The sequence below is a fragment of the Balaenoptera acutorostrata genome, chromosome 7 (assembly GCF_949987535.1).
Source record: "Balaenoptera acutorostrata chromosome 7, mBalAcu1.1, whole genome shotgun sequence".
In the NCBI taxonomy this organism is placed as follows: domain Eukaryota; kingdom Metazoa; phylum Chordata; class Mammalia; order Artiodactyla; family Balaenopteridae; genus Balaenoptera; species Balaenoptera acutorostrata.
Window position 1 is genome coordinate 28,327,736 of NC_080070.1, and position 65,225 is coordinate 28,392,960.

General features: G+C 39.1%; 2 protein-coding genes across 5 annotated transcripts; both read right to left on the reverse strand.

The window, feature by feature from the left end:
* Nucleotides 1-8,665: 8,665 nt before the first annotated feature.
* On the reverse strand, nt 8,666-16,660 carry LMOD2 (leiomodin 2). Its single transcript, XM_007177220.3, has 3 exons — nt 16,264-16,660; nt 9,525-10,883; nt 8,666-9,022 (listed from the first exon to the last, which is right to left on the reverse strand). The coding sequence occupies exons 1-3, from the start codon at nt 16,534-16,536 to the stop codon at nt 8,996-8,998; spliced, it is 1,659 nt and encodes a 552-aa protein (XP_007177282.3). The 5' UTR covers nt 16,537-16,660; the 3' UTR covers nt 8,666-8,995.
* A 13,562-nt stretch (nt 16,661-30,222) lies between these two features.
* Nucleotides 30,223-60,745, reverse strand: ASB15 (ankyrin repeat and SOCS box containing 15). Of its 4 annotated transcripts, XR_450556.1 has the most exons (12): nt 60,663-60,745; nt 55,131-55,203; nt 50,094-50,272; nt 48,450-48,502; nt 48,232-48,363; nt 46,939-47,097; nt 40,678-40,923; nt 38,809-38,980; nt 36,777-37,347; nt 36,120-36,273; nt 35,026-35,159; nt 30,320-30,395 (listed from the first exon to the last, which is right to left on the reverse strand). XR_450556.1 is itself a non-coding variant. In XM_007177221.3 (11 exons), exons 3-11 carry the CDS (start codon nt 50,198-50,200, stop codon nt 30,223-30,225), a joined length of 1,767 nt encoding a protein of 588 aa, XP_007177283.1. In that variant the 5' UTR covers nt 50,201-50,272; nt 55,131-55,203; nt 60,663-60,745. The 4 variants fall into 4 exon arrangements, 3 of the variants coding, with proteins under 3 accessions (XP_007177283.1, XP_007177285.1, XP_007177284.1); XM_007177221.3 differs by lacking the exon at nt 35,026-35,159 and having other exon boundaries at nt 30,223-30,395; XM_007177223.3 differs by lacking the exons at nt 35,026-35,159; nt 40,678-40,923 and having other exon boundaries at nt 30,223-30,395.
* Nucleotides 60,746-65,225: the final 4,480 nt, after the last annotated feature.

Consider the following 65,225-nt stretch of genomic DNA (forward strand, 5'->3'; position numbering starts at 1 on the left):
TCATCGCGGTGCGCAGGCCTCTCACTATCGCGGCCTCTCTTGTGGAGCACAGGTTCCAGACGCGCAGGCTCAGCAATTGTGGCTCACGGGCCTAGTTGCTCCGCAGCATGTGGGATCTTCCCAGACCAGGGCTCGAACCCGTGTCCCCTGCATTGGCAGGCAGATTCTCAACCACTGCGCCACCAGGGAAGCCCCCAATGGTGACTTTTAACTTGTGAATATCACGTGTGGAGAAGAAGCTGGATTTGTTTTGCCTTTTTTTTTTTTTTTTTTGCTTCTGTTAAAAATAATTTGAATTTCTTTAAAAACAAATTTATTAATGACAGCTTCTGGGGTAAAAGCCTAGTTACCATCCCAACAAGTGCTGACAGATCAAGATTCTTGTTAACCTTCTTATGAGTGTCACGGAGAAGAATCACCAAAACTTCCTGGCAGCATTTAGAGAAAAATAAATAAGCACATTGGTGAGTACGGTCTTGCTCCTTCTGACTGTGATATTTTCAGCTTTCTGCTGGTCTCCTGCATAGTCTGCAACTATGAGGCAACAGTTGAGGGCAAATTTCAAATCGTGACTTGAGACTGACTTTAGATCATTTGTTTTTGTGTTTATGTAATGATGATTACTCAGATGGATCAGCTGAGATTTCATTCAGGAAGACAGAGAATTTAGCTGTGGGTACTAAACAGTACCAGCTGTGACAACAGTATTTCAATCAGAGGAGATGGCTAGACTTCAGATACATACTTACTTTTTAAAACTTCTAAATCTATAACCCCACAAAAGTCGTGCTGCTAAGAACCTGCTGAACTTGTCATAAAGACTAGACGGCAAATTACACAAAGTTTCAATATGGAACAAGTGATTAGTCGTCTGAAAATTAGTGCAAAAGAGCCAATGTACAAATAGATAGTATATCAGAGTAAAGACTTCTGCTTCAGAGTGCAAATTTGTCTAATGAATTCAAGAGTTAGGGGTTTAACGATTATGCTAATTTGACCTCAGGATGTGGAGAACAGGACTTCCACATGCCAGTTGTCAGTCCTCGGCTTACCCGAACACTCTCCCGACTGTAGCTTGCACAGCCGCTCATGACTACATCCTGACCATGGGCCCAGATCACATGGGAGAAGGGGTGGAGTGAGGCTTTGAGAGAGGAGGGCCAGCAAGAGTGGATGCAGATATTCTTAGAGCTCTGGCCCTGCAATGCGCACAGAGGGAGTGCCTACCATTGGCTGCTCCCTAGTGATGCTCTCCTTGGAGCCCCTTAGCCTCCACATGTAGGTCCTGCCCTGTCACAGACCCTGGAACCAATCTCGCCTCTAAACTTGGTCTCTCAACCATGATCGTTTTTGGTCCCGCATCACCCTTTGGCCACCCTGGGAGGGGTGGAGAGAAGATACTGTCATTTGTCTCTTCATTGTTGCTAAGCAGCTAATCATCTCTATCTATTCAGGTATATGCATTGAGTGCTTGCTGATAAAGTCCCAGATCTCCAGGATATAGAATCCAATAGGATAGTAGGAAGATTAAGACATCTATACAGATAGTATATAATGCAAGGTAAAATGTATTGCGAGATAGTGGAATACAGAATATAACAGGAGCAGGTGTTGGAGGAAAAAGATGAGTTCAGCCTTAAATATGTTGTGTCTATGGTGCCTGTTCTTTTGAACATATGGATTTAGAATCACATGGGTGGTATTTGTGCTGGAAGTAAGGATTTGGGCATCACGTGGTAGGAGTGGAATTTAAAGATAGGAGTTTGGTTGAGGTCACCCAGGGAGAGTGTGGAAGAGAATAGAGTCTCCTTTGAAAGGTGCCCTGTTCCCCATCTCCTTGGTTCAATCAGCTACTCATCTTTCAAGGTCTCTTGAAGAATGAGTAGGCGCTCCCCTGAGGTAAAGTGTGGGAGGGGAATTCCAGGCAGGTAGGAGGGTATGTGAAAGGTGTGTGTCAAGAGGCAGCATCACTGGTTCAGTGAACTGCGCGATGCTAGTATGGCTTAAGCACAGGGCACGTGAGGACAGATGAGGCCGAAAGATCAGCAGGGCCATGTTTGCCAGGCCAAGGGATTTGAAGCTTATTCTGCAGAATACGGGTTACCACGGAAGAATTTCAAGCAGGTGACTGATGTCAACAGAATTGCATCTTGGAAAAATCTCACTCTAGCATGTGGAGGACCAATGTGGGGTGAGGGAGAATGGAGACAGAGAAACCAGTTAGGAAGCAACTGGTTAGGAACCAGTTAGGAAGAAACCAGTTCAGAAGCAACAGTCCGGATAACAGATTGTGAGTGACCCACCAAAGGTTTTTGTGGTGATCAAGGAGAGGACATGCCATTTTCAAGGGGAGAAATTCTATTCACAGGCATAACCTCAGGGAGGCTTCTGTTAAATAAAAGCACCTTTTGATCTGCACCACTCTGACCAGTTTGGATATGCAAAGGTAGACTGGAGCTGCCCTTCGCCAGGGGTTGGAGAGAGTTGAATTTGCTGTGCAAAACAAAATGAAGAGAATCTGGAATTCCCAGGAGTGATTTAGGAGGATAGCAATGAAGGTGAATCATGAGAGAAGAGGAAAGTGTAATAAACTAACAAGAAAATACAGACTATTATGTGGGATAAAATAGCCAGTGGGGAAAAAAAATCTCTGATGGGGAATCAGCCCCTCTGTTATTGTTATAACATCTCATGTTTGATATGAAGTCATTTGTGTTGCTGTAATGTCAACCTTACCTTTATTTCCCAAATTTTCATGTAATGTTGAACCTGTGGAAACCAAGAAAGAGGGCTGATTGCCACAGGTCCATTTCCATGTGGTTTGAAATAGGGCCGTTAAACCATAGGTTTGCTAGATGCATGCTTGGTGCGTGGAGCCAGAGACAACAATGGGCAGATACACCTCCGGCCCCCAGCCAATTCGTCCCAGAAATTCTCAGAAATCTTGCAGAAGACTTTGGACTGTCACAGAGGTGGACTGAGGTTTCCAGTTAACTTTATCTAGACTGTATATATACATGTATATGCACATATATGTCATTTTTATTTGACATGAGGAAAAGCATGTATATAATATATAAATGTATTTACAGAGAAATATATATAACATTTTTTTCTCAGATCGAGTAAAAATGATAATGTATGTGTATATTTGTGTATGTGAAAATATAATATAATATAATATAATGTAATGTAATGTAATGTAATATAATATAATGTAATATAATATAATATAATGTAATGTAATGTAATATAATATAATGTAATATAATATAATATAATATAATATAATGTAATGTAATGTAATGTAATATACTATAATGTAATATAATATAATATAATGTAATGTAATGTAATATAATATAATATAATATAATATAATATAATGTAATGTAATATAATATAATGTAATATAATATAATATAATGTAATGTAATGTAATATAATATAATGTAATATAATATAATATAATATAATATAATGTAATGTAATGTAATGTAATATAATATAATGTAATATAATATAATATAATGTAATGTAATGTAATATAATATAATGTAATATAATATAATATAATATAATATAATGTAATGTAATGTAATATAATATAATGTAATATAATATAATGTAATGTAATGTAATATAATATAATATAATATAATATAATGTAATGTAATGTAATGTAATGTAATATAATGTAATATAATATAATGACATACCAGGAAGATGTGCCTTTTTAATTTTGAGATTTGTGGACCGGTTGACTCTGCAAGAGAGCAGCATGCCCATTACTTGAAGCATCGCGCTACATTCTTCATTGCAGTGGTAGAGTCGCCCCACTCTACCCCTACAGTCTAGTTTCCATCTCCACGGCTCCCATGGACTTGCTCCCACCAAGATCACCGGCTCAAGTGAACCCTGTCAAGCTCCAGAACTCACTGAGGCATCTTATGCTGCCGACTGGCCCTTCCTTAGCGCAACTCTCTGCTTTGCCACCTGACATTCCTCTGGTTTCTCTCTGGACATACTCAGCCTCTGCCCTTCTCCATGGTTCCCTGAGTGACCTCGTCCAAACCCTCGTCTTGAAATGCTACTCATACACAACCCCCAAATCCTTACTTCCAGCCCAAATCCCACCCCATGATTCTAGACCCCTACTTTCAAATGGACAGGCACCTCAGACACGATACTGTTCAAAACTGAGCTCATCTTCTTCCTCCAACCCTGCTCCTGCCTTATGCCATTGTCCCATTTTGTGGCACCACTACCCACCCAGATGGCCCAGCCAGGATCGTATCAACCTAGACTTCTCTCTTTTGTTGCCTCCTCCTCCCTACGTCTAACCAGTAACTAAATTCTGTGGAGCGTTCGCTTTCTCAGTCTCTGCTCTATCTGTTCTGACTTCTTCATACCTACACAGCGGTCAGTTCATCTGCATTACTTTGTTTCTAGATCACTGCAATGGTCTCCTAACTGGTCTTCCTGTCGCCAGCCTGGGCCTCACTGAGCCCATCCCTCTCTCAGTTACACAAGCCATATTTTTGTAAAGCTGTATAAACACCATGTCACTCCTCCGCTTGAAATCCTCTGTGCTCACCATGACTCTCATAATGAATCCACATTCCTTAGCTGACACTGAGTTGCTCAGGACGGACTTTTGTGACTCTCAGCCCCTCCCAGCCTTTTTATTCAGACATAGAAAATTGAATGGACTTTTTGAAATGCGTCTTACCGACACATGCCTCTGTGGTTCAGATAGGCGTATAATTTGACTGAGAGAAAACTGGTAAACATGACAATTTGGTTGAAACCTAATTTCCAGTTTCGGTATACCACAATGATGATGTACTCGCAACTCTTGTCTAACTGGGAGATGGCTTCTTAGCTGTGATTTTTCAGTCAATCATTTCTTCTAAGGGCTTTTTGGGAAAGTTAAAAAGTTAGAATAACTCAAAAAGATAAGTTGGAACAAACTAAATTCCAATATCAGCGGTCTAATCAAAATAACCTGAATATCCAAGTTATTGAAATTGCTTAAATAAAATATGGTAGGCTATGTAATGGTATGTGCGTTATTTCCCCCTTTTTGTAGAAAAAAAAGTTATATGTGTGTTTAAATATGCATTAAGAAGGATCTAAATGGATATACACTAAAAGGTTATCAGTAGTTCTGTGTGGGTGAGATTTTGGGGATTCTTTATGTTTTTTGCCTTATCTGTATATTCTAGTTTTTCTTAATAATCACATACTATTTTTGCAAAAAGAAAAGACCATACTGAAACTACATACTAGTACTATTCTTAATCCACCAAAATTATCAATACTAGAAAAAAAACTAAAATATTAAACCTGCCACATTCTTGTTTTTATAGAATTACATTAACCCTATGATTTTCTACCATTTTCTATAATACCCTGTTTTCTCAAACTCAGATGTCTCTCTTCATTCATCACCCCTACCATTTGATTCCTTTTTTAGCCTGGCATCTTCTCTTTAAAAATCCAAAACAAGTGTCACCTTCCCTGAGAAGCTTCTCTTATCTGCTTTTGGTCCAGGGTCTGTGGTAAACTGTGGCTCACAAGTCAAATGCATTCAACATTTGTTTTGTCCAGTCTGCAGACTAAGGAGAGTTTTAACATGTTTTAATAGCTGAAAAAAAAATCAAAGAAGAAAATGAACAACACATGAAAATTATATCGAATTTGAATTTTAGTGTCCATAAATAAAGTTGTATTAGCACACCAGCACACTCATTCACTTACGTATTGTCTGTGGCTGTTTTCACCCTACGACGGCAGAGCTGAATAGCTGTGACAAACACCAAATGGCCCACAAAATCTAAAATATTTAAATATTTTATATGCTATTTTAAATATCTCTGGCTCTTTACAGAAGAAGTATGCTAAGCCCAGCTTGAGCTGATTAGGCTTCCTCAGTGCTCATATAGGACCCTACACCAGCCTCTAGCTCAGTTCTTACTGCGTATTCTGGAAGGAATGAGGATCCTCATTGCTGGGCACTGGAGGACACTTTCTAATTCAACTTGGTCTCCCCAGCATCGAGGAGAGTGCCTCATCCACGGGGGGCACCTGATACACAGACACACGATGCACGAAAGAATGGTGTCAGCTCCCTCTCCTAGACTGTAAGTGACAGGAGGACAGGCTTCTTATCTCCTTCGTTCACTGTGTATCCTCAGCATCCAGAAGTATCTGGAACATGGTAGGCACTCAGAAAATAGTTGTGGAAGTTGGGTGTGTCCATATTGGCACCATATTTCTGAGTTTTGTGATTCTTACCTCAGTTCTTTGTCTTTTACATCCGCTATTTGACGACTGATGGAGACAAAACCCCACCTTCCAAACCTCAGAGAAACAAAGAAAAGACAGTGTGAACTTGTCTGGAAATGAAGTAGTTAAGAGGTCTTTTCAAGAATGTATCGATTTACCCCAGTCTTCGGTGCCTCTCAATACGGCCACTGCCGTCTGTTATTACCTCTTCCCTCTCACTCACTTGGAGCAACTACATACATCAGGGCAGGTATGAAATCACTGAGTTATTGAATACCTGTGGCAGCAGGGCTCAAGAAGCAGGGTGAGACTCGGCGTCCTGGCCCTGTTTCAATCAGGATGAGGCGTACTTTAAGAGATTAGTGTGCAGGTATAAATCATGGTCTAAACACTTCATCTGGCCTTGGACAGCCTCTCTCCCAGTGAGCTGGACGCTCTTTAGAGAGGATGAACTAACCGGTCTTCATACCAGCTCCGTGAGTTTGCAGGAAGGATGAACTCAGGATCCCTGTTCTGTGCTGAGGAGTCATGACAACTTGCCTGTTTATAGTGCTGTATTCTGAAATCACATTCTAGAAATGCTTTTCCTGAATGAGAAACGTGCCAACTTAGTGCCTGACCATATCACACTTGTCTTATTAGGGGCTTTATAATATTTTGTTTTGTGGGTTGACTGTGAGGATATCTTTATTTACATTTTGTGAAGTGCCTCGTAAGTGCACGCTGCTCTCTCCCGAAGCCCAAAAATTTCCAGCAAAGCAGTCTTTTAAAACGTGAAGGAGAGAATATTTGTCTCCCAATCACTCACTTCTGGTGAGAAGGCCTGGCAGGTTTCCACAGCCCTAGCAGCTCCCAGCAGCCCAGGAACTAGCATCTCCCTCCTGGTTCTACACACCCTCTTTTTCTGGGATTCACACATGGTTTTACCAAAGGACCCTTTTATCAGCAACCATTTGCCCCTCTGCCTCATCATGATGGAGCTGAAAGCTGTTTGCATTCAGAAGAGCCCCGTCCTCATGCACACACAAAGGCCAGGGGAAAGGAAGGTCAGTCTTGGCTTTCTGTCCTAAATTCACTACACACACACACACCCCCCCCCCCACACACACCACACACACACACACTCATACACACCTTTTAAAAACCTACATTTTAGCTTTTATTTCTTTGTGCAACAATAAAGAACATGATTGTAAACACTAGTGAGAAGGAGTAAAATAGTGAAGTCACTACTAAGGGAAACTGAAATCCCCACTGTTATTCTAAGAACTGGGAGCCTTCGTGGGGTGGGGCGTTTGAGCCCGGATGCAAGCAGAGACGGGCAGCGATGCAGAAGGAGCACGGGCTTCTGAAACACACAGGCTCCCAGGCAACCCCAGCCCCTCTGAGCCTGGCTTTCCTCATTGACCCCAGGGAGAGCACCTTTTAATGTTGCTGTGAAAAGTACACAACTTAGTTCTGAAAATGTCAGTCACTCCCTACACAAAGTCAGGAAACAGTTATTAAACGGGTGGCCCAGGGAGCTCTCCAGGACCACTGTCATACTCTGTAGGACACAAAGGAAACATTGCTAATCATAGATAATACAAAGGACTTTAGAGGAGATTTATAGCTTTCATAAACTGGAGAGGAGCACTAGGGTGGAATGAAGGGAATCTCTGATAGGTCTTTCTCTTATCTGAATTCAGATCTTTCTTGAGTGAGAGGGAGGTGGGGTAGAATGATTGCAAATACATGTACCCTTGTCCCTGGATGTGTGTCGTGGACTCTGACATCACTGTTATGTATTCAGAGCACAAAAAGGCTGAGACCCATTAAACTAAAGCTCATCCAGGGAGAGCTTAAAGGAGACTTGAACGGTGAAATCTTTAGCATCAGCCTCAAGATAGCTCTGAATTCGGGGGGGGGGGGCTATCTTCCAGACGTTCCCTTAGCACTTACTTCCTCTCTACCAAGAGATTCCTAACTTTCAACTGTTTTTTTTTTCTTTTTCTTCCAGAAATAGTTGGTTTTAATTATAAATGATTGAATGACTTCTGGGTACCTATCAGCCTTATGGAAATATGGGAGTGTCAGCTGCCATCCTGGGTCCAATATCCATGCATCTAAGATGATAATGGTCAGTTTGGGGTCTTTTCCCAAGCTTTTATCTCACTACCAAAAAGACTTTTAAGAAGGTTCTTGATTCCAGACCTTTAGAGAGAGCTCTGATCAGATTTTCTTAGACATGAGAAAACAAAGGCAAATGCTAAGGACCCAAACCTTTTGGGGGGGCTGAGAATGTAATATTTTTAATATTTAGCAAGGTCACATACCTGACAGATGTGAATATCAATTTACAAAAAAAAATTAGTTTGTTTAAAAAAAACCCGAAAAACTTCAATCCAGATTTATTGGGATTACAAAAATAACAGCACATTTCATTAACTCATTACAGCTCAGAATTACCAACACAGCCAGAGCATGTTTAAATAAACTGCTTCTTGCCAATACAAATCTCATGACATAAAAAAGAAGTTTATTTTCATATTTACAGAAGAAACATGCAGATAGTTTCTTAAAATTCTCTTTGGAATTAATGGGTGAGGCTACTTTTAAAGTCAGAGAACATTTCAAATTGAAGAAGGTATTTTAGAAACATCTCACAATGCATTTTATCTAATACCACTGAATAATTCTGCATCCTCTTCTAAAGATCGGGTTTTTATCGCAGAGCTTCTGGAATCTCCACCTACAAAAATAGGGGATTTTCTTTCAGTAAAAACGGTACAAATAATAAAGTGAAAAAAATATCTGTAGAGTATGTCTTTAGCAGTATTCTCCAGGAAGAACTCAGATATAGATTATTGCTGGGTGGTACTCAAATTTTATATTATAAGGTAGGTTTTAAATCACTTGCAACTCTGTGGTAAAATTTTTGACAAGTGATGAATCTTTTCTGGAATGTAGATGATACGCCCTGACTTTCTTATTAAGGAAATCGGGATTTTTTTAGATTGAAGTATCTTAGGATGAGCCTGGCCCTTAAAAGACTGAGATGCCAAGAAGATGGCACATATCTCAAATGGAAATGTGCTATCTGGTGACCTGCTCCAAATTTGGTAGCCTGCTGGCATACTAAAACATTTAAAATAGTGATTAAGTATTTGAGAGGCGACTTTGGTACCCTTGTGCGGCGGCGGCCGGCTCCTTCCCTAGGTCTGCGCCCCAGGGCCTGCCCTTGGGTTACTTACGCGCTTTAGCTGTCTCATGCTGCTTCCCCGAATAGCTTCCATGAGATTCTCGTGAACCGATCTCTGTGGGGTAGAAGGTTGGGAACTGTCTTCCATTTTCTTCTCCTGCACTGACCTCAGGGAATTTCTACTTTCCTTTAGGATACTGTTTGGCTGTTTCTTAGCCTTTTTCCCTTTTTTCTTTTTCTGTCCATTTTGTAAGGCCCGCTGGGCGCTCTCCTGCTGTTTGATGACTTCTGCGATGTTCCGCGTGATGAGCTTCTTCTCTGGGAGCGGAGGGGGCGGAGGCGGAGGAGGAGGGGGGGGCAGCCTTTGGGGAGGAAGAGGGGGCGGCGGCGGCGGCGGAGGAGGAGGGGACGGGGCCACCGGAGATGGAGGACGGCTCCTCACAATTTGGACTTTCTTGGGGAGCTTGGGGGATGACCGGGGAGAGGGCCTGGGGGATGCGAGAGGTGAAGAGCCGGGCGTTCCTCTTCTCCAGACTTTGGTCCTAAGGTTGGCTCCTGCCTCGTACCCCTCCTGCTGTTTTTGCTCCTGCATCCGCTTTTGCCGCTGTTTATCCATGTTTCTGGTCAAGAGGCTGGTCATGCTCATTCTTGGTCCTGGGAGCTCGAAATGGTAACCCAGCCTCAGCAGCGTGGTGTTGTCCCTCAGCAGCTTGACGATCTCCATCTCCACCTGGCTGCCCATGATGTGCCTCTGGTTGTGGAAGCGCAGCTCGGCGAGCACGGGGTTGTGCTGCAGAGCCCTCGTGATGGCCAGGATGCCCCTGCCCGTGATGAAGTTGGACTCGATGTTGACGCTGGTGACGTGACGGTTGACTCGGAGCATCTCCGCGATGGCAGTGGCCACGCTGTCGTCGGCGCGTGTGTTGGCCAGACTGAAGGTCTTCACCACCGTGTTGGCCTTGAGGGCCTCCGCGAAGCGGGTGAGGGTCTGCGACGTGATGTTCTCGATATTGTTCAGATTGACTTCCGTGGTGTCAGGGTCATTGCTTTTCACCTTTTCCAGGGCATCCTCGATCACCGTCGGGTTTCCACAGGGGTGGATGGCAGCCGGGGACTCTGTGTTCCTTCCGCTGTGGCCGTTGGTCAGATGGATGTTTTCAATTTGACTTTTAAACGTCTCTGGCCTCGAGCTGTCGGAACTGACACTACCGTAATGTACAGATCCATTCATCCCTTTCTCGTTTTCAATCGTTCTTTCCTCTCCTTCGCTGTCCTCTTCCTCCTCCTCGTCCTCCTCCTCGTCCTCCTCGTTCTCGGCCTCCTCTTCCGTATACACCTCCTCAGAAACCTCACTGTTACTTTCGGTAAAGATAAGCTCTTCCTCACTCTCCTCCTTGTCTTCTTCTGCAACCTAAAGAGCATGGTATCATCATTAAGTTTGTCATTTCTAAGCACATTTTTAAAATTTACGAAAGTAACACGTGGTTTTGCAATACATACATGGATCAAATCATCATGTTGTCCATCTAAAACCCATACAATGTGATATGTCAATTACATCTCAATAAATTTTTTAAAAAGTAACACACAGTGGGCTTCCCTGGTGGCGCAGTGGTTAAGAATCTGCCTGCCAATGCAGGGGACACGGGTTCGAGCCCTGGTCTGGGAAGATCCCACATGCCGCGGAGCAACTAGGCCCGTGAGCCACAATTACTGAGCCTGCGCGTCTGGAGCCTGTGCTCCGCAACAAGAGAGGCCGTGATAGTGAGAGGCCCGCGCACCGCGATGAAGAGTGGCCCCTGCTTGCCACAACTAGAGAAAGCCCTCGCACAGAAACGAAGACCCAACACAGCCATAAATAAAATAAATAAATAAATTTAAAAAGAAAAACAAAAAAGTAACACACAGCAAGTAATACGGAAGTATATAAGAAAAAAAGTTCATCTCCACCTTCTGATCTCTCTAGTTTGGGTGACCAAGGTTAATATTTCCTTGCATAGCCCAACAGCTTTTTCTACAAACGTTTCTTTTGTTTTCTGCAAAATAAATATCCAGAATGCAGTTTATTGAATAAAAGTTTGCTAGCATTTTACCAGTTTGAACAGATACGTCGGAACTTCTGCTCTGGAAAGCCCTTGATAAAATTTTTATTCTCTTAACTACCTCTTCTGAACTACTTGACTCCTAGTCTATTACAGTTTAGCAAATTTGACTATCCCTTAGGGAATCACCCCTCTGTCCTTCCTTATTTCTCCATCCCAAACATACAAGTGACAACAAAAATATACAACAGGTTCGTGGGTTCCCTTTCTTAATGTTCAAAAATTCTTCCCCCAATTTGCCTCCTATAGCCTATGTGACAGGAGCCCAGAGCCCCCTGCCCTGTCCTGTCTCAGTGTAGACAGAGGCGGGGCATGTCCCTCTGGGGTAGAGCCTGGCACAGGGTCTCAGAGACCCCACAGCACCTGAAAGCTGAGGCGGTCTCTGTCCTTTCGCTGGGGAAAGAAGCCAAGGGGGCAGGGCTGCTGTTCAGGGCAGCAGCAGGTCAAAACCCAGCTCTCTGCAGAAACTCAATCAAGTCACCCTTTTCAGCAAATCAGCTTGAAATCTCATGTTATCACAGGGTTAAATGAGACAGGACTGCAGGAGACACGAGGCGGGAAAGATAATCGCCCTTGGCACCAACTAGATTCCAACCGTAATGTGGAACAGCAGAGAAGAGTAGAAAATCTTGAAGCAAGCCACTGCCTCAGCCTGATGGTCTTAAATTAGTTACCAGGTATCAATTATGAGAGACTTTCAGGCAAACACAATTTCATTCCATCTTTGTCTTTCCTGTTTACAAGACTTTGTACTGAGAAGCTCAGGTGACCCCCATCTTTCTTTTTCTTGCTACCTTTTCTGATAAAATAAAAATCTCGAACTTGCTGACAGAGTCCAATTTTCTCTAATGCTATCTTTTTAGTCCTTTATTTTCTCTAAAGCCCTGAGACGCTTTCCTGTCCCCAAAGCCTTGATTCTTCCCTCCGTACTGGAAATGTTTTTGACCCCAGCCCGAGGCATATGGAATGAGCTTTGGAAAACACTGTGCTGGTCTCCAGGTTTGCTTGCCCAGTTGCTACCACAAAATAGCCTCCAGTTATCCACTTGTTTGGAGTGGCAGGCACCAAGTGATGGCCTGGGGAAGGGGTCAGCCACTCCTGGGTTGGCTCCTCCAGTCTTAACTTACTCACTTGTTCAGGAGCAGGAGGGAGAGTGATACTGTGTGTGTGTGTGTGTGTGTGTGTGTGTGTTGTAAGTATATGTTTTTAGCTGTTTCAGTATTTGGAGGAGAGGGACCTGTCACAAAATTCAAGGTATACTGCCTGTCATACCACCATTAAATTGAACCCTCTAGTTTTTAAAAAGAACTTTAGGCTTTATCTGCAAGAGATGTTTTCCCCTTAAATGTATCTGGAGAAGTCATATGAGAAACTGTTATCCAGCAATGAGTTGTCCTGTAACATCTAAATGACATTTCCTCCAGAAATGTCTTTGACACCTCCTCAAATTATCCTTGTGATGTGTTCCCACAGTGTTGTACTTCCTCCAATAAAGTACCTATTTAATGATGTGTCATTTTTCTCAAAAGACTGTTAGTGGGGTGAGGACAAGGATGATGTCTGTTTTGTTCACCTTGCACAGTGCTCAGCACGTAGTAGGGACTCAATAAAATTTGTTAACGGAATGGCTCTAAATTGACATTGGTTAACAGCCCCTGAGAGTCGGGACAAGGCCTAGGAGAAAAGTACTGATGGGGCTGGGGTCGGGGGAAGGTGACCGACTGTCCTGGTTTGCCCAGGACTGAAAGGTATCCCAGGAAGCAGAGTTTTTAGTTCTAAAATCTAGATAGTCCCAGACAATCTGAGATGGTTAGTCACCCTAGGTGGGGGACATCTAAGAGAAGAACAGCGGAAGGGAGAAAGGTGTCTAGAGAGGGAGGAAGGAGGATGTAAAAACAATCATTGCCTACTTTCAAAATTATTCTGGCATTTGTACTGACTGCATTGTTCCAGATCACCTATCTGCCACTGCTCTGTAGTTAACCCAGATCCTTGCAGGAATAGGGGGGGCGGGGAAGGTGGAGGGGCAGGGCATGAGGTGCTGGGGGGGTGATGTTGGTACCCTTAGGGCATAAATTAGGCCAAAAGAAGAGGGTGTCTAACCATTTCTCCTCATTACCTCCCTGGAACCATTACATGAACAAGGAGGCTTGGTTCCGTTCTGGTTCTGGTTCTACCCATAAAGAGTGGGTTGATTTTAGACAAATCACTAAAGCTCTGTGGAGGGGAGTCTCAAAGAAACTGCAGTAGAGTTGAGTGGCTCTCAAACCAGTGTGTGTCATAATCACCCAGAGGGCTTGTGAGGCCACACCGTGCTGGGCCCCATTCCCAGAGCTGCTCATTCAGCAGGTCTGGGGGAGTCCTAGAATTAGTAGTTCTAAGAAGATCCCAGGTGATGCTGTTATTACCCACATTCTGAGAATCACAGTCTTTGTGCCAACAGAATTTGGTTTGAATTTCAGCCAGAAGCTGTTAATCTCAAATGAGCTTCTTAACCTCTCCTAGTCTCAGTTCTCATGTCCAGAAGGTAAGAATTCAGTGAAGTAACATGAATGTACTCATTGGCACCTATGCCTGAAGCCCGGCAGACACTCAAGCTAGGGGAACTAGATCTTTGGATTGACAAGGCCCCTTGGAGCTGCTTAATGCAGGATAAGTTTGTGTGAGTCCAGCTGGGCAGAGGCTGTCATTCCCTAGGGGTTGAACATGATTTTCATAAGCATTTACAGAGCCAGGAGTAGCCTGATAATCGTCTCCTTCTCATGGTCCGTACTGGGCTGCTCTTCACTTATGCTACCGCCCCCCTCCCCCAGCAGCCACCAGTCAGCTGCTTTGAGCTTTTTCCTGGAGTGGAAATGGATTGACACCCTCCGCTGGCAAGCTTCTGCTCAGGACTCCTTGTGACTCCAGAGACAACTAGCCAGCAGGGAAAGGGTAGCGGGAGAAAAGTTAACTAGCTGAGAAAGGAATCAAAGTTCATCAACATACAGCCTCTCTAATTGAGCTGATAAGCTATTGGCAGGGATCAGGGATCAGCAAAACCTTTGGCAGGAGCTAGTGGGTTCCATCAACAGCTGACAACAGGCTTTGCCCTTTGTTTCCCACTGATCTCAAGACATTATGACATTAAAATGCCTCTGCTGGGTTATTGCTCCAATGGCTATCTGTCCTGGACATTATGAGGCAATTTTAATCTTTTTATTAAGGAAAATCTTTAAGAACTGTTAGGAAGATGTCATACTTCTTATATTTGATCAGATTTTGGACACACATTTCCACATCAGAAAAAAAAAAAAAGACCTCTGAAAATCATGGTTGTGGAGGAACTGACCAACCCAAATCCTGGCCCATCATGTGTATCCTTCCTTCTCACCACCACCCCACTCCTTCAGCCCCTCAATGCAGGCGGCCACCGCGGCCTTGGCAGATCCTGGCCTGATCCCAGTGGCCCTTCCTGCGATGATTGACATGGACAAAGCTCACACATATCTTGCTAAAAATGTGGCCAACACACCCTATCATCAAGATCATCTAACAGCGCCTAGATTAGTACCATGGAAATCTCGCCATTGGCTTTGGGCCATTTTGATTTGAGATGATTCCAGTGGAGCACAGAGGTATTAAACTGTCACTCCTGACCAGTATTCTTCCACAAATTCAGGAATTTGTTCTTTTGACATTCTTATTGTCATTACTATAATATTTTCCCAGGGCCTAGTCTTTTGAACTTCCTTCTGTGGATGATTCATTTGGCAAATTCAGGGTAACTGTTTACAGGTCAGAGAACAAGAGCTTAATAGGTCTGACCTCTAATATAAGCACATTTCGTGGCCTTAGAATCACCATTATAAAATAGAACAGAATCTTAGAGATCATCTACGCAGGCATGCTTAACCTGGGTCCTCAGGTGGGTTTCAGGATGTGTGTCATCATTTTGAAATTCTATGTAAAATTTGTGTATGTTTACACAAGCACACGTTCATTTTCTTAAGAAGGTCCATAACTTAGCAAAATCTCAAAAGGGTGTTTGATTCACAAAAGAAACATTGGATCCAATGTCCTCCATCGGCAGATGGGAAAGAGAACCCTGCGGAAGTGACTATCTGTTTAAGATCTTACAAGTTAGGCACAGAGCAGGGAGTAGAAATAAGGTCCCGTGACTCTCAGCCCCATATACTTCTCACCACCCCACACTTCCTGCTGTTGGAAAAAAAGAATTATTTTTACTATTGTCACCATCACAGTCCAGGCAACCAGAGTACACACTTTTGTCTTTATAGAAGAAAATAAATGTAGTTAACCACTATATATATACACACACACACACATATCTATACACATATATAAATACATCTGCATTTCTATTATACCACATCCCCAACTTACAACTCAAATTAGACTTACGTTTGGCAAAATATTTAAACCCATGCTTTGCTTGTGCATTATTTTCTTCTTGAAGATCCCATCCTTGTCAATCATAGGACCCCCAACTAAGAATTTTACATATAATCCATTGGGTGGCCATAAAAGTTAGATGACTATTTCAGCCTGAGAAGATTTTCAATAGCAGCTACAAGTGGGTTATAAGAAAAGAAGAGTGAGGAGGGCTGAAAAGTTAGAAAAAACAGCTTCCTGGGTTCGGGGTAGGGCCGTGGGAGCAGTTAAAGACAAAAAAATCCGAGAGCCTACCTTTCCACACTCCCCCAGCCTCTCCTTCTCCAAGAGTTTCTGGGACTCCTTTTCCCAATAGGCCATCAGTGCCTCTCTGCTGAATGTCCCCGTGGGCGTTTTCTCGGTCAGGCTCTTTTGCCTCATCCCCACGGGAAGGCTGTGATCAGGTTCAATATCTTCCAGCTCCCTCTCTAGCTCCTTCAGCTCCTCGGCGGACAGGGAAGCCAGGAGTTCATCCTCATCGATGGATTCATATTTGCTAAGTCCTCTCCTGTAGCCGAAGGTAGACATGGTCCCTGCTCTGTCAGACCCACAAGGAGCTCGGTACACGAGGCATTCAAGGCAGCCGGCAGCAGGCAGGGGTAGCAAGTAGGTAGGCTGGTTAGCAACTGGTGCTGGGAGTGCCTGCGATAGCCTTTTAAGAGTGGTGGTACAGGCTGTGACAATGCAGAGAGGGGTGAAGACATAGGCTGTTTTAAGCATCAGACGTCAGCTAGACATTTGAACACAAAGAATGTCACATCGGTGGTGGACGGAGGTCTCGGAACCAGTGGGGATTATTCACTTACTGGCCAGGGACATATTTAGCTGAGCCTGATAGCTCATGAGGACAGGCAGACAGTGCCTCAGATAGGGAGTAGCCCAGTTCTTGCTTTGTATTCAAACAACAAGGGGGTAAAATTTATTTTGAAAATGACTCGCTACCACCACCATGGTCATGAAAAGATTCTTTCCTTATAATCTCCCAGGATGAGAAATGACTGCACATCCCCCTAGAGTAGTTATTCTGTTTCTCCTAAAAACATATTGCGGGTGGCATTGATGGGAACAGAAGGCTATAATAATAGAGCACTTTCCTGTTTACCTTGCATTTTGCAGTTTGCAAAGCACTTCAATGTAATTTTCCTAATCATAAGTCCTGTGAGATGACTTGCATTATCCTCCTTTACAGATTTTGGCAACTGAGGCTCTGAGAAATTAAGTGAAAAAGTCAGACACCTAGAAGGGGAGAAGTAGCTCTCTCCTCTGCACAAAATGGTTTCCTTCTCCTCACCCCTGAATATTAGTAAGCAACTGGATTTGCAACTAAAACTCCAAAAAGACAAATTATAATACTGGGTGTGATCTATTAAGAACTGACCCCATGCCAGCCTAGTGCTAAGCATTTTATACATTTTATCTCATTTAATCCCACAGTTCTGGAAGGTGTACACTATTACCCGTATTTTACTAGTACAGATTCAGAGAGGTTAAGTAACTAGCCCATGACCACAGAGCTAAGAAGTGGTGGAGCTAGAATTTGCAACTAGATTTGCATCTGGGTTGAAAACTGAAGAGATGTTAATTTGAAATTATATATGTGCCCATATTCTTATGAATGTGATGAAATATATACATAGTTTACAAAGCTTCATAAATATATCATTTTAGCATGCAGATATATAAACATCTGTTAAAACGTATATGCATAGAAATATACATTTATCAACACAAGTATAATATATGTTATTTTGTTTATTCATTCAGCAGTCAGTGAATATTTGGGTTGTTTCCAGGTTTGGTAGTTATAAATAATGTTGCTATGAGCACTTAACGTGAAAGTCTTTGTGCAGCCATGTGTTTTCATTTCTCTTGTGTAGGTATGCAGTAGTGGAGCTGCTGAGTTATACGGTAAATTTACATTTAACTTTTCATGAAACTAATTATTTTCCAAAACGGCTGCACCAATTTACTTTCCCTCCAGCAATGATGAGAGTTCCGGTTTCTCCACATTCTAATTTGTCATTGCTCTTCTTTCTGATTATAGCTATTTTAGTGCCTGTGAAATGGTATCTCATTATAGTTTTAAATTTCATTCCTCAAATAACTAATGATACTGAGCAGCATTTCATGTGTTTATTGGCCATCTTATATCTACTTTGGTAAAATATTCATTCAAATCTTATGCTCAGTTTTAAATTGGGTTATCTTCTTATTACTGAGTTATAAGCGTTCTTTGTATATTTCTGGACTTTATCAGATATATGATTTGCAGATTTTGTCTCCCATTCTGTGAATTGCCTGCTGGTGTCTTTTGAAAAGTGAATGTTTTTAATTTTGATGAAGTCTAGTTTCTCAATTTCTTCTTCTATTGCTTGAGCTTTTGGTATTATAACTAAGGAATCTTTTCCTAACATAAGGTCTGAGAGACTTACTCTTATGTTTTCCTCTAAGTTTTATAGTTTTTGATTTTTATATTTAAGTCTATTACTCATTTTGACTTAATATTTGCATATGTGTAAGGTGATGGTCTAAATTCATCTTTCTGTATACAGATGTCCAATTGTCTTAGTTTTTTTTTTTTTTTTTTTTTTGGAGGACTATGCCTTCTCCTATTGAATTGCACTGGTGCCTTTGTGGAAAATTAATTGGCCTCAAATGTAGGGGTTTATTTCTGGTCAGTCAATTATGTTCTATAGATCTGTAAGTCTATTTTCTTATGACAATACCACCTAGGCATAATTACTATAGCTTTGTAGTATGTATTGAAACCAGGAAGTGTAAGTCCTCCAACTTTTTTTTTTTGCAAGAATGTTTTGGCTAACTATTTATGACCTTAACTCATTGTGGCAGTCTGCCTCCCAAAATAACTATGACTCTTTTAAATGATACTAGTGAGAGAGATGATTATGATATTAGAAATGATGAGTTCATTGTTTTTTTTTGTGGCTTCTAGCATATACCTTTGTGTAGCCTTTGTGGTAACACATCTTTTTAATGTGAAAATGGGTTTGATTTTTGGAAATGACATCAAATTATTATATCCAAATCTGGTGAATAAGATGAGTTATTCAGCTGAATAATGACATTTTAGGTTAAAAAATGATGATTACAACTATGTAAAAACCTATGTGTTCTTTCAAAAAAAAAGATGAAAAAATACATTAAAATAATAGTACAGGTTCATTTCTTCAACAATTATGTATTAGGCACATATGCTATGTTGACCAGTATACAAATTTAGAGAAATGCAATTATGTACAAAAAAATGAAATTTTGTTTTATTCTTTCTCTCTTGTTTGTAACTTTTCTGTAATATTTTAGTATTATTTTTATTCAACAACTTATTGAACATCTGACACTCTGTGTCAGATTCTAATTTAAGAGCTGGAGTTAGAGCACTGAAGAAAACCAACAAAGTCCCTTCCTTCATGGAGTTTATAGTCTTGTTGGGGGAGACAGACAATATGTAAATAAACAAGTAAATACAGAACATATCAGAAGCTCAATGAACAGAAATAAATCAGGGTAAACAGGAAGAAAGAAGATTGTGAGGGTAATATTTCATGTAGGAAAGATCTCTGTTTTAATACGGTGACATTTGAGCACAGACCTGGAGAAGTGAGGGCTTGATGCAGATTATAATACACAATTAATGTGACTATAAAATAATGACTCAGATATTCTTGGAATCACAGATTCTCAGCTTTTTAAGGGACTTTGAAACATATCAATCCCCTATCACTTCTATAAATGGTCATCTAGTGTTTGCTTGAACACTTTCAGTGAAAATTGTACATTACCAAAAATTCATTCCATTGTAGGATGGCTCAAATCATTAGAAAATTCTTTTTTCTATTGTGTCGAAACTGATCTCTTGAAAAATCACTACACATATATTTTAGTTTTCTCATTGGATCAACCCAGAATAAATACGGTCTCGTGTGAGTTTCTTCTTCCAAATCTTGGGTGGCCCATGAATGACTCTGAAAATAACTCTGGAAGAGGAGACATTAAAGTGTTTTGCTCTGTGGCAGCATCACTGAAAAAATTATGGCCCCTCAAGACACTACCTTAAGAACAATGGTCATTCAGATATTCTAATATTTATGTTACAAATCACTCTGATTACGATAATAATCACAACTCCTGAATGATCTTAGTTCACTGGATCCCTCTTTACATTTTCTCCAGAGACTTTAAATTCATTGGATAAAATTCTGCTGAGTAATTAAACATCACTGCCTAACCCTGGCCAGACCTAGGTATGATGAATAATTTAGATTTCTTTGCAACCTTGTCTACACTGAGGGAAAAAATCCCAGTCATATGTGATCCTAGCATCAGCATTTTCTGTTTCGGGATTTTTAACCTGATCACACTGTGTTTTTGAGTAGAATTGCTTTTTAGAGTCCACAATACTATAAGCCTTCTGAAGATTTGCATTTTCTTTTTCAAAAAATCTCTATCTTGGAGAGAATTATTTTCATGCTTCTTGATTGTCAATCTGATACACACTATTTCCCAGGACATCAGCAATTCCCTTTTTAGTGAAAACAGTTTTTTTTTTCTTTCAACCTTTTTTTCCCTTTAGTTTCCTCTCAAAAATGCTATTATTTGTTTCTTTATTCAACACCCATTTACCAAATACCTGCTGTGTGGATAGGTACTGTGCTGGAAGCTAGGATTATAAACAGAAAAATAGAAATTGATCTAGTCCCTGCCCTCAGGAGCTCATACTCCTGGGAGAGAGGCAGACAGCTGACAGTAACACAGTGCAGTGACAGCTTTGCCAAGGTGCCAGCAAGACAAGAGCCGTGGAATAAATACAGATGAAGAAGCAAGGCAGCCCACGTGGGTGCAGTCAGAGAAGGCACAGGAGCCCTAAAGAGATTTCCTGGCAGAGAGAGCAGCCTCCGGAGCAAACGCACAGGAGTATGAAAACAAAAACGTAACAAAAACAGGGCATTCTTTGGTATAGAGGTGGGGAGGAGGTGGAGCTAGGCAGAAACTGGCCTCCCCTGCAACTCTTTTTTTTTTTTTGTAGCCACCACCGTCATGCCTGGCACCTGGTAGATGCATATCGATGTTGAATATTTTTTGTTTGAAGGGCCAGGTCAAGGAGTTTTGGACTTTATTATCATCTAAAGTTAAGTGGAAATCTCTAACATTATCCCATAGCCAGAATTTGCCTTCTTAAATACAGGCAACTGTTAATCAGCAAGTGTCCTCGTGTTAATGAAGACTCAGCAAGAGCAAAACTCATCAACATCTCCAAAAATCAGCACTACTAGCCCTGCCAACAGATCTGGTATTTCAATAAATAACATGTTTAGGCAGTGATCAGAGACCTCCTAACTTCACTTGTAAGTAATAACTACTTCCGCCTAATGCTCGGCAAGGCGGGAGACCCTCTCCCTAAAGGTGAGTTTCTTGGTTTGTACTTTTGGCTCTTAATGTTCAGAAATGTTGAAAGGTCCTATCAATATGTTTTCTTTAATAATCCCCACATTTCAGGAAGAATTTGGTAATTTCAGGAATTGTTCATATTTCAAAATGTTTTGTGCAAACTAGTATATATAGGATGGATAAACAACAAGGTCCTATAATTCCTGAAATTACCAAATTCTTCCTGAAATGTGGGGATTATTAAAGAAAATATATTGATAGGACCTTTCAACATTTCTGAACATTAAGAGCCAAAAGTACAAACCAAGAAACTCACCTTTAGGGAGAGGGTCTCCCGCCTTGCCGAGCATTAGGCTGAAGTAGTTATTACTTACAAGTGAAGGCCCCCAAACTGACAAATTAGCCCAACTGGTCCCTATGTGTTCATAACTCATGATGCCATTTTTGTTCATTTCATGGATCCTTTCTTATTTAAATTGTCCTCAACTGGCTGATGAGGAAACACAAAAATCTATGCCACAGGGTCATTTGCAAGATTGGGAAACTGGAAATTCTCTTATTTTCACAAATGTCAACTGTCTATCTACTGTTAACAAGTCATTCCTAACTTTTTCTTTCTTTCTTTCTTTCTTTTTGTTTTTAAGGCTTAGCTCGTCTCTCTCATTGTACAGGTGCCAGGTTGCTTCCTGAGCCAGATCTAACCTGTTTCTCACTTACGCAGAAGGATTTGGGTTTTCAACATTTCCTGCAGATGGTTGGTCCTAAAGCTGCTGTACTAATGCAATGACCCCCTAAGGAAGTTAAGCTTCCGACTTCACTCAGTCTGTCTGCTAGGAGCTTCTCAGATTAGCTGGAGTCAGGCTCCCGGGAGAATGTCAGGGAAAGGTCAGCCTCAGCACAGACGACAACCAAACAGGCCACGGGGATCAGATGAGAACTGGCAATATCCTTATCAAGTCTTCTCTCTCAGGCTTGGCCGCCAAGCCAGTCTCCCAGCGATGCCAGCTTGTGGTCACGAGCATGAGTCAAATTTAAAGTTATTAGAGCTATTTATAAAAATAATATCTTGCAATTGTATAATTTAAAGTTTACAAAATTCAATGTGCTGGGTAGTCTAACATAGCAATCTGATCTCCTTTTAAAAATTGTGTGTAGCTGACACTTACTACGTGCGAGGCAACACTTGATGAAATAGATACTATGCCTTCCATTTTACAAAGGGTGAAAATGGGTTCTGAAGTTCTGAGAGGTTAAAAAGTCCCTTTAAGCATACCCAGCTAGGAAGTGATAATTAGTCTTATGTTCCGTAAGTCCAAGCTGCTTCTCATATTGAGATTTTCTAGTTTGTCATTTCAAAATGTACCATAATAGAAGACAGATGGGATGAAAGACAGAAATTTTTTAATAGCACAGATAATGCTTTCCCTCGTGTGTAGTAGGTTCAAGTATCTTTTGCTGAACGAATTCAAACATGTGAAAATGAGCCCCATGCAAGTAAATGGAAAGGTAAACTGATAATGTTAAAATTGTAAAGACAAAAAAATGGTTGGCAGAAAAATACAATAGTGAGGAAAGAAAAGCTGAATTTCCTCAATCAGGTTTTCCAGCTTATAACACAGGTCATAAAAATGGAATTCCACTTATGAAACCGGGAGCAGATTTGATATATATTATATGAAGTCCTAATAAAGGGAATTTTACTTGGGGCGTGCTGGAAGTTCTGAGGCTTTCATTCATTTCATCAACTAGTTTAGTTGTAACCCTGAGTGTTGATATGACAGTTTTGGAAGGTTTGCTCACTGTGTATTAGGAAGAATGATGTGGAGGGTCGGCACCCAAGACCACCCAAGACTTGGATCTGTTCCGCGGGAGGGCTCCCTCCTCAGGTTTATGACAATTGTCACTTGAGAAAACTCCAGTCCTGCAGCTAAGTGGTAACTGAAAGGGCAGAACAGCTGAGATCCCACTGTGAAAGGGGCTAGGAAGGTAAATTCAGTGTCAAAGTCCAGGAATATGGGGACTCAGTGTGCCCAGTGATGACACAGTCAGTGCTTGAGAGCTGGTGTCTGGTTACTGAGCTTTTTCATTGGCAAATTTATCCAGAAAATCAAAGGCACTGTCTTTTCGCACAAACTCACAGTTCCTCACTGACCTTTCCTTCCACAGTTCCCCTGTGTTCTTGAGATCCACAGCCTTTTGAAAGTTTACCTTCTCTGATTTCCCCTGGAATGCCGTCCCTCCCCCCCATTTCTGCTTGTTTTCCTTTCCACTGAACGCCCAGGGAATCAGAGCTAGTTTTCATGAGTGTTACAAAGGACCCATCCCACGATAACATGATTCCCTGTCAAGGTATGCCCTCAATGGGACAGGAAAGCTTCATTTTTAGCTCTCCAACCTGTAGGTTTTTGTGTGTTTTGTAAACAATAATAATAGTAATGGTAATAATAAAAGGGGGGGAAGTCCTATTACAACCAGCATGAGAATGTCAGAGGTTGGCAGAGCAGGCTGCGTTTGTTTGTGTTTGAGAGCCAGTGAGATTGGTGGACGCGGCAAGCACGGTGCTGCCCTTGAGTGCTGTGTCCTCATCTGCTTTTAATGGTCTTATCAGCAGAGCAAAACTAATAAATCATGTGCTGCCAGCACAAGAACCAAGTGCTTTCCTCTGAGCCAGATGATTCCATTGTTTAGCTGGGCGACCTCAGAGAGGTTGTAAACATGGTACCACCTGTCAGTTTGAGGCATGCTCTTCTTATTTTGTTTTTGTTTTTTTAAGTGATTTATTCAGATGTAGTTTACATACCATAAAATTCACTCAACTTTAAGTGTAAAGTTCAATGATTATTTTCAGTAAATTTACCAAGTTGTGCAACCATCGCCACAATAGAATTTTAGAACATTTCCAGTACCCCCAAAGATCCCTGTGCCCACTTGCAGTCACCCTTTGTTCCTACCCCCCGAGCACCAGGCAACCACTCATCTGTTTTCTGTCTCTATGTAGTTGCCTTGGCTGGACATTTTATATAAATGGAATCTCGAAATAGTGTTCTTTTGTGTCTGGCTTCTTTCACTCAACCTAATGCTTTTGAGATTTGTCCATGTTGTAGCATGTTGCTGAATAGTAATCCATTGTGTAGGTTGGCCATACTGTGTTTAGCCATTCACCAGTTGATGGGCGTTTGCATTGTTTCCACCTTTTGGCTATTCTGAACAATGCTCTCCTAATCTGTACTAAAAATGATGGGGTAGAAAAGACTTGGGATTTGGAGTCAGGAGTCCCAGACTGCATCCTAGCTCTGGCATATACTACCTTGGTTAACTGTAAAAATGATTTCCTTACCTGTAGAGTGGAGTTCATTAACTCCTTTCCTGTCCTCTCCTACAGCAATTGTAAGAATCAAGTGGGATGACGTATGTGAAATGCTTTGTGAACTGTAAAACACAGGACATGTGAAAGCCATTTTTATTGAAGTACTCTTGCTAGAACGTATTAAAATGAACTAGATTTCTCTCAAGATTCTTTCCACATTCATAGAACAAATGATCTGTAGGAAATAACTACCCTTTTCCTTCTATAGACTTGGGGTTCACACCATCTTTCCCTTACCAAACCCTGTTATTTAGAAAGATTTTAAAATTATTCTACCTCTCTTAAATTTACTTATATTTTAAACTCTATTTTTGATTGTCAAATAAAAGTCTTTTTTTCCTGTTGAAGAGAGGATCTTCAGATATCCTAGAATCACTATAGGAAGTTGGACTCTGTACAGTTGCAGTACAAATTTAATCAGGTCAACCTCCAACTCATAGATTCAATTTCGCCTCTTGGGTACCTCAGGTGATTGTGAAGGTCAGGCCCCCAATAAGGGAGTTGGGGACAGAGTTGAGTCCAGTTGAGGGGCTTCCAATGAGTTAAAGTCTAAGCAAATGTTTCCATCCTCCAGTCAAAGGTGATTAAAATTGTCACTTCATTGAAAGAATATTAAACCAATTGGTGTAACTAGATCGTGAGGGCTATTCAAACATTCAGGAACATAGACTGTTGACTATTAAATGTCACGTCTAGTTATTTGACTTCCACAAAGCATGAAAAAGAGTTTCTCTGAGAAGCCAGTTCAGACTTTGCTTCAAACAGAAAGAACCGGATACTGGTATCTCACACCCACTCAATCCCCAAGTAAGTATCACATGTATCACCCTCCACACCTTCTACCTTATCCAACACTATGGGCTGCTTCCAAGAAGTTTTATCTTAAATCTCATTGGGACCTCCTGTCCCAATGAGAAATGGCTGTCCGTCGTTTACTAGAATCTGAAAGCACAGAATATGAGCACCCATCCAGTGCCTCTGGTGGAATTCCCTGGTCAATCCGACATTAGAACTCAGGCATTCCCAGTGCCCAGATTCAAATTACTAGACTGTCTCCTTCCAAAAACAGCAAACCCCCAGACATCTTTAGCATTCCCTGAGATTACACAACACAGGCCATTGAGGTCAAATAAGTCTGTTCCTTCTACATATCTTCTCCCCTGAGAAGCCCTTTCTTCCCTTTTAACGATTGATGATTGGGGCTTTACTAAGCAACAGCAGATGTGGGGTTTTATGCACTAGGGGCAATTCTCTGCTGTTTTCATTCTGTGCATTTTCTCAAGGTATTTACAGATGATAGTGAGATGCCATCTATATCTCTAACATTATTTTTTTTTCATATTTTCCCATCTAAGCATGACAATCTTCAGACTTGTGCCATAAGACCAAGGTTCTTGAGGCTTGTAACTCTGGCACTGGCATGGCCACTATGTGACAATAATAATGAGAGCTTGAGTTTCACATGCACTTACTCTGTGTTAGATTTGGTGTTTTTACACTCATCATGTCTCGTTCAAAATCAAGCAGCCAATAATTAGTGGAGCCTGGCTCAAACTAAGGCCAAAAATGTCTGTTTGACTACAAAGTATATGTTCTTACCTACTAAATTATATACAACTGTAGTAATACGCCACACTATAATGCATGCATGTATGTATGTATACTAGATGCGGATATGTCATATATATATGTGCATACATGTGTGTCTGAAAGTATGGATATATGCATGTGGTGTTTGATTTTGTCTCGTAAATAACTGGAAGCAGATTAGAGTTTTTTTGCATTCTAAATAATTTCTGATTGCAAGGTGCCTATATACATAAGAGTAATATGACTTGAACCTAAAATTTCGGTAGGAACGTCTAATAAAAGGTCAAGGTTTAAGTGTGTTCTCTATGTCATAAAAGACTCCACCTTTTTTGGGTAGTTTCCATGCTGTCTCACCCCTATGTACTGACTTTTCAAAAACCTGCATCAAAGGGAGTGTTACCTATGAATATTTGCTGTACCACATTTACACAATTGTTTTCACATCTTCTGCGTTGCCATCTTATGCATGGAAACATGTCCTGTGATTATCTAAAATGATTAAACCATATTCTTCAGGAGGCACTTGTTTTCAATGTGCTTATGAAATTATTGTAAGTCAGAAATGGAAATACTACTTAAAGATCGCCTACGGAAAAACTAAACAAAACACACACAAATGAGAAGCCATATCTGCTTCTTTCCAACCAGAGTCTCTGTATGACACAAACAAAATCCACAGTTACCAAAACAGCTATGATCATCTTGGCAGCCTGGGAAGATGTCATCAAAACTCTATCATGTTGATTAAACATGATAGTGGTTAAGCAGGCACCACTGTAGAATGTTTGGCTTCTCCTGAAGCTCACTGGGGAGGAGCAGCTGTTGCCCTCTCCCAGATAAAGTGACATATTCTAGGAGAAACAGAGTCCTAATTAGCTGTAAATTAATTCTCTTACCAGCCAGCCCACCCCAAAACAAAAACACTGCTAGAAAATTTCAAAATGTGATAAGAAAAAGATCAAATCCATTTTGGATATAGTGATTGCCTCAGTTGCATAGGATATATTTTTTCTCCTGCTTCACAAGTACCAAAAGAGCCACTTTCAACCCATAGCCTGTGCAGTGAATTCATATCCTTACATTCAAGTGTTTCTTGAATATATTTACATAAAACACATTAAAGACAATGTCAAACTTTTGTGTACTAGAGTTTATTTAACATCTGAAGTATCCTGAATGTATTTATACAATAATACACTAAATATCAAAGTTTTAGTTTATTTAATATCTGAAGTATCATATGGTACACTTACATCCTTATTTTTAAAATTTATTTAGAGCAATATTTATAGGTAACAATGTATTTTAGCCACAAGTAGGAGAGCAACAGAGGAATCACGAAATCCCATACACAAAACATTATAGTTCTACTTAAATACATTAGAGCTTAATCTATAGGAAAATATATTCTTTAGGGAATAAAAGCTGTTAAAACTATAGCTCTAATTATACAGGTTTTTTTTCATACCTATAACTAGAGCTAAATACAATTTGAAAAGTTCATAAACCAGTGAGGTATTACTATTGAAAGAATACAATAACCCTTAAGATAAAAATAAGAAAAATCTAAGAAGAATGAGTCTAAGTAATTACATTATAAAGCTATATAACCAATTCAGAGACTCAAAACTATCATTTTACCATGAGGTCACTGATTACTTTTGTCTGGGTCTCATATGACATTCGCTCCTTCAGTATATTCAACAAGTAATTTTTGCACTTTCTCTATGCTCTTAGGGAATGTGTTTGGCCCTAAGAAAACACTGCAAAACAAATCAGACATAAACCCTGCCCTCATAGAGCTTACAGTCTAGCGGGGCAGACAGATGGGGAACATAGGCTCCTGTAATACAGCATGAGAAGTGCAGTTCTGGGGCCTCCCATCCTAGAGGAAAGAACATTTAAACTGAGACCTGTAGGATAAAGGATGGAGGGGGGAAGAAGGAGACAGAAAGAGGATTCCAGGCAGAAGAAGAAGAACATGCAAAAACCCTGAGGTACAAGAGAGTATGGTTTCTTCTGTAACAGTGGTTCCCAAATAAAAGACCTCAGAGACTTGTTGGGCCAGAATTAAATTTTCACTCATCAATGGGGAAATGAAGACCAAACTTTAAGTCTTTTCAAAGCAAAAGTCCTTCAATTTTTTTTTTAAGATTTTTTAAACATTTTATTTATTTATGTATTTATTTATTAGCTGTGCTAATAAACCCAACCAGGGAACGAACCCGTGACCCCTGCAGTGGAAGCTTGGAGTCCTAACCACTGGACTGCCAGGGAATTCCCCTTAAGTCATTCAATTTTAATAACTGAGTTTAAGGCAGCCCCATTTTCTGGCATTAAAATGACCCCTCTTTTATGAAATGACAGTGATAAATAGATGACCCTATTTTTAAAATTACTAAAAACTACTAACATATAAAATCGAAAAATCTGGGAATCACTGTTCAAAGAATAAACTTCTAAAAGGTGTTTAACATGGTTAAAGAGGACGGGTAAGGGAGATATCAAGAGATAAGGCTAAGGAGGAAGGCAGGGAGTTAGATCATGAAGGGCCATGGAAGAATTTTGGACTTTACCTAAGAGCAATGAGAATGATTTTAAGAGGGGAGTGAAACTTGCTTACATTTGTAAAAGATTACTCTGGGATGTTATGTGTAGAATGTGTGTTAGATGAGGCAAGATAGCAGGGAGAAGGACCAGTTGGGTAGCACTACAGTGTCCCAGGAAGAAAGGAGATAATAGCTGGTATTTGGGCTGAGTTAGTGAAACTGAGTAGAAGATGACTTCATGAAATACACTTACCAGGACTTGGTGATTTGTTATATTGGGTAAAGAAAATGGGATGGTCAAGGTTGATGTCCAGCCTTTTGACTTGGGAAACTGAATTGATAATTGGGTTAACTATTGAGCTAGAGATGGTAAGAGAAGGAGCCTTTTTGTGGAGGAAGACGGTGGGTTCATTTTGGGACATGCTGAATTTGAGGTATCTTTGTATTCAAAGGTCCTTTAGGCCAATTGTCTACACAGGTCTCAAGCACGTGAGAGAAAGCTGAACTTCGGATATAAATTTTACATTCGACAGCATGTAGATAGTAAACGAAACCATGGACATGGATGAAATTTCCCAGAGAACTTAGCATAAAAAAAGGGGACTTAAGACGCATTACTAAAGAGTTGGCAGGAGATGAGCAATGCAGAAAGAAGCCAGAGACAGAGCGGCCAGAGAGGTGGGAAGAGAGCCAAGAGAGCAAGGTATCTGGAGAACTGTTTCCTGGAGGCAGCAGGCAATCAGTCAGTTGCTGCAGGAATCAGTTGAAAGCACTGAAGGATGCTCATTGAATGTAGCAACAAGCAAGTTGTTAAGGACCTTGAGAAGGGCAGTGGAAGGAGCAGAAGCCAGATTACAGTGAGTGAATCTGCAGACAGGAAAGAGCTCTTTTACGCCGTGTGGCGATAAAAGAAAGGAGAGAATGGGGCAGCAACCGGCTGGAGATGTGTGTTTGAGAAAGTGGTTCTTTGTTTTATAAACATAGGAGAGACTTGCTCATGGATATTGTGGGAGTCACTTGATAAGGAGAGTTTGAAGACTTATTGCAAGTGAAGACAATCAATACAAAATATTGACTAGCTTTAAAAAAATCACAATGTAAAAGGTCCTTAGAGATGTAAAATACGGTGCTCCCCAAAGAACCCAGGATCCAGTTATAAAATTGTCAGTGGATTTAAATGCACATAAGAGTGTAAAATGGTTCCAAGAAATTCTCTGAAGGAATCTCATTTAAACACATTTTTAAAATCACATTTAAAAATATTATTTTAAATATTTAATTTAAATTATGGCAATATTTAAATTATGGCAATTTTAGCTCTTGTCCATAGAGATCATACTCTTTAAATAATATGTATCTTTGAATAGTTGGTGGCAGAGAGAGCTTCTCCATCGAGGCTGGCTGGCAGAGTCGCTGGAGTCCCATTAGTCTTCGAATTCTTAACCTACATAAATGCTTTAAGGAGCAGGGATTCTCTAAGGTGAATGGGAAAGACAAGCAAAAAATAAAAACAATATTAATGGATTAACCCGTAAGATACAGACTGTTTTAGAATAATATTAATAGTGTCATTCTAAAAAACAGGCATGCACACGTTAGCAACTGGTGACTTTAAGTAAAATTCAAATTGCAATTAAGCCTTCCAGACCATTCCTCTAGAATGTAAGCTCCATGAAGGCAGATGTTTAGTCTGCCTCTGTGTCAGAAAGAGAGTCTGGCTCCTACAGGGTGTTCAACTACAATATGTTAAATGAATGAATGGACTTGATTAAAGAAAGCAAATGCTCACATCTCCTTCTATTTATTTTTTAGAATTGAGTATTTGAAAGATATATTTCTTTACTTCCACTCTCTCCTACCAATCTTTCTGATGAATAGTTATCTGTGAAACATCTGATACAAATGATTCCATATATCCATTATTCAATCTTAGGTTTGTTTCAGTGTCTGATACCTAAACATTTTATATTTTCCAAAAAATCTACTAATGTTATTCAAATAGCTGATGTTAACCTTTATTTTCAACTCTTACTTTATCTCTAGTACCTTTATCTATAGTATAATTACAGTACCGATATATTATCCAGGAACATGAGCTAGTGAAAAGGCAGCACTGCACACAGACTTAGTTGTGGGCTCTGGACTCAGTCGGCTTGGATTAAAATCCTGGCTCTGCCACTTCGTATTTGTGTGATCTTGGACAAGTTATTTAACCTCTGTGGTCTCAGTATTCTCACCTGGGAAATGTGGATAACCCTACCTTACAGGGTTGCTTAAAGATCGAACAAATTAATCCATGTAAAGTATTAGAAAAGTGCTTGGTACATTGTAATCATTCAATAATGTGAACGATCTCTCAATTCAATAATCAGAGATCACATTTCTGTTCTATTTGAGATTATAAACATTCAAATTATCTTGAAAAAATTAAAACAGTGTTTTTGAAAAACCATTGAGGCAAAGTTATTGTTACCAAAATAGGCAGAATAAACCCATCTTTTTAAAAAACTTACCATTTTATTTTTTTCCCTAACAAAGCCTCTGCCCTACGTATACCTGGAGGAATCCTGACATCCAGTGGTTAACCATACTTATAGCAATCAACTGACTTAAGCTCTAGTTGCAATGATGTGTGACTGAAACAATAAAATCCTTCCTGGTCTTATTCTTACTTGGATTGCTTTTCTAAAGTCATAAGAATTGGTCATTCTTTTGCAATACAAACACATGGACAATGAATTACCAATTAGAAGCAGAATCTGTGCTATGACAGGAAGCACAGTGGTATTGGAGAAAGAGCCTGTGTTTTGACGTGAGACACACCTAAGAGTCCAAATTCTTGCTTTGTTATTTTCTGTCTATAACTCTGGGAAATGAATTTATCTAAGCCTTAGGGTTTTTTCCTTTACAATCTCCAAAATATTTTAACTCCTCTATTGTAAAATAAAATATAGATAAAGCCACTGCACAAACATACAGTTTCTTAAGTTATTATAAGTCATTATCGGGTGAACATCTTTAATCATTTCCCAGGTCATGAACAGAAGAACTTCCCCAGCCATAACAGAATTCCCTCCATAATCCATCCTAAATTTCATTCCTTCCTCCCCTATAAGGAACTACTGTTCTGATTTTTATAGTAATCACTCCCTTTACAGCTTCATTATCTCAGTGTGCTATCCCTACCCTATAGTACTGACAACATTTTTTTTAATTTGATGTGTTCTTTAAGGCTTTTTTAATCTGCAGGTTCTTCTCTCTATCCCCTTCTTCCTTTCAATTAATCTTTGAATATCCAAAATGCCGTATTTCCCACAGCCTGAATTTTGAGACTGCGTTTTCATGGTGCACTTCTGTGTCCTACTGCCTTCTCTATTTCTTGCAGACTATTAGCTGGATCCAGAGGCTTGATAAGACTCAGGTTTGATCTCTTTGGCAAAACTATAGCTGGTGCTGTGTTCTTTCACCAAGAACCACATTACGGGGTATTAGCAGCTTACTGAGGGCTGCAAGACGGTGATATCTAATTATATCATTTCTTTTTAATTTATTATTTGGAATACTTTTATAAAAGGATACGTTTGCTCATGTATTCTTTGGTTACTGGTGGCACAAATCATACAGGTAAGGTGGAATAAATGCTTGCATCTTTTCCTTCATTAATTTTCAAGATGATGAATTGATTTTCTTATCCTTTGGAGCTGACCAATTTTTTAAATATTATATTTAAATATTTTAATTGGTTTCAATTCATTGAAATAATTATCCTTTTGAAGCTTAAATTGTCCCATATTTGGCAAGTGGGAGCCTCAAGCTGGCTCCTGAATTCTTTGGACATGAGTCTGTGAGAGTTTGTTATCTGGCATGACCAGATATACCTGACTCATCTTGCATATTTCCTTCCCCAAACCTGAAATCATCCATTTCTCCAAGAAACTCTGGTTTCTTTTTCTAGGAAATACTATTTCAAAGCCACAGTCTGGTTGCTAGGGATATGCACTGCTACTGGGCTTGTCGTTATTTCTAAGACTCTTCTGTAAACAGATAGACACACACACACGCTTTCACGGTAAAACAGTTTATGAGTTCATACTAGTAGTACCAATTCAAATTCAGAACTACAGAATTTTTCTTTAAGCTCTTCCATATTACATCTGTATTCCCTTTCTTCCACACTGGCAATCCTGGTTCTCAAGGATACAAAGAATAATAGAATTAGAATATCCTAGGTACTGACTACATCTCTCATTCTCAGCATAACAATATTAATATTATGCTACCAACCAATACAATTTCTGAGCTGTGTTTAAAATGTCTTTGTGTGTGCTCTTTCCATTTTTCTCCCACTAAAAATAGTTGTGTCATATCTACATTATCTGACAGTATAACCATTATATATCTTCTCCCTTTTAACTGGCACTTAGTCTTGGTTTTCTGTTCCATGCTCGTTACTGGTCCTATGTCATTATCTCTTTAGTTATTTTGGTTTGTCTGAAGCTTATTTTTTAGTAGATTCTTGAGAAGGTGATCAGAAGAGTAACATTGTTTAAGATAATCTGAATTTTTCCCTTATAAGTCACTTGTTCTTTTTACCTACATGACCAAAGGGTATAGTAATTTGTAATTTTCAGCTTCAAATCTTTTTTTATTACAGAAAGTTTTTCACAATACACGTTTTTGTATTTGTTCTGTTCCTTTGATTTGGTTTTCTTTTTCTTTAGCTATCTTCAAAACTGTCCCTGTCTTTCAAATCCTTTTATATATCCCTTTATTTCCACTTTATTTTTAAAATTTTCTTTAATTTCATCTTCTATTTCTCCTAAGTCATTATCTATTGCATTATTAGCTCTTGCTTTCATTCCAGTTCAGTCTTTATATTTGAAATTAATTTTTTGTTTTTCATTCTAATTCCTTCCTCAGTACTGTTACCTCATTTCTGAATTTTTTCTAATACTGACTTGTGTTGTTCTTTCATGTCTTGTGTCATTTTCCTTATGCTTTTTAGCTTGTTTTGAAACAGAGGGTTTCAGTTTTAATCTGTTCTGAGGGCATGTTTTTCTGGCGTGCTTTTGTTGTCTGTGGGGATGTTATTCTGTTCCTCTTTCTATTTTTTCTTATAATAAATTTATATGGAATTTGACTGGGATACTTTCCTGTTGTTCATTTTCATGTGAATTTAGTTTTCCTGACTTTCTAGAAGGATGTTTGGGTCAAGATAGCTCTTCTAACTTTACAGAGCTCCCTATTCTGCTGTCTTCTTGCATTGATCCAGAATATGGTGGTTGCTCCCTGAGGTTTCCTGGTTCTGTTTGTCGCCCCCATGTTTATGTGGACTCTCATGTCTCTGTCCTGCTTAATTTTGACTTCATTCCCAGTGTGTGCCTTGGTTCAGAAGGGGAACTAGTTTCAAGAATTTATAGGGCCCAGAATACTATGTAATTCCCCTTTAGCCTTAGTTTTTTATTTATAAAAATTAGCAATGGTAACACAACTCTACAAGTTGGGGGAATTCATGACATACTTTACATATACATTTCAGATACGTCATGTAACCTTACCATAATAAAAATAACATAAAATACTAATAATTTAGTTTTTAAAATAGCTAAATTTGTAAGTGTTTTTAATGCTGTAGGCTTTATGCTAAACACCTTACGTGCATCATCTCTTTAAATCCCGACAACAACCTTATGAGGTGAATACTATGCTAGCCCCATTTTGCAGTGGGAAAACCTTGTCATAAAAAGGATAAGTAACTTGCTCAAAGTCACACAACTAGTATGACTATCTTGGTCTTTTTACAGGAAATAAAAAATTCCCCTCCCCTCAATGAAACAAAAATGATGCAATAAATTGTTGCTTGTTTCCATGAAAATATCGGCCCTGAATGACGTATGCACTATATGACCCAGCCATCCTACACCTAGGGAAGGCCAGAGTTCCATCCCATTCGAGGTCTATCTGACCCCAGAGGTCGATTTCTAGGCTCACGATACTATATGATTCATCAGATTCTCTAAGGTTCCTGTTTCAGTTGCCACAAAGTCTCTTGTACCGTCCAACTCATTCCAGTGGAAGCGCCATGTGAGGAAAATCCAAGCTTACCTCCAAATCTGCATTCAGTTGAACTATCACTCTTTCTAGCCCATCAAAGTCTCCATTCTTCCTCCAATTTACGTCTCTTGCTACCATAGTCAAAATGATCCAAATTCAGATTATATATTTTAATGTATGAGACTCTGATGGAAACAAAGTGCTTAGATGAAAACCACTATATTGCCCATTTCTTTTTATAGAACTTTATACCTAACAAATATGGCATGTGAATCAGCTCAGCGTTTCAGTTTCATCTCCTTGACTATAAAATATAATCTACTAATTTGCATAAAATTTGGCTGATCCTGAAGACTAGGCTGTCATGGTTTTTCACATTTAAACTTGATTTAGGTGTATTAAGAGTGCCAGAATATTTAAATGTAATGCCAAGTTCCATGATGCGTCCTCGGGCTCTATAAAGTGATGTCCATGTAGGTTTTGAAAGTTCATTTTTCCAAACTCATATTTTGAAGGAGAAAACCTTTCCAGCTTATGATTTTTTTTCTAGTTTCTATTTGAACTTGGAGTAATTTTAGATGTACTTTTATTGAAACTTTTGTAATATGATTCACGTTTATGACTATAAGTAAACTTTAACCTAGAGAATACAAAATGGTCTGCTTGTAATACATACTTTTGATGGTAGGAATTTGTCAATAAAGACCCAGAAGAGAGCATATCAAAAAGGATAATTCTAATTCATTCCATTCATTCATTTACTCAATATTTATTGAGTATTTACTGCTTACTAGGCATTATGTTAAGTCTTGAGAATACGAAAATAAACAAAACAGATCCCTGCCCACATGGAGATTACAGTCTATATACTTTATGATATTATAGAAGTTAACTTTTAAAAAGTGAGTTCTAGTCAGAATATAATATAGTAATAGTATTACTCATTATACAATTAAAGAGTTGGAAATTATCAAGAAAAGCAAAAAATTAGTATCTTATATCAGAAGAAGTATTAAGGATGATTTGAAAAAACAGATAACTCTGAAAACAAAGTAGCTATGAAAAAGTATCAAAAATGACATTAAGAAATTTCCCCTATATACAATCTCCATAAAAAATTTTGTAGGAAAAACTTTTGCTTTTACCTAGTATTTGACGGATTTCTGGCCATTCTCTCTGTACTTCTAGTGCAGATTTCAGTTTAACACACAGAGGGATATAATCCATGTAATCCATTAATACACGAATAACGCGGCCTACCAAGTGTTTCATCCAAGGAACTGTAATAAACTCACAGAACTGAGAGAAGTGATAAAATTGAATTTAGTAGTACTTTTAGTATACTATATACATAAACACTTAATTTTGTTCTGAAATATTATCTGTCTTTTTACAGGAAATAAAAGTTCCCTCCTTGTAATGAACAAAAAAAGAAAACGGTTTGCTTGTTTCTGTGAAACTATGAGCCCTGAAGCACGCGTGGCTCTGATGTGATTACATTCAGCACGATGTGGAAGAATCATGCTTCTTTCCATGCTTCTAGCCCCAACGTTCCACCAAATAAGTATAAATTATTGATATATTTTCCCACATTCTTCAACATTCGGTTTCGAATTCAAGAAAAATACACACTTTTTTTTCTTTGCCTAGTTTTATGCTTATTTCCCCATATCACTGCAAACAAAAACTCAAGAACAAGAAAAATATAAAAGTTGGAGTTGATTTTTCTTTTCTTCTAACATCCCTAATGAGCAAACGTTAGGGTGATGACCCAATATGAAGAAGAGAAGGATGTAACTCACCGGGTTATCTTTTACGACACAAGACATCCATCTCGGCAGTACCTCTTCCTCTATCTCTGACCATACAGTCGCATTTCCAAAGATGTCCCCGTGCATGCAGTCAAAGCACATCTCCACTTGATAGCCGTTATTCAGCAACAGCCTGAGCATTACCTCGTCATTTAGGGCATACTGAATGGCACTGGGGAAATGAGTGTCATTCACATGCCTGAAATAACAATTGACATCAGCTCCATGGGCGAGAAGCAGCCTGACAATTTCATGATTGTTGGCCCTCACTGCCACAAGAAGACAGTTGAGGGGATCTAAGTTTGGGTCTGCACCTGCAGCCAGGAGGACTTCTATGCAGTGGATATCATTATTGCAAACGGCGAAATAGAGGGCAGTCTTCCGTTCATCATCATAGCTCTTGGAAATGTGGTCAGCAAGCAGCGTATTGACATCAAAGCCATTTTCAATAAGCAGTTCTAGGCACTGCGCATTTTGTCCATCTGTTGCTGAGTGGATTGGCGTTAGCCCACTTTTCTGGATTGCATGTTTGGATGTTACTGGAATAAGATATTTCAGTGCACTAAAAAAAAATCAAATATCCACATGGCATGAAGAGAATCAAGAAATTAAATAAACCAGCTTCCTCACTAGACAAGTGAATGCAATTTACTTAGTTTCCTTTATTTTCTCTAGATAACCTTACACAAAAACATATAATCTTTGTCCATTGACTTACTACTTTTCAGTTTAGTGTAATTTAGTTTAGTTTTGATTTAGCTTCCCAGGCTAAATATTCCTGGGGAAAATACTGGATCTTATATATTTCATCCTAGAATTGTAATTATTCAGGAACCCTCCCCATCTTTCAGTTCTTCTCTGAACAGCATAATATCTATAATCAACAAATGCTATGTAACGAAAAAAATATAATAGGACAGTAAGTCCATTTGATGCCATAGAAGAATGCTTCACACTCTTGACCATTAGAACATGGAGTCACAGGAAGTTACAGATGGAAGTGACCTTGAGCATCACTGAGTTCAACCCCTTTATTACCAGCAGAGCCATATGAAGTCTTGAGAAGTGAAATGACTTGTCCAAGGTCACATAGATGTAGGGCAATGACTACAATTTAGGCCTCTTGAATTCTCATTTGTTACTACCCTTTCACTGCTTCCGGAGCAACGTATGCTTTAATATTGGCCATGTACACCCTGTCTGCTTACTTGAAATTGAATTATTGGCAACAAGAAGAGCCTTTGTTGTTCCATCAACCTTACATCAGGTCAACCGAGACAACTAACCACAGCTTATGTTTCAAAGAACCTGTGACAAATAGCTGTGAATTTCACACTTGACTGATGAACTAGAGAAGTATGAGAGCCACAGGCAAGGATAAGTTGATCTCTTGTGCCTAATTCAGAGCTACCATGTGTGAATTTATGAACTTTAACAATGTGTCACTTAGTGTCAATTACGTGTCATTGGCTACTTAACTTAGCCAATGTCACCACTGAAATTGTGATAAAGCCTAATGATTTCAAAGTTTCTGAACTTATGAAATATACTTAATTGCCTAAAACCATCCTTTCATGGTGGGTAGTTTAATATAATGATTATAGATTTCTATTGATATGTTGGTGTTGATAAAGATTAGAGTAACACAAATTTTAATCCTTTGCCAAGGGCAAAATTTTTAGAAACCTGTAGCCATCTGTTAAACGTATTTAAAAAAACCAAAAAACAGAAAGGCATATTTGGGCGGCTTGTGCAGAATTCTCACTTATAACTTACTTTCTTCTAAAAGAAAATATCTTTTCATTTTAAAAGTAGTATAAATTCAACGTGGAAATTTTTTAAAGTAAAAGAATATAAAAAGAATGGGGAAAATCAAACAAATATATAGATTTACAAAACTTGTGAACATTTTGCCTTTTTCTTTTTGGATTTTGGGAGGTGTATAGATAGATTTGGGATTATACCATATATACAAGCCTGTGTTTTTCCACTTGAAATGATCATGCTATGATTTATTACTCACAGATAATGTCCCTCGTAGGCAGCTCGGTGTATAGGAAGATGCCCTGCTCTGTTAGGTATATTTCCACTTCCTCCATATTCCAGCAGGAGGGAGACGCAGTCAGGGTTGCCCCCTCCTGCTGCCTCAAACAACACTGATGCCCCGTCATCCGCCAAAGCAAGCACATCCCCTCCTGGCAGGATAAAACATGCGTCATAGTGATAGCTGGACAGACTGTCAAGATAATCTCCTTAAAAATAACCTGTTGTTTTCCTTTCTGGTTAGGCCTTAAAAGTATAAAATTAAGAACACCTGTGTTCTCGGTCTTTTCAATAAACAATCATGCAGCGTGTTTCATTCTATTCGAAAATCTTTCCGTCATAAGAACATCTGAGAAATCAAGTCAATTCCCACGATAAGCAAAGGCTCCCCCAAAAAGGTACAGTTAGACTTTTAAAGACAGCAGTTAACACTCGATTTCAATAAATATTTATCAACTGTCTTCTGTGTGCAAACACCATGTGTGACCCAGCAGAAGATGCTAAGATAAATAAATCTGACTATCTTAAGTGGCTCTGAGGGGAAATGAGACAAAATGTCATCAAAGAACACAAACTGTATAATATTCAAGTGACGTCAGGACCAGAAGGCATGATGTAGGGGAAAGTGGTCTGTTTGCATTGTGGTTTTGTTGCTGACTGTGAGAGTTTGGGGCAAGCTATTTACTTCTGTGAACTTCCAACTCCTCATCTGTAAACTAGAGTAATACAGTTTATTTCATAGGGTTTATTTGATAATTAAATGAAGTTGCATTTGGGGGCGCCTCAAAAATGTGAGTCTTTTCCCCGCAGAGGATAATGTTGTCCTAGCCTTTATTTACAGATGAGGAAACTGAGACCCAGGTGCTTAAGTAACTAGGCGAGAGTCAGACAACGGGTAGGTGGCAGAAACCAGTTTAAGAAGTCGGTATCTTAATTCCTGGTTCAGGTGTCGTATAAAGCACTTGGAGGTTTCAAAGGAGGACAACGTCACACTCTGTTGGGAAGAATTAGGAAAGTCTTCAGGGAGGAGGTGTCTCAAGACATTAACTTTGAATTGTGTTGGAGGGTATTCCAGATGAGGGCAAGGACCTGACCCAAACCCAGAAAGAATGAATGCAAGGTATGTTTGGGAATATTGCTAGGCTACTTAACCGGAGTACAGGATACATATTAGGAGTAGTGAGAGATAAACCTGGAAAAACAATTCAGGATGGTGCAGTGGGGACCTGAGCACGATTCGGTGGGCAGTGTGGAGCCACTGAGGATTTTCTGAATAGTTTATTCTTCTGTAGCTGACCTTTAGGGAGAGGAGCTGAGTTGTAGTATACAGTATGGATTCTCAGATGGAGAGACTGGAAACCAGGAAAATGGTTAGGAACCAATTACACTGGTCCAGGGAAGATGGGAGGATGCGGACGAGAGGGTCTGCCAAGGTGAGAACAGGTGAGAGAGAGGGTTGCTGTAGCACACGGCAAATGACCATATTTGAAACAGAAGGTGATGGGGGAATTAGAGATAAATCTGAGCTCTCAGTCTTGGCTGAGAGAAATTATTAAAAGTGTGAAAGAAGAGGAATTCAATTTAGGAGAAGATGAGTGTGAGACCTTGGTGAGCCATCTATGTGAAAACTGGGAGCAATCAGGGCCAGGCACTCAGATTTGTAGGTCCCCGTGCATAGGGTTCAAGTGAGTTGTGAAATAAGGGTCTATTGAGGGGGCTATCGAGGGATGGGACAAAAGCTTGATGCCCAGATACATTCAGGAGAGGAAGAGGAGCCAGTGAGAAGTGGAGAAAAGGAGATCCAAGAGGCAGGAGAAAAGTCAGCAACATGCAATTCCTTTCTACGTACCTTTGTGGATCAGGTGTTCCAACACATCACAGTGACCATACTCGGCCGCAACACCTAATGGGGTGACTCCAAATCTGTCTCTTAGGTGGACATTGCCTCTGTGGTTTAGTAGTAGAGCTATTATATCTTTGCGGCCTTGTTTGGCTGCTTCATGCATTGCTGACCATTGCTTGACACAGGGCTGGTCAAGGCTGGTGTGGTGTTGAAGCAGGACAGACACCATGTCATAGGAGCCCTTTTTTACAGCTTGAAGATGATTTTAGAAAGAATAGTCAATGGTAGGCATATAACATGAATACCTTACATGGCATTAAACTAATTACCTGATTTAATATCAAAAGAGATATTAGTGATTTCTTTTCTTGTATTTTTCATACCCCTTCTATTTCACATACCAAATTCCTATTGTGGAGTGTAAGCATGCAAGATGATACTGCCTTTTCTTTAAGACCCTGACCTGAGGATGGGTAAGAGTTTCATGGAAAACAGGATGCCAATCACTAAGGAAGCTGTGTGTACTCTTTCTAAACTTCTGTTGCTTCATCAACAAAATCAAAATAACATCAACTTTTGTATAAGTTAAATAAATTAATTAATGTATGTGAAATGCTTAGTATATACTAGGAGCTCAATAAATGATAACCATTATTATTACTATAATTTCATCACTTCTAGGATCACAGAGCCACATGTGTAAATAATGTTTATCAAGTTTTTCTCCCTCTAGAAAGAGTTTTTTCCCCACCAAAGCCAGCAGTAAATATTAAATAAACTTCTCTTTCCCATACTCTTATGAGAGGTTAGCAATAGGAATGTTTAGAATCCAGATAGGTCAGTTGTTCTTTTTTATAGGTGAAGTACGTGACAGCTAATGCACTACGTTTTCCGAGGTTCACTAAATCAGATGTCTCTCTCCCTCTCTGTTTTTTTCTAATAGCTGAAATTACACTGTTAAAAGTTTTTTCCCCTTCGGATTGTTAACGGATTGTCCCAGTTTAGATAGAAATACTTCTCAAAGATGTAATGCATTTTCCTCTTATCAGTAAAGTAAAATCTTAATAAGAAGCAGAGCAGGACGAGTGCTACTCTCTAACACTCATTCATTCGTTCATTCATCCTTTCATGCAGTTAATACGCACTGGCTATATGAAAGACACTGAGTTAGGCACGGTGGACAACGGAAAAAGACAGACGTAGTTCTCCCTCGTGGAGTTTACAGCCTGGGGAAGACGCCTACGCTGTCTTCTGTTTGAATAGAGACTCAGAGTCTGGGCCTTTGCTGGGAAAGGCAGGAGGACATGTAGGGCCACATTGAACATCCTGGGCAGCTAGGAGGCAGAATCCAGAAAGGCTCTGAGGCCAAGGCAAGGGAAAGAGCTCCAAAAGGCATAAAAAGAGAATGAAGACAAACTTTGCCTATTCCATTTGGAGGCAGGCAAGCCATCAGGCAGTGAGATTTCAGTTTTTCTCCTGCTCACTGTCTGAAGCAGAGTCTGCTGACAAATGCCTTTCTCTGAATCACCCACCTGCCACTGGCAGCTCTAATTACAGTGAATTACCTCATCCTAGCTGGTGCTCTTGCAAAGCAAACATCAATAAGTTAAACAAACTAAGAGATAATGTGTCCTCATTTATCTTCTTGCTCCTATTCCATTTTTTCTACTTAGAAAAAATGTATTCAAATAATGAACCTCTTCCCTCATGATCTGTTTTCCTTTTGTCTGACTCAGGGAACATGTTGATTAGAGATATTAGCCTTTTTTTCAAGAAAATAACAGTATATATAAGCCATGTTCAACTTAAAATAATTAAAAAATAATTAAAACTTTGCTTGCAGTTTAATTTTTGGAACTAAGAATACATTTTATTTCTCATAGAAATAATAATCAAAATCATGGGGAACCCCTCCCAAGCTAATCCATGAAGACATTCTTAACAAATAATTGGCTAAAATAATGAAAACTAACAAGGGACAGAATTTGTGTGATGTAGCTAAGTAAAATACAAATTAAATAATTTATGAAGTTAAAAACTATATTTCATGTATATGTATCTTTATATGCTTAGAGGAAAGCAAGCCTCCGTTGAAGAGTTAGGGAATTAGAGAATTTTGCATTGGTTATAGGCAGTATTGAACACTTTATAGTTTGCTGGCACTTTTCTTTTTAAAAAAAATTCTGCCATTTTCTTTCTGGATATATGTGTTTTGCTCATATAATTTACTTAATATCGGCAGTGAGTTATCTTCTGACTCATATGACATACCAATAGAGAAGAGATTTTGTTTTGCAGTATCTTGACAAGGACTGGAAGATTGAAAGAGGAGATGGAGTAAAGAGGATATGTATTGATCTGTGAGAAAGAACATGTCTGAAGTAAAATTAACTGAATTGCAAATGACATAATGTTCTCGGAAAATGGAGGGCAGTGGAACTGAGATGTTGTGCCAGACTGTTCCCTCGGCTTCCTCTGTACCCCGGGACCCACTGGCCAGGATAATCTTGTGGCTATCCTACTGGAGAAAGGCTACACCAGGTTCAGAGGGATGGGTAGAGAGGGAGTCCGGGGGCAAAGAACAGTTAATAACTGTCAGATCATCACAAATCAGATATCTACACTCAGCAAGTAACTGTATAACATGACTGTAATACATCTAAGTACCATAAGTAAGGGCCAGGTGGCTGATGGGGAAGAAGGGCCCTGGAGGGACCAAAAGTGATTTTTTTTTTTTCCAATCTGAGGAGTATTCCATAAATATAGACAAAGATAATGGTGGCAGGTTAAGACAAATAAAAATGGCATTGCGCATCAAAATTTTTTTAAAAAACAGCACTTTTTTCTCTTATCTCTCCTTTATATGTTAATGGACTGTAAGTAGCCAATTTCAAAGTAGCCCAAAAATTCAAGAAAAAACTGAGAAAGTGCCATGGATGATCCATTTTCCTCTGAACCTAAAAAGACTTGACATAGATTCCACAGCGAATGTCCTGAAGAAGGTAACCCAAGGAGAGTCCCTATTCTCCAGAAATGTGGATGATAGGGACATAAGTGAACACCTCCATAATATTTCCTTCATGAGACTTTGGTTTTATCTTTGATGTTACCATCTGGTTTTTAAAAATATTATTTCCAAATGTTAATTCTATTTTGACTCTGATAACTCAACGATCAAGTTCCTTTCCCGTACTTTAGTTATTGCTAGAGTAGAGAGATCAACAATTGAGACTTTGAAATGCATATAAATAAATACTTAACGCTCTGCTGTGGGCATTAAGCAGTAAAGAAAAATTTAAATGAAACAAAAAGAAAACAAATGAGTGATAATCATGACTTAGTTGTCCCTTAAGAACATGAGTGGATTGAGAATAGCAAGTAGAGAATAATTGTATATTTGCAAAGTGAGATAGTATACAAACTCTGGAAAAGTGTATCTTTTTTGCAGAAATCAAAGACTCTATAGAAACACCAACAAATACATGCAAATACTCCATGGTATATGCCTTTACAAAAATAATAGATCACACTAATAGTGGTGAAACAACCAGAGGTGATATTCCATTTAGTATCCCTGCTCAGGAAAAGAGTTCCGTTCATTTATGAAAAGCACCATGTTTCTGTGACATAAAGGCTGGTAACATGTATGCAGAGAAAAATCATCTCTTCCTCAGTACTTGTGTTTCCCCTTTTCCTCGAGCAAGAGAAACTCCCAAGTTTTAGCTGTTCATAGTCTATCCAGGTAGACACTAAATATCCCGGCTTCCCTGGCACCTAAGTGTGGCTATGTGACAAAATCTGAACAACATGGTATGAACAGAAATGCTGTGTACAATGTCTAGGTCATCTTCTTAGAGGCCAACATGCTTTCCCGAGGCTGCCTCTTTCCTCCCCCCTGCTGGCTGGAAAATGTAACATCTGAAAGTCTTGTGTAAAGGAGGCATAGCCACCCTGCCAACCCTAGGCCACTCACTTCTGAAATGTTGTGTGAGAGAGGAATGAACTTCTTTCTTTTGAAGTCATTGCTGTTTGTTTGTGTTGTGTGTCTGTATTTGTTTGTTTTGTTATGGAAGCTTTACCTCTACCCTAACTATAATAATTAGTTTGTCCAATTTAATCTGAATTTGGGAAGGCTGGAAGCTCTGACACAGGGCAAGAGTAAGTAAGGAATCAGATCAGAACGCGCCCACGCTGTGGTGACACTGTTCATTGAACAATTTTGTCCGGGGGCGAAGGCTTGCCTGGGAGATTTTCCCTCCCCTGTCCGCTGACGATCCCCTTTACATCCCCCTGAGTCACAACTCAAGAGCAACTTTCTCTTTGGAAGCTTCACAGATTCACTGCTTTCTTATTTCCCAATTTACTTTGAATATACACCTTTGTTATAGCATGTATTAACACTAATATTCTATTTCAATCATATCTAGACTCTCCTACTAGACCCTTTGAGAGGAAGACGATCATAACATTCGTCTTTCTATCCATGCTCTCCAGCACATGCTGGCTTACTGTGACTTTTCAGTAAACGTTGGTTGCACTGATGTTGTTGAATTAATGTTGTCAAATGTAAATACTTTACTGATGTTCAACTTGTCTAAGTTTTCTGTTACTGATATTCGAGTTGTTACTGATATTCAGGTTGTTACTGATATTCAGGTTGTTTAAAAAATTTTAGTGATTTTTAGTGTGGACAGAAGCTGTGGTATTGTTTTCTCGCTGTGCCCACAGCTCGTGATGCTTTATTTGCTTCCTCCGTGACTGCTGGTGCACAATCTCAAGGCTTCTCCCTCTCCTCCTGCCACGCCTACACTATTTCATAACGTCTCTCTTCTCCTGAGCATCTACCATGTGGCAAGAGTTTTACATATTTATATTTTTCTCTAATTTTTTATAACAATTCTGCGTGGTGGTGTTGTATTTCCATTTTATACTGGAGGAAACTGCGGTCCATGACTACAATCTCACAGCTAGAATTAACATTCACATAACAATACTGTATTGTATATTTGAAAGTTGCTAAGAGAGTAGATCTTAAAAGTTCTTGGGGTTTCCCTGGTGGCACAGTGGTTAAGAATTCACCTGCCAACGTGGGGGACACAGGTTCGAGCCCTGGTCCTGGAAGATCCCACATGTCACGGAGCAACTAAGCCCGTGCACCACAACTACTGAGCCTGTGCTCTAGAGCCCACGAGCCACAACTTCTGAGCCCGAGCACCACAACTACTGAAGCCCGCGAGCCTAGAGCCCGTGCTCCACAGCAAGAAAAGCCACCGCAATGAGAAGCCTGCGCACTGCAACGCAGAGTAGCCCCCGCTCGCTGAAACTACAGAAAGCCCGTGAGCAACAATGAAGACCCAACGCAGCCAAAAATAAAATAAATTAAATAAATAAATTAAAAAAGAAAACGTTCTCAACACAAGAAAAAACAATGTGTAACTGTGAAGTGATGTATGTTAACTAAGCTTTTTGTAGTAATCATTTCGTGATATAGACATATATCAAATCATGTTGTATACCTTAAACTAATACCATGTTATATGTCAATTATATCTCAATAAAATGGGGGGGGAAATAAATCCAAGGATCTCAGGTGCCAAAGCCAAAACTCTTACTCCACACCTATGTCCCTAAGAGAAGGAAAGGTTATCTTTGGTCATTTGTAGTTAATCTCATCTCTCTCTGCTTCTACAAACAGACCTGCTAATTCTTATCTGTCAACAAGCAGCACACAAGCCTGAGAAGAAGGTGATAGATAATCGACACCTTCAGGCTTACAATCATTCCTATGTTGTGTCACAGCGGCAACCCCCTAGTGGTGCCCAGTGCTGCACTTGTGTGCTCAGAATCTGCTGGATCTCCTGCCTTTCAGTTCTTCTTCCTTGTCCTGCTGTGGACCTGACGTCTCTCTTTGGAATTCCCTTTCTGCTTCTTTATTCAGGCTACAGATCACACATGCAACCTTCCTTATAGCTGGACACCAGTTAGAGAATATTCCTTTAGAATTGCCACTCCTGGCCTCATAAAACTCCTCATTCGGGTCCCTCCTGATTAATTGTTGCTGAAAGAGCTTTCACATTTGACCTCTTTGTGGGATAGAAAAACAAAATCATAGGACAGGTGAGATGGGGGTTAGGGGAAGACCTCAGGGAATGGAAGGAGATGAGGTCACACAACTTAAGCCAATCAATACACAGTGGTTTCCAATAAGTACTTATTAAATATTATTTATCTCAAATTATAAAAGTTCTAGAAAGAAAGGTCATTTACCAAGCAGAAGGGGTGTCTCTCCTTTGTCATTTTTGGTGTTTGGCCACACTCCTTTCTCTAGTAAGGTTCTTACATTTTCCACCAGACCAGCTTTGACTGCCAAAGTCAAGGGTGTTTCTCCATCAGAGGTCTTGAACTCCCAGAGCGTCTTATAGGATGCTGAGATATGAAAGCATTGTGTAAAGTTAAAAATCTTTACTTAAAGGAAATCATATAGATCAGAATGATGTAATATTATCTACAGTGATTGAACAAAGTCAACTGATGAAAAAGGGAAGACTAAAAAGAGATATGATTAAAGTCTAGCAAATGCCAGTGAGTAGAAGTAGATGAGCGTGGGCTTGCTAATCAAGTTGACAGCTAGCAAACCAACATCTATGTCTCAAGGTGCCTTTTTTAAAAAATGATAATGGGTTGTGAATTCTCATTTCTTAATAAATTGTAAAACAAATCCCCAATCCTTTGTGTTTTTATTTAAACTGCATCTGAAATTGCTTTTTATCAAATGAAGTCTGTGAATGTGGGAATGAGAAGTATTTGAATGAATGTATCCAGTCAGAATATGTCAGAAAAGAAATACCATGCTTAACATCATCTATTTCTGTCTGTCTGACTATCTGTCTACCTGTCTAATTATCTGTTTTTAACATTTTTTTAGCTGGCTGGATAGCTGGATAGCTAATTATCCAGTAGCTATCATTATCTCCTACAGCAGAATCAGGGAGCAACATTGAAGGTTGAAAAGCAGAGCACTTTCAAATTGTTTTATAAGATGCTGAGACGTGACAAATGCTATGTTAGAACATCAGAATTATTATTAATATTTAACCCTAGGTAGGCTTACCGCAATAATTATTAATATTTGCATTATGAAAAAATTAATGTAATATAAGGATAGATATTGTAAGTACTACTTGTTGTACTAAATAATACTCTTTTGGAAACCACTAACTCAAGAGACAATTCAAGATGAAAATTTAAAACTGACTTCTAAAAGCAAAAAGCTTTATATTTAAATAAATTAATTCATGCTGCAGACAAGCTTTTAAGTGATGATCACAAACATCTTCCCACCAACCTGTGCCACATTTTTAGGAGGATGCAAAGGGTGAGCCCTGACCCCACAAAATGTACTGATCTTTGTACTCAGTTTAAAGCATGAGTACTGCCTTTTCCAAACTGCAAATCATCTGTTATTCTAATTTTTCTTTTTGCTTGTTATGTTCATTGGGATTACTCCATAACATCTACATATGGCTTCAGTTTGGTCAAGGGGATTTTATGTTCTCTTACCATCCAGGACAACCTCAAGTATTTGTCGAATGGGTTGAACAACAGCTTCATGCAATGGAAACCATCCTTTTTCATCAGCTTCATCCAATGCATATTTATATTTCACATACTCCTGGAGCTCAAGAATGCAACCTAAAATAAACCCATGGGCTGATAACAAATCTCTTGGCCAAGTAGAATCTCCAATCCATCCTACTGTAGGCGATACATCCACTTACCTTGCTTTATGGCCTCCACCAGCTTTCTCGTTTGATCACTTAGTGGTACAAATCTACAGAGAAAGAAAAACAAGCTATATTTGTATTCATGGTATACATCAAGGAACCAAAACATTTATTTAGTTTTTGCACATACTTTTAATAATCAAGATCTATAAGAAATGCACACAACTAATTTTATCTACTTTAAAAGCATAAATGTCTAAAAGTCAGATACAGAGTATATTTATGATACACTGGACCTAAGAACATTAGTGAAGATGGAAAAACAGAAGATTATAACATCGTCTCTGAAATTAGTTGTAGGCAATGAAAAAGGGGTAAACAACTGGAGTCAGAGTCAGAAGAGCTGGGTTCAGGTTTTGCGATTTTGTGATCCTGGGGAGGCCAGTAGCCTCTCTGGATGGTGGTTCCTACGTTGGTAAAATGAGGGGATTAAATAGGAACATCTCTAAGGCTTCTCCCAACTTTAAAAACACTATGCTCAATAAAGGTTTGTTGCTTTGAACTTAATAATTGCTAATTAATGATTGCTTACTTGGGAGTGTATGCTCTACACTGCATGTTAGAGTCTTTAAACAACCGATCCACAAGTGAAAAATAGGCTGCGCATCTACCGAACAAACTCCCAATCACTGGCCCAGCAGGTCGTTGTCAACCCTCAAGGAAGTTCTCTGGTGTGTGTGTTTATTCAGAGGCAACAAGGTATTTCATAAGAAATTGATTTAATGCTATTAAAGCAGAAGAATCCACTGGTATTCTAGGACTGTGAATGCCTTCCTGGGAACTCTGAAGTTTTAAAATCTGTTTCAGATGAGGGAAAAATTAACGAGAACAGAAATTTAAATGTAATATGTCCATTTTTTAAAAGCTCAAAAGCAATAATTTCATAGCACCGAACCTTTTCAAAAGCACTTCAAAATTTCAGAATATAGGATTCTAAATACTATAATAGAATGTAAAGGTAAACTAAAATTTGTTTTTGTCAGAAGTATAATGTATGCTATTCAAGACAAAAATTTTACTTTGGCAGTTTTAGACTCTATAACTCTTGCCAGCACAAAACACCAATTTTATGTGAAATTTGTTAACTGCTGTCACTTGAATAGTAGATAATTAAATAGGCTCTGGTTTATATATTACTTTGTCATATATAATAAAATCGCTCAACTCTTTTCCCATTCCTTAAACTTACAAGCTAGGTGAGTTAGCATTATTCTTCGTATTTTAAAGGTGCAACATGGAATCCATTTCTTATAAAGGCTGCCTGAGTCAGTAGCAGAACAGATTCTGTATACTTATCTATACGTTAGTCATATAAACAGTGTTTGCAAATTTGTTCACATTATTTATTGTCCTGTTTGATTCCATAGGAATTTAGGAAATAAGCAATTGTATATAACCAAATTCAACTGGGAATTTCCCATCTAGGTAATCTCCATATTCCACAGGAGACGGGGATTTGTAGAAGATCAAATAGCTAAACCTGTGCACAGTAGCTCTTGTACGGTATTGAATTCCTTGCCAGAAAAGAAAGGGAAGCATTTTCCTGGAGGAGTGCTCAGGAAATGTCATTCATTTCATTTTACAACAAAATGAAGGCCATGAAAAAGTTTTGGTGAGGAGAGTCAATTTGAATGTTACCTTTCAGGATAAAATACAGTCTTGCTGGCTTCAGTGGATTCTTGAATACTGAGTTGAACATCATAACTTGTAAGATAATCTTCATCGGAGTCATCATTAGCATCCATGACTGAATATAATTTTGAAAGAGGCAAATTCTTATTATCAGCAAATGCCACAGAACCGCATATAGAGTTTACCTGAAAGACGCAAAATGAAAAATTAAAATGCATTCACTTTTCCTCATTTAACAAACACAATGCAGTTAATATTTTAATCCATATTGTATATATAACACCCATTCTAACTTTTGAAACCTTAATTACCTGCCCTTTGGGTGTCTACATTTTCTAATTTTTGACTTTCTTTTGAGTAATGACTATAGTTGGGCTTACAAGAATTACTTTTTCCACACATCTGACTTATACTAATTTGGCTCATGGTTTTTCTCAAGACATTGTTCTACACAGCATATTAGAAGTTCAAAACTCTGAGAAGACAGACAGGGGTAGGAATAAAGAATGGTGAGCCTTTCACATTCTTTACTTTTTCTTTATTCTCTGTCTGTTGTGTGTGGTTTTTTTTTTTTTTTTTTTTTTTGCTGATTTAGTCCTTTCTTTACATGCATGGTTTGAGTTGGCTGCCTTGAATTGCAGTTATTTCTGGATTTGTGTTCAACTCCTTCTACCAAAATCTACGTTCTTTGAGGTGAAGGGCTCTACCTCACTTATCCCTGCATCTCCTGCAACTCTAGAAGGTGCCTGGCATGGGGAAGCTTCCCGATGAACATCTGTTGAATTAAAGTTGGAGAGAACAGCACATCACAAATGTAGTGACTTAGCCCTGCCCTCGGGAAATTTGATAGAGCAAGTGGAGAAGACACGAAGGAAACTTCAAATAGAAGGAACTGAGAACTTTTAAGTACTGTTCTTCTTGAGAAAATACTGTCTAGTCTCACAATGAGGTGAACAGCTTTCAGAAGTCCAGAACTTTAAAATAAAACAGGAGAGCGTTAACCTGACAAAAACAGCCTTAAGCACTTGGAGGACTTCTTTACTGACCAGTTTAGATGGGTTTGATAGACCACATGGCTCTCTGGGCGCTCTAGGAAATCCACGTTTATGGACTTCTGCTACATGCATTCCTGGCCATGGAAAGATCCTTTCTCACACCTTGACAGAAGGGCATCCTTAATGCAGTTAGGGAGGCTGGAACTGCTAATATAAGGACGGGTGTGGTAAGGACCAGCTTTATTAAGTGAGGCTGAATTGTGGGAACTGTCAAACAATAAGCAGAGTTAAAATGGACTCCTGCTTTTGAAGAAAAGAGTCAAAAACAGAGAGGCTTCTGGACTGACTTACGTCATTTATTGATGGCTCTTTCAGTTCTCCCTAATCCACTTGTTTCAACCAAATCAGAGCCACCATGAACGGTTGTGCAGGATGCGCGCTACACAAGTGTTCCTGGTTGATGAAATCCAGCCAAATCTCCCCTGCTCAAGCTGTGCACGTTGGCAGGGTGCTTCCCTGAGGAAGCAGCATCTTTTCTTCATCTGCACCAAAGCGCTTAATAGCCTGTGGGATTCCTGAACTCAGCTGAGAATTTTTTAACACCAGAAAACTAAACAAAAAGAGGCCGGATTATTTAGTGTTTTGGATAATAAATGAGGAGAGATAAACATGACACCTTTTACCATCCAGTCTTCCAATCTTTTCCCAAAGTGGAAGGGCCTCAGGATTTGGTTACTCTCCTTCAGAAAGAAAGCCATGATATCTCAGCAACCTCAAAAGTCTGACACGTGCCCTAGGGACCTTATTCACCAAATAGACTCAAGTGGTATTTTTAAAAATCTATTGTTTATCTGTTCATTGTCTACCTTCTCCGAGAACGTAGCCCAGTAAGAGCAGAGAATTAGTCTACTTTCAGAGCCAAGAGAAGTACCATCTTAAGGTATGTGGACTATAAATGGGTGTTGAATGAATGAATGCATGAATGAGCTAATAAGTGAACCTAACATAATTTAGGTTCTGCTTCATTCTTAGAGTTGACCATTTTCCTCAAGTATGGAATCTTTCTTCCAACTAAACGAATCTGATTGCCCACTCTGTGTCTGGCTTCATTTTTCTCCCATCTGTGCTTTTACATTTTATTCCTCTTCATTCACAAGGCCCTCCCAGCTGTTCCAACTCATGGTCCCCATGGCCTCAAGCCCGGCTCCAGCCATTCCTCCTTTGGAAGGAAGCCCTTGCTGAAATTCTTCAGCTCCTCTCTGGACCTCTTCATCCATGAATATCTCCTCTTATATAGTATTTTTCCAACATCTGGATTTACACTCATTTTGTATTAGCTTTGCAAGTTCTTCACATTTTCATGTTTTGTATTCTCACTTGGACTATAAGTTTTCTGAGGGAAAAAAAAAACCCCTTACTTTCTTTGTCCTTTATATCTTTTCTCTCTAATTCCACTCCTAATCAACTATAGGAAAGTGCCATTCTCAGTGATCACTGGAAAAAAGTTGTTGACTCATTACTGGCAGACAAGTCCTGGGTCCCTTCCGGCAGCATGATTAGATGATGAAGTTAGCAGTGTGGTATCGCCCGTCGCCTTTCTCACTAATGTCACTGTGGAGATGGGGGGATTGCATGGCTCTGGGATTAGTAATGGGATCCAGAGACTTTCGCCTATTTAAGTCACCAGCTTAACTCTAAACCTGTTTGAAATTTGGGCTTCCAGTACGTGAGACCCACAGACTCCTTAGAGAACTGAGTTGCTCTGTGGAAAGTTTTTTTTTTTTTAATGTCCTTTTAACTACCATCCAGTAGGATGTTATCTAAGACTCTTAACTATTTTGTATCCCTAGCAACAGCAGGATCTAAATGGTGAGGAAAGTCTTGCTACTACATGGAATATCCCCCATCTAAAATAAACTGTCTCCAACATTTTCCTGAAAGCTTGGGATGCACTGAAGACCTGTGTGCAGGTCCTCTAAGGTGTCAGACAGACAATCAAGGGAGCATCATTGGAACAGAACCAGAGACATCAAGATGCAATGAGAAGGGCAAAAGGAGATATATCTGTCTACTGCCAGCCTTTCTTTGAAGTTATTTAAATAAAGCACCAACCAGGAGTCTGAGGAAAGGCCAAATAATATTTTGACATCATTTAAGACCTATTCACAAAAACCCCACTTCTCAGTCTAGATAATTAATTGACCTTTTCTAGATAATCATTTGTCAATCTTTTTCTGGATAAGCCCATTAGTGAGATTTATGTATTCTCCATAAGTAGCTGATTTACAAAATAATTGGGACTATCATTGGAAAGTTAGCCTTTTCAGTTCAGGCACTGGTTAACCTTGCTTCGAGTCAGGAACACATTTGATGAAAGCAGTGGATTCTCTCTCTGGAGGGATGCATGCCCACTCAAAATTCTGCATAAAATTTTAGGGAATTCATGGATCCTCTGAAGCCCTTTCATGTACCCCAGGAAAAGAACCACTAAATTAAGGATTTCCAAATGCTAAATGTATTATTCAGATATCAAGAATTTTTAGTTTACTTTCAGATGGGCTGAGTAAAATCCTAGAGTAAGATAGTGGGAAAAGGATTTGGTGATCCTGTAAGTTTTAGAATGACTTTGGTAATAATAAAAATGGTGATTATGATAATAGCCATAAGTTATTGAGTGCTTGCTCTGTTTCAAGCACCATGCAAAGCACTTTGCGTACACTGCCTTGCTTTAAATCCTCCAATTCTACTTTGTAGGTATTAGAGATTTGTTGTGCATAAGTGGAAACTTAGGCTTCAAGAGGTTGAGAGACCCACCCAGTGTCACAGAGCTGCTAAGTAGGGTCTGGATAGAGTACGGTAACTTCATTTTTAATGTCTTTCCGAAGCTGCAGGAAAACAGCCCACAGTCTGTTGTACTTAAAAGAAAACATTCTCATCTTGCTCTTAACAGCCAGCTCTTGATGACAATAAATTCCAAAAATAAAAAATAGCTTCCAGGAACACATCAATCTTTATCGTCAGCTCTGTGCAATAAAGATGTGTGTTGCTTAGGGTGGTCTGAGGTATTGTAAGCTTGCTTTTATTCTATACTTTTTGTCTTGGAATCTAAACATTACTGCCTAAAAAATTGGATCAACATTCCAGTTTGTGCCTGACTGAAGTGGCCAAGGGGTTGGGACGATGTTGCAGGTATGATGCAGGGGTGAACATGGGTACATGGTGCCTCTCGGCACTGAATTCTCTAAACTCCCCTCAATCCACAATCCAGGCTGCCACGATACTGTTGATAAGCTTGTGAGGCCCCTCAGACTTCCCCTTGAAACCTGGGAGCTCCTAAAGCATGGGACCAATGTCCTCCTTCTCCCTGGACCAGGGCCAGTATAACTTTGTTCCCGGTGAATTGCTTGGTTGGCTTGCTTCCAATTACATCCAAGTTTGTTTACATCACTCACTCACATGCTCTGTCTTAGACATAAAAAATTGAAACCATCTCTGTGGGTTCTAAATGGGGCTGGTCTCAAGGGTTGCCTGTTTACATCACTCACTCACATGCTCTGTCTTAGACATAAAAAATTGAAATCATCTCTGCGGGTTCTAAACGGGGCTGGTCTTAAGAGTTCCCGGAGTGGGCAGGTGCTTCCATGATGCAAGGAAGGACTTTGTGTTCATAAATATCACCCTACCTCAGCACCTGTCACATCAGTGTAATTCTGTTACATCAGTGAGAGAGTCTGTCCTTTGCGGCTTATTGTTCCATTTTCCAGTGTCCCTTTTAAAATGCCAGTAACACCATACTGGCCCCCCATGTAGGACCAGGATCTCTTGGAATATTTGCCGAGGGTGGCATGGGGTGGGGAAGATGGTAGAGGGTCTAAGACTGAATCTAGTGGAAGGTGACAGGAGGGGATAAGAAAAGGGCAATACAGTAAAATTTGGTGTTCTTTATACAGGGCCAGCCCCAAAATAAACACTCTGAGGTTCTGAAAGAGGTGCAGGTTCTGCTGTGTGGAACTGGGGATGCTGATATTCTGAGGAAATTTTCTTTTACCTTGAAAGTGCAATGGTTCTGGAGCGAGGAGCTTATCTATTAGAAGTCCCAGAGAAAATCATCAGGATTTGTCCTATGAGAGGAGTAGCTTTAGTTAAAAGGCATTTTCACATTTTGGTTTTATTAGAAAAAGACAGTTTTCATATACAAAACAATATTCATTCTCATTTTTCTTCGTTTTGACCTTCATCTGTGTAATACTGAAGACATATGGAAATCAAAATAAATAAAATGTTGTTACAACTTTGTTTTTTATTTGGTGGCTACACACTTTTGCTTTTTCAGAATCCTGTAGCACAAAGTGGCAAATCAGATAAATGGCTTTATTAGGCTGATTTCAGCAACTATTCCCCAAGAGATTTCAGAGGGACATAAAACTGTCAGAATTGGGTTCCAACACACAGACAAAGGTAACTTCTATTTACAAGTAATAAGTTACAGCAATTCCCTCTTCGTGGTATTTGCCTTTTCTATTAGAGAGAAATCCTGTGAATGACAAGGAGAACTAGACCAGTTGAAATAGCAGATTCCTTAACAGCACAACTAGTTCTGATAAACCACACACACACACACACACACGATGTTAGTCCAGAAAATGAATGCTACTTTTATGTTGCCTCAAAAAGATACAACTCAACATTTTAGAAAGGATATAAAAAGGTGAAGTGGACATATTGTTCTCTAGACACTAAGTATGATATCTGGTATGTAATAAGAATTCACTATGTATTTGCTGAATAAATAAATAATTGAATGATCAAATATATTCTACTCTTAAAATTAGCAAAAGAATAGATTAACCTTGTGTTTTTCCTCCATGTCATATGTATGTTTTTGCCAAGTTCACATCCAATTTTGGGGCTGCACTAACTGAGGCTTAATTTCTAAGTAAAACCATGAGTGATAAAACCTGTCATACTGGGCTTCCCTGGTGGTGCAGTTGTTGAGAATCTGCCTGCTAATGCAGAGAACATGGGTTCGAGCCCTGGTCTGGGAAGATCCCACATGCCATGGAGCAACTAGGCCCGTAAGTCACAACTACTGAGCCTGTGCGTCTGGAGCCTGTGCTCCGCAACAGGAGAGGCCGCGATAGTGAGAGGCCCGCGCACCGCGATGAAGAGTGGCCCCTGCTTTCCGCAACTAGAGAAAGCCCTCACGGAAACGAAGACCCAACACAGCCAAAAATAAATAAATTAATTAATTAAAAAAAAAAAACCTGTCATACTAGTTTTGCTTATCTCTAGTTTCATATTACAAAATTAGACATTTTTACTCCCTCCTATTGATTTCCAAGGCAATTTCAATTGTGACAGAGATGGCTGAAGATGTATGCTAGTTTTTGAAAATGACACTCACATAGAATAGGAAGGAGCTTTAGGTTCACAACTATGTGGATTTCTAGGGGAATATAAGCAAGAGAATGGAAAAGAATAGAGCAGACATGGCCCATGAAAAGACAAATTATTCACAGACATGACCTTATCACAAGCTGGTATAATGACATGATTCTTTGAAAGACTTATCCTTTTGTCTGTAATTCTAAATGTAGGAATCTATCATATAGAAATTCAGAGATGTGGAAAAAGATTTGTATGTGAAAATGTTCACCTCTGTCATATGTAAACTGCCAAAACATTAGAAACACTATCAAATGTCCAACAAGAGGGAATTTGTAGAAGATATTATTGTGCACCCAAGCTATGGATAACTATATAGTTATTAAAATTCATATCCTTGAAGAATATTTAATGCCATAGATAAGTGTCATATACGAGAATGAGGTTCATTTAATCAGATATGACCAGACACTTTGAGGGAACTAAGATTGATTTTATAGAGCCAAAGCTTACAAAGTCTTCCAGAAAACTGGCCTGGTATCTGGTTCACAGGCTGAGCCTTACAGGTGGTGAGATAGGTCACCTCCTGGCAGGCCAAACCTTGGTGACATTGAGAAGAGAGGAAAGTACCCACATTTATAGTAAAGCAGGTGAACCCTGGTGGAGAGAGTGTCTTGGCTTGGGGAGGAGCAGAAATATGAAAGACTGATCTGTTTACCTGATCCAAGCAAAGGCTTCCTTACCTAAGTTATTGTGTCTGTCTGCATGAGACCAAATTTAGTTTCCACTAATTAGTGAGTGGCAGCTCCGAGGAAGACGAAGCCCATTATAGATTATAAAATAGCTGCCTTTTATTTACACAGTTGAATTGTAGGGTGAGTAAAAAAGTTCTGACTACATTAATTAGCTACAATAAAAATTAAATATCTCTAGACCTTAATAAAAAGTATTGTTCATATACATATGCTTATGTGTATTTGTACATGTATACATTTACAAATACATATAGAGATATACATATATTCTCCCTCTAAAAATATTTGTTCCTGAAATATTTGTTTCATCTGAACAGGGCAGACATTCCTGTTTGGCGCTTGTCAAATCTTTTTCCATTAAAAACTCAATAATGAGCCATTGCATTTCTTCATACATTATTCTGAAATTATATACAGGCCACTGATTTTTTTCTGCTGGAGGCAGTAGTTGAATTTGCCCTCCCAGCTTAGCTGCCTTATTAGCTGTGTCTGACATGTTGCAAGTAGTCAACAAACATTACCTGTTATTATTCTGTGACTGAACCCCTCTGGAACGAGGAAGTAGAAGTCTAGGGATTGTCTGGTGGTTTTAGCTCTAGTCCTCACTCTTGAACAGGTATGCTGACACACTCCTTATTTCCTTCTCCTTCCTTTTCTCTAGAATCACCTGATTTCAGAGTTGAAGAGCCTTAGGTAGCCCCACTTGTAAATTCCATTTCCAAGATGCCCAACAAGTAATTATCCAGCCTCAGCTTGAACAGCAAAGTGACAGGAAGTTTACTATATCCCACACAGCCCTTCATCTATGGCCAGTTTTAACAATTAGGAAGTACATTTAAGTTGAATCCATCTCCCTGAATAAGTGTTCTATAATCCTAGTTCTATTCCTCAGGACCACGTTGAGAAAATGTGCTCCTCTGCCACACAAGAGCCCTTTTAACATGTCTCAGGAAGGCTGTCAGGTCTCCACTGAGGCTTCTCCACCCAGACCTGGACGACTGTTCTTCCTATGATGTGGGTTCAGCTTCCTCCACCATGTTGATTGCTTTCTTGTAAACACACTCGTTTATCCATCTCTTTCTAAAAGTGACTCTGGACCATGGGCTCTGATGGCAGTACGACAGCTGTAGTCAGACCAACACAACAGTAAGCAGGTGTGACCACCTCCCTTTTGCTAGACACTGAAGATCTGTTCATTTAGCCCAAGTTCAGACGAATTTGGGGCTATTATATTACAGACTTGATTTGGACCTCTGTTGCCCTAAATTCTACAAGTCATATTTCCCCCTCACATTATTGCTGTACAATTCTGTGTAGGACTCTTTATTTAATCCTATTGTGTTTCTTTCTTTCTTTTAGATTTGACCTTTATTTCAGTCTGCTAAGAGATAATGCATTTTCTATCCCTCCAAATATTGTTCTATTTGCATGTCTTCTATATGTCTACCTGCTCCATTAATAATGCAAATGTTGAACAGAAATTGGCGCAGGACAGAGGCCTTCAGGTTGACATTGATCTATTATTTAGCACCCTTCAAGAAAAGCTGTTTATCCAGTTACAAATCCTCCCAAAGACACCACCATCTACTATTAATGTCTCCTTTATGATAACAAGACCGTCGTCAAGAGATACTGTCAAATATCTTGTTGAAATACAGATGCATAGTATCTACTATATTCCTCTTCTCTACTAAGTCAAAAAGACAAAGGAGGAGCATTGACTCACCAGTTCTCAGTAATTATTATTATTTTTCCTGAGGATTATCAGACCATACTATTCGTTCATTCAAAAATATGTATTCAGTGTCTGCTATATTCCAGGCACATTGCTAGACACAAGGCAATAGGATCCATACACCAAGGAGTTTACTGCCTTTTAATAATGCATTCTACACTTTTCCCCAGAAACGACACCAATAACTCCCCTCCCTTCAAAGGTTTAGCAGAGAGCCAAGCACACAGCAGGTCCTCAATAAATATTTGTCTTATTGAATTTAATACTTATTATAAGCAATATCTATTAAGTGCCTACCTGTGACATGCATTAAGCTAAGTACGTTAAATATTTTATGTCATGTAATTTCTGTGACACACTTCCCCCCCATTTTACAGATGAGGAAACTGAGGAACACAATGGTTAGGTAATTTGTCCAAGCCTGTACATCTAGTGAGTGGCAGAGATGTAGATACAAACCCAATCATTTGACATTAGAGGTCACACAGCTTGACCGCTGTACTGTAACTCATGACTCAGCTACTCTGACGGAATTAATACAAAAGGGTCTCATTTTATAATCCAAATATTCATTAGCCTCAGAAAAAAGTTTTTAAAAGAGTTTAAGGGCTTCCCTGGTGGAGCAGTGGTTGAGAATCTGCCTGCCAATGCAGGGGACACGGGTTCGAGCCCTGGTTTGGGAGGATCCCACATGCCGGGGAGCAACTGGGCCCGTGAGCCACAATTACTGAGCCTGTGCATCTGGAGCCGGTGCTCCGCAACAAGAGAGGCCGCGATAATGAGAGGCCCGCGCACCGCGATGAAGAGTGGCCCCCGCTTGCCACAACTAGAGAAAGCCCGCGCACAGAAACGAAGACTCAACACAGCCATAAATAAATAAATTTTTTTAAAAAAGAGTTTAAGCAAATAACTAGCAAACCTATCAAACAACTCTAGTGGAAATATAAATATTTTAGGTAGATTTTCATTTCAAAACAAGGTATTCCGATAAAAACAACAAAGTGTAGAATTATGATATTTTATGACAATAATAATGTTCTCAGCACAAAACAGTGTTAGGACTTCCTCGTCCACATTACTGCTATTTCATAGAAATCATTTCATTTTAGATGTAGAATGTTCCTTAGAAGTTATCTATTCATTTAAGAGCCAGATGGGTGATGGTCTCAAATAAATTCTAAGGACTTCCAACCTCAAGACTCTATGATTCAATTTCCAGAAGCGAATTTCCAATTCTACTGAGATCCTTTTTTTTCCATCTGACTTAAAAGAAGTTAAAGGAATTCTTTTGATCTGAATATTAAGCATCCATCTTTTGTTATAAGTGATTTAAAAACACCTTGATAAAAATTTAATTATTCACAAAAATCATTTAATTTTTTTCTCAGAAACCAGGGCTAGCTAAGACATTCCATAGTGTCTATGCTGACACTTTCTATGAGCATATTCATTCTTGATCTGTTTTTCTCATGATACTATTTTTTATTAAGCTTAATAACTATGCAATTGAGTTAATATTCTGTAAACGAATGAAACAACCCTGGCTTTAGTCTGTAATTAAAAAGGCCCTAGACAGGTGATCAATGGTAAAGAAAGTAATGAGAAGCTATCACAATACGTGTTTCCATCTCTTCAAAATATTCCCAATACTAGACTACTGAAGCTAGTTGGTGAGGAACAGATAAAATATTTCATAATCTCTCACCTTTTGGAATTATCATCTTGTCATTCTTATCCAGGACTTTGCCTTTCTAAATCAGAGGAAGTGTCTTGGAGCCAATGTGTTCCTCTGTGTATCTAAAATTAAGTACCCAGTTGGTGGCTAAATTAAGATCTGACCTTGTACAACTGAAATATGAACGATTCCTGGCACATAGTAAAGTGAGATTTCTCTGGACCCTCATCACAAGAAACACATGGCCACAGAGGTGTAATAAGATTATCTGGGTCCTGATTGGTTCAAAGAGCTCTCATGAAAACAAATGGTCTGCCAACCCAGCTGCTATAAGGGTCCTTGCTGAAGGAACAAAGCAAAACCACTTAAGTAGAATTTAAAAATATTTTAAAATCAGTTGTTCAAGAGACAGATCTGTGAGTCTGCATCTGCAGATCCAAATCCACTTTTAGTCAGTTTTAACACACACTCTTTCTCATTCTTTATCTTTTAGACTCATGTCAAATCTCATTAAATATGATCTTCGTGTTGTAGGAATTTACTGTTTTTCATTTGATTTGCATTTCATACCTGCCAGTCTGATACACAGATGGGGATATGACATTCAGTGATATCTAATCTGATCAAGACTTTTTAGGTCAAGTTATAAAACATAGAGTCTAAAGTGAGCAGCAGAGGTAAAGCAAGCAGAAAATTAGTATTTTAATTGGGAAGGGTTGTTTGTTTTCTTTTAAAAAATAAAGTTTAGTGTCTTACTGATTTTCTAATGAAAATAATCTGCCTTAAGTTTGTTTTGACATGGGTATCCCTGGATTAACTCGGCCACTGTCAGCATTCACAAAGCCATCTGGCTTCCATCCCCACAGCTCCATTAAAATAACTCTTCTCAAGGGTCTCACTGACCTCCTAGTGTCTAAGGTTGATGGACACTTTTCATTTCTTATTTTTCAGGCCCTCTGTTGGATTTGCTGCCATTGATCCCTCCCTTTTTTTCCTGGAACTCACTACTCCCTAGGCTTCGTGGAGTACTATATGCTTTTATTTTTCTTCTTATCTCTCTGATTCATTCTCTGTACTTAGTGTTAATGAATAAACACGTGGATTGTAGTGAATTTACCAGTTTTATTTCAAAATGTGGAAACCATAAATGTGAATTCAGAGGTTCTACCTCCTCTTTGTGATAAAAGAGGCTGTATTTCTGTCATCCTTGGAGCAAACCCCAAGAAATATTTTGTATTTATACCACCATTAACTGTGTCTTGAAATAGTTAAGGTTGAAGGCTAGAACATTGTGCACATTTTATAATTATTAATCTGATTTGGAATTTTTCAACAAAGAATTCTTATAAAAAGCAAGCAACATTGTGAAACTAATTTTTATAGCTTTGTAACTTATAATATTAAAAATTCATATGAGGGTTTAGAGTATAATTCAATTTATGAAAAAAACCTATACCCGACATTTGAAAATGTAGTTTGGTACATTTCAGGGACATTTCTGCTCTTATGTGAATAAATTTATGCCGGTTTTATCCATTTATATAATAGTTATTATAGATCTACTTATATCATACAATATTTAAAATAATAGAAAGAACAAAAAAGAGAAACGGTGTGGTAAATAAATGAAAATATGCTACTGATGACATAGACCTATGAGCAAGTCTTGCCTCACCACTTACTCTCTCTGTCACCTTAGATTTGCTATTTAAAATTTCTGAGACTCAGTTTATTCATCTGTAATATGGGAGTAATAATAATCATAACCATAATAAAAATAATAATAATACAATGACCATGGCACTCACCATTTTAATGAGATCTATTCCTCAAGTAGCTAATCATCTATACACACACAGTAAAGCAGGCTTTGAGTAATTCAAACATTTAAGAGAATGACCTATTCATAATGCTAATAATCACATCCACATTTGCCTGTTTTGGAAATTGGCTTTTCCTGCTGGTTTCCTCAAATGGAAACAAAGTGAATTGGATTTTTGAACAGTGTCCCCGTGGTTTATAGGTGAGGGTGAGTTTCAGTGAGGATGTGATCAAGCAGTGAACGACTACTGAATACTACCGCTGTTCTGAGGAAGGTACATATAACGTTACCGACATCCAAATAGGTGTCCCTTTTATATATATATAGCAAGAAGTGCATGTCCTGTGTCAAGTTGATAATTTTAGCAACTGATACGAGGAGCCTGAGGTTGAAATGGTTGCAGCACAGTGTTAAAGGGACTGTCCCTGGAACCACCCACTTTTATTTTGGGAACAGGAGACTTGGCGGCACTGCACGTGAACTTCCAGGGAGCCCTGTGGCTTCCCAGTCTTCACATTTAAGGCACCCACTGCCACCACACTTCTCACCTGCCCACAGGTACTCTGTGTTCCTGAAAACAGGTGTGGGGCTTGCAGGCCTCTGACTGAGAATGTAAAATACAGCTCTTGTTACCATGAGCCGTACTATCCCATCCACCCCACAAAGCCATTTGGCACCCCATATTCCCTTCTGATACAGCCCATTCTCCATAAAAGCCTTATCAGACTGCAGCTTTATCTTGCCTCTTGAGCAAAACGGTGTCATTCACACATCTTGGAGAACCCTACTTTGTTCTGCCCTGTTATTTTGTAGTTTAGGGAGCAGTACTGTGTATGTCTCACTTGGCTTCATTTTTATACTTCGGTATATTTCAGATTTTCTCCTCCTCCTTCCTTCCTTTCTGCACTTGTTCATTATTTTGGTCTTGGGGGCTGTTATTTTTTTTTTAAATGCATATTTTATTTCAGCTGTGTATAAAACAGAGTAGAAAAATGTGAGAAGAGAAAAGAAATCATTTATTTTAGTATGCTTACCAGTACTTTGATAATTGGTTGTTTGCTCTTGCTGTGCTTTCTACTGTTTTGTTTTGTTTGTTTTTGTTTTTGTTTTTTTCAGACTGGAACACAACTGAAACTGTGAGTCAAATGTATTAGCACCGCCTTCCATCAGGAGCGCTGATGTCACAGGCCCCTGGGAGAAACTGCATTGCTGACATCACTCGGTCATTTTGTTTCCACACAGCAGCACAAAGGCAAGTGACGCGAGGGTAGTTTTTAGTAAGGTAGTGCTGTAGAAGCACACTAAACCAATAATGGGCAAAAAGTGGGGAGTATTCTGTACTGGCCCCCAGTTACATTTCCCACTTCATCACCAGTGTCTGGTAAAGACCTTGCCACATAGAAAGCACACATCAAATATGTGCTAAATGGTTTGCTGAACACTGGTGACTTGTTCATGTAGGTTAGCAGTTATATCCTGTCTAACTTAACTAAAGGTTGATTCAATTAAAACTGACGCAGAGTGAATTTTAAGAAAGCAGGTCGACCTTTCTTTTTTTCTTTTTTTAGAACAAAGCTCTTAATTTTCACTACTGTGAGAGACATTTCAAGGGCATCAAGAGAAAGAACCCTGAATTAAAAGAAAGCAGGGAATCTGTATTTTAGTCTCAGATTTGTCCATGTCTTTGTGAATTAAGGCAAACCGTTGAAATGCCTGTGCCTTAGTTCCCACCTGTGTAATAATACTGCTCTCATTACTTCATATCATTATGAGAATAAAATAAGAGCATAATTACAGAAGTTCTTTGAAAAAATAGTAATCACTCTACAGACACAGGGCTTACTAACAGTATCATACTTCTGGGACATAAAATGGACATTAAAGCAACTATCCCATTCAGTTGTCTATTCTATACATGCAGACATTTTAGTATATGCAGAATGTGGTGCTAGACCGCTCAGGGCATGCATGCCAAGATGGGGTGGGGCAGTGGGACACACTATTCTAGCCCTGAAGAAGTTTACCATTTGTACAGAGAGAATAAGTAGAAAAGAAGCCCAAATTTGGTAAGACAGATAAGACATAAGTAGGCTATGGAGGAGAGGGTCAGAGAATAAAAGACACACACGCACACACATTTGAGTTTTAAAGAGAGAGAGATCGGTTTTACATTAATGGATGCTCAAAGTATTTTGAGTCTTTTTCTTCTAGTCTTTCCTAATTCTAACCTCTTACATATCCTAAATTGATAGTGCTAAGGCAAGGGGACTTTCACTACTCTTAGTATCTTGTTTTATATAAACTAAACATCATCATAATCAAGACTGTATAATAGAGCTTTATATTGACAACCAAAGTAAAATTTGACTTACTGAAAATCCAGTATTCTCTTCTGCTCTTTCTGAAAAGAATTGATCTTTTCATGTGCACCTGTAGTTATGTTTTGATTTTTTGAAGTTGCTCATGCATGACATTCCATCAATTAGTAGTTAATTATGAAAAAGAGCATTTTGACCTTACCTGTTGTAGAAAAATTTTATGAATTTGATGAGGAAAACTTACCATGCTAAAATTTTTAAATTTCAGTGTAAACTCATTACCATTAAGAGATCCTGGTAATGCCCCCCACTTGCATTCAGATCTTTAGTTTTTACATTTCAAAATTGATTCACCATTTTGTTCAAACAATTCCAGTATAAAAGTTAAGCTTAGTGATTCTGTCAGGAAACTAGAAAAATGTAATTATTTCTGCTAGACTTAGATTCACCTCT

Bases quoted from the DNA above. Each gene is read 5' to 3' on its own strand.
- ASB15 (XM_007177221.3), bottom strand. From the start codon at position 50,200: ATGGATGCTAATGATGACTCCGATGAAGATTATCTTACAAGTTATGAT. The intron at 36,274-36,776 runs GTGAGTTACATC...CACTTCTCTCAG, and splicing joins GTGTCGTAAAAGATAACCCG to TTCTGTGAGTTTATTACAGT. The intron at 30,396-36,119 runs GTAAAAGCAAAA...CATTCACCTTAG, and splicing joins AGAAATCCGTCAAATACTAG to AGAATCCCTGCTCCTTAAAG.
- LMOD2 (XM_007177220.3), bottom strand. From the start codon at position 16,536: ATGTCTACCTTCGGCTACAGGAGAGGACTTAGCAAATATGAATCCATC. The intron at 10,884-16,263 runs GTAGGCTCTCGG...CATGCTCTTTAG, and splicing joins GGCTGGGGGAGTGTGGAAAG to GTTGCAGAAGAAGACAAGGA. The intron at 9,023-9,524 runs GTAAGTAACCCA...CTATTTTTGTAG, and splicing joins GCATGAGACAGCTAAAGCGC to GTGGAGATTCCAGAAGCTCT.